The sequence below is a fragment of the Schistocerca cancellata genome, chromosome 6 (assembly GCF_023864275.1).
Source record: "Schistocerca cancellata isolate TAMUIC-IGC-003103 chromosome 6, iqSchCanc2.1, whole genome shotgun sequence".
NCBI classification, from domain to species: domain Eukaryota; kingdom Metazoa; phylum Arthropoda; class Insecta; order Orthoptera; family Acrididae; genus Schistocerca; species Schistocerca cancellata.
In genome coordinates this window covers 74,319,608-74,391,696 of record NC_064631.1, presented here as the reverse complement: position 1 = coordinate 74,391,696, position 72,089 = coordinate 74,319,608, and the positions used below count along the sequence as shown (strand labels likewise).

Genomic DNA, 72,089 nt, shown 5'->3' with positions numbered 1-72,089 from the left:
AAAGAGAAGGACAAAGGAAGGATGAAGACATACAAGCAGAGAAGACAAAGAATGCGTTACATTTACGAGCGTCTGTCTCCGGACATAGGCACAAACCATACTCCCAGAGGGGGAGAAAGGGAAGGAAAGAGCCAGAGGTGAGGGGAGGGGGGGCAAAGATGGGGGATAGGGAAGGATGCGGGAAGGGAAGGTATGCAGCCCGGAAAGGAAGGAGGGCCACATTAGATCGGGGTCCCGTGCTCGCTACGCACGTATCCACAAAAGAGTTGTGGACCCCCTGGGGGGATGGAGCTTATTGTCAGTCACTTCCAGCCACTCATCCTCCCACCGATGCATGACTCGTGAGCTCATCAGCGAGGTAAGTGTGTGCAGGGGTATAGCACACTGAGATACTTGTGGATCGAGACATGCCTCCTTGGCTGCGAGATATGCCCTTTCATTCCCAGCAATGCCGACATGTCCCGGAACCCAGCAGAAAGCCACCACCTTCCCCAATCGCTGTAGTTGGAGGAGGGCATCCTGAATGGTCTGCACTATTTTATCTGCTGGATAAAAATGCTGCAATGAGTGAAGGGCACTTAGTGAATCGGAAGAGACAAGAAATTTAGGACAGGAAGAATGTCTCATCTGCGCCAGTGCCTGCAAGATCGCAGAAAATTCTGCATAAAAGACAGTAAAAGTCTTAGGCAGTCGGACCTTGAGGACACGATCCGGAAAAACAACAGAGCAACCAATGGAATCCCCTTGTTTCGAACCATCCATAAAAACGGCTACATAGTCGCAGTGCTCAGATAAAATGGCAGAAAATGCTGCATTAAAAACGGTGGCAGGAGTGCAATCTCTCTTGTACTGCAATAAATCTAAAATCACCTTTCAGTAACCAGGGTGGCAGGCAGTTAGAACCCAGGATTTGGGGTTGTACAGACTCCACACCAAGGGACTCTAGCACACGTTGTACTCGGATCCCAAATGGCAATGTAGCCCGGAGACGGTGGGAAAAAAGGCGATCCAGAGGTGCAGGAGCAACAAGATGGTGAGCAGGTGAGGATCAGACCCGTAATGATTACAAGCCTGGTGCACTAGCAGGAGCTGCCGCCGGATGGTAAGTGGCGGTTCCCCAGCCTCAGCACAGACGCTGGGTATGGGACTGGTCTGATAAGCACCCGTGGCCAGTCGAATCCCAGCATGGTGGACAGTGTCAAGGATCTGCAAATAAGATGGCCTCGCTGACCCATACACTGTGCACCCACACACAAAAGCTCGATAAAACTGAAGGAGAAGCACCCTGTCCGCTCCCCAAGACCTGTGGCTGAGGCACTTGAGGATGTTCAGTGCCTTCAGGGTTCTGGCTTTCAAGTCGCATAGGTGTGGCAGCCATGACAACCTGGAGTCAAAAATTAGGCCCAGAAACCGCACTGTGTCTCTAAAATGTAGGACAGTATTCCCCATATGCAAAGCAGGCAAAGTAAAGAGACGACGAGAACGATTAAAATGAACACAAACACACTTATCGGCAGAAAACCGAAAACCCGTCTTTGCAGCTCACTCCTCTAACCACCGCACTGTTAGCTGCAACTGATGGCTCACGGTTGCAACACTGGAGGAGGAACAGAAAACAGCAAAGTCGTCCACAAATAAGGAGCACTGTACTGGACTCCTCACTGTAGACGTTATACTGTTGATGGCTATGGCAAAGAGGGTAACACTTAAAACAGTGCCCTGGGGGACACCGTTCTCTTTCTCAAAGCGATCAGACAGTGTGTTACCAACTCAGGTCTGAAAAAAACGCTGAGACAGGAAAGACCGAATGAAAATGGGGAGGCAGCCACGAAAGCCCCATTGATGCAGTTGTGCAAGAATACAGTGTCACCAAGTAGTATCATATGCCTTACTGATATCAAAGAAGATACCGATACAGTGATGCTGACGGAGGAAAGCCTGCTGAATAGCCACCTCTAGGAGGGTCAGGTTGTCGACTGTGGACCGAAATTTTCGGAATCCACACTGAGAGCGGCTAAGGAGCTGTCTGGTTTCTAACAGCCAGACCAGACGATGGTTAACCATCCGTTCCAGGGACTTTCTGACACAGCTCGTCAAGGCGATACTACAATAACTACTGGGACATGCGTGGACCTTTCCTGGTTTGAGGAGAGGGATGAGGATTGCCTCCCTCCACGAGGTGGGGAACACTCTTGTCTGCTATATGAGATTAAAACACATGAGGAGGATTTCCTTTGACGCTGCTGGCAGATGACGAAGCATGGAGTACCGGATGCAGTTGTGACCTGGTGCAATATCAGTAGTCTCAGTAAGTGACGTGTCAAGTTCTCACATGGAGAAAGGGGAGTTGTAGGCCTCAGAACTGTTCGACCGAAAGTCCAAGTTTGCTATCTCGACAGTTGCACGATAGCGACGAAACGCTGGATCCTGATTTGCAGTGGCAGTACTTTGTGCAAAATGCTCTGCCACCGTCTGAGCAATGGCTCTGGGTGTCGTTTGGAGACATCCCTGGTTCAGGACTGCAGCTATTGGTAAACGACTGCATTGACCGGAAATCCTCCGGATGGCTTCCCATAATTTTGTGGAACAAGTGGAACGGTTGATGAAGTCCAGGAACTCCTGACATGACCTTTTCTTGCTCTCCTTAATGACACGGCATGCCCTGGCTCTCGTGATTCGAAAGGCGGTAAGATTGACCGCTGTTGTGTGCCATTTAAATCGTCGAAGAGCTGGACGCTTGTCCAGGATGGCTGAATGGCACTCTTCTGTCCACCAAGGCACAAGGCGCTGCTTAAGAGGGCGAGAAGATTGTGGTATGAACAGATCAGCAGCATGATGGATCACAATTGTGATGTGATCCACCCATTCCTGTACACTGTTGTGGCGTTCAAACACAGCCAACCGACTGAACAGTGGCCAGTTAGCCCTGCCAATCATCCACGATGACGGCCTCTGCTCCAGCAATACACCATCCAGGAGATGAATGCGGATGAGGAAGTGATCGCTGGAATGAAGGTCATCAATGACCTTCCAGTGAACAGAGATGGTGAGGGTTGGAGAGCAGAAAGATAGGTCAATGGCTGAGAATGACCCAGTAGCAGCAGAGAAATGAGTCGGAGTACCAGTGTTGAGGATGCACAACACTTGAGATGTTAGGAGGCTCTCCAAAACTCGACCTCAAGTGCAAAGAGAAGTGGAGCCCCACAGGACATGATGGGCATTGAAGTCGCCCAGGAGGAGAAATGGGCTGGGGAGTTGTGTGGTAAGATCTGTGAGAGCCTCTAAGTTCACTGCATCCAGAGGAGGTAAATAAAGGGAGCAAATGGTAAGCCACCGATGTGAATGAATTTCAACTGCAACTGCTTGCAGGTCAGTATCCAGGGGGAGAGCAGAGGAGTGGTGGTCATTATTGACAAACACGGCAACTCCACCTATGGTCATTTCCCCAGTCAGGTCATCCTTGCGATACAATGTATAGCCCCTTAGTACAGGAGCATCAGATGGTTTTAAATGTGTTTCCTGTAAACACAAGCACAGGGGGCGTTACCGTGCTAGGAGGTTCAGTTCCTCCACATGTGCCCGGAATCTTCTATGTGGTTTGGCTTTCCACACTGCTGTCAATTGGTATTATTAACAACAGCATGGCATGGTTCATTAGTGCAACAGGAGTCAAAACAAACTGTCATGCTTCTTGGCATAGTAACACTAACTGAATTGCTTCATGCAAAGAGGTGCAGGAAACTACTTTTACTTCATTCTTGATCAGTAGATTAATTCCCTGTATGAACACATAAACTGTTTTGACTTCTGCCTTTTTGATTAGCACATCATTACGGGTCTGATCCTTCCCTAGGGCATAAGTAAGATATTGTTCTAATGTGATAGGCAAGTGCTTCAAAGTCCTCTCCATTTTTGTGCCAGTGTGTCGATAACTGATCTCAGTAATAACTGACACCACATTTGTCATACTAGCACTCCACTAACCCATATGCCAGGACATTGAAAGTGATTGCACCATGCAAAAGATTGATTGTCTCTACATACAAGTGTGAATTGCTATGAAGTTTTAATTTTTGTCACATTCAAGAGAAGGCTATCAGGCAAAGAACATGATTGTCCTACATCATGGACATTTTGGAAGAAGATGGTGCATTGACACCTGCCAAGTTTCACCATTGGGCATAAAGCTTCGTCAAGCTACCTCTGTAATGCTAATTTGTCAGATGCCATTTGTAGGAGCACGAGATGATCTGTCCCATCATTTGAAACAGGGGCAACAGCAGAGACTATTTATGGTCATTCCGGCATAGCACACAAATGCGTATTTGGCATGGTTATATCATTAGGGCCAAGATTTCTGCAAATCAATAATGTTACAGATGAGACGTCTCAACAGTAAACTATGCTAAATTAAGGAGTGATGAGTTCCCCTGGTGGATGCTCACAACATAGAAGATGGAGGCAAGTAAGGATTCATTGCAGCAACACTTACCTCAACATCTCACATTGACAGAAGCAGCGGTGAAGAGGGTGGCATCAACAGACCAGTAGTGTGGCTAGATGGGGCATTGAGATGTCAAAAGTGATGGCGGCAGCATCCACATGCAGTGGCAAGGCAGCACGGACCATCGGCAGCACAATGAGCAGACGTATCGTGCACCAAACTGTGCCTCCACCAACACGAAGACTGCGGCAGCAGTATCCTGTGATCTGGGAAGCATGCCCGTAAGCAAGGGGTCTGTCTATGGCCTAATGCATTGGGCACACTCCACATGCATTGACAGTCAGTGAGTACACAGTGTGCAAGTTCAAGCACAAACAAGATGTTGGAATCACTTTCCATAGGCCACATTACATGGTAACTACCAGGCTAACAGTCCCAGCCAGCTCATATCCATCAGATGTATGTGGCAACAATCTGCAAAATGAAACATGGCAGCTGAACCTAACAGTGACCTTATCCCACTTCAGCTGACAACTTTGTACATGCTGTACATGGTCAGGATAGGAAATGAGCAGAAAGCAGAGCATCTGGTGGTGTTTGGAGAAAACCTGTGAAAGAAAGGACTGATTCCAGTCACCAGTGGAGATTTCACTTCTCCAAAAGCCTACACCTTAGGGGTACAGCAGACTCAAATTCACCCCAGCAAATTTGCCACAGTTAAATTGAGAGGCATTGCACCCCATAAGGGAGGAACTAGTGGACATGCCTGGTCATGGAACAAGCTGGCAGGCAAGAGAGCACCCTGAATACCAACACTCTTGCCAATCCATCTGGCGCACTCCATGTGACTACTCCTGGTCCTCCTATTGGTGGGCGGAGGGTGCTTCAGTGGGTATACCTCAATCAGTGGTACTTTTGTCAGCAGTACTACCATGGCACAATGTTGATGAGAACTGAGTGTGAGTGTTATGCAGAACATCCAAGCTCAGCCATTATCTCACCAAAGAGACTGTACCATACGTTTTACAAAAGAAAATCCAAAATTAACAATTTAAAAAAATTGGAAAACCATGTTTCTTCTCAATACCATGCATAGTATGTCCAGTCAGCTTTGCAGTGCCATGACAGACTTCAATATTTCCATTTATGTACACAATGTTGTAGTAGTGCTTGTTTTGTTAAATGTATGAGAGCCCATGAGATTTCACAGTGCTCACATACTGGAGTGCTCAGGTGTTTACATTGCAGTGGAAATCATGCTGTCACCAGCAGCTATTGTGCATTTTACAAGCAGCACATGGAAGCCAGTCACACTGAATCATTTCAAGCCCTGCCCCAGTGTCCATCATTTGGGCAAGTTGCTGTTGATATTCCTCCATCTCGAGTGCTCTCCCCTAGTGACTGGCTTAAATTATGTGGGAAACCAGAGGGATTGCTAATGATAGAGAAAAGACTCTACCCTTGACCTAATTATGCTGCTATATTTATTCCAGTTCCCACATCTTACAAAAATAAAACATTCCCTCATAGGCCGTACAAGCAAGGCTATTCTGACATGCTATATGACTTTCACGGTCCACAAAGCTCAATACAAAACAATCTGTATCCTCCCGCTCTTCCGGCTATCTCTCAGGCAGACTGGAAAGCTACCATTAACAGTTTTTTTGTGTTTTAATACTGCAAATCTTTCTTTCCATAAAAAATGAAACAGAGATTGTAACAACACTGGCTCTTATACAGAATGCTGAAGAAGATTTCTGAAAATCTCACAATGGCTTTTAAAGTCCTCCTGTGAAATGCAAAATCAGGTATTTTGAACAGAGAAAGTCGTTTTAGATAATGTAGCAGCAATCACCACTCGGTGGCTTGTATTTACAAAATTTTGTGTAAACTCTCCCAGCAAATGTACTTCAAAGGCTATGCAGTGCTTAGACATGACATGGAGGACAGGAAAGGACATGTCACCATTTTAACTAGGGATAAAATTCAGTTTAAAAAACTTGATATCAATCTTAGGACAGTGGACACACAAAGAGTGGGCATTGTAAATTACTCTCCTAATAAAGCATTCACCATTGTCACCATATACAAACCTCCTCACTGCAAATTATGAAGCCTTTCTCTGGATCAGATTCTTCATCAGCTTCAAATGCCATACCTCTTTTTTTGTAGATGTAGACGGCAGAGATTTGCTCACACTTCTTGAAAATCTCAATTTAGTACTTCTCAACTATAGCTTTCCTACCATGCTATGTAATCCATACAGACAATCATCAGCTGTTGATTTGACTCCATAGGTACAAACAAAACATTTAGGCTACAGAGAAAGATTGTTAGAATAATAAACCATGCTAAGTACAGAGACTCCTGTAAACCAATATTTAAAAATCTAAGTATACTGCCTCTTCCTTGATTACATATGTATGAAATATTGAATTTCACAAAAGGAAATATTTTAAAAGATGGAAATATCTTCAAGTATAACTGTGATTACCACCCTCATGATACTAGGCAGAAGCATTACTTGCATGTCAATACAGTAAGCACAAACATTTGTAAGAGGGGAGTGTATCATACTGGCATAATGCTGTACAATCACATGCCACCCTATTTGAAACAGATGCAAAATTTACAAAAGTTTAAAGTGAAACTGAAAGAGTACCTGCTTGATCACTGCTTCTATTCTATTTCCGAGTTTTTAGAGTACCAGAAAAGTGTAGTGTAACTGCTCAAATATTCTTAATAAGTCTATCATTTTATTTCATTATATTAAATTTGTTATCAATATTCAACATGTATTGAATAATTTTTAATTACTTATCCTTTCAAAATAACTATGTGTATGACGTTGTATATATTGTACCAACCCGACTTGTCCTACATCGTTTGTGCAAAATATGTACCTAAACACGATTTACAGGACCAATAAAGAAATACAAATACATGGTCCACTGCTGACTTTTGTCATGTAATGGTGTGGACAGTTAGAAAAAAAGACTCTCTCAGCTTAATCATCTCCCTCTAGAAATTGCTTTAGATTCCCCATAAATCCAGTTAATGTTATATATACAACCAGCAACAGGCATATCAAGGAAGCAGACTGGCTACTGTACACTGCTAAAGACCAGGAGAAGTTTTACTCCTTTAACAATTTGTTAGATGCCTATCAACAGCGCATTTCAGTTATTGAAAAAGCTGCAACAGCTTTCATTCCAAGGAAAAAAGAAGTCATTGTTTCAAAGCAACTACTCCTATGTGTGGTGGACACCAGAGTATTCTAGAGCCATAGCACAGTGAAAACTTGCGCACAACACCTTTCAGAAGCAATAGACAATAGGAAACTTTATTACATACCAGAAAATAGCTACAAGAGTTCAACAGCAGTTAAAAGACATTAAAAAGAACACCTGGAAATCTTTCTGTTAATCAGAAACTATCAATGTTAGTCTTTCTGATGTATGGAAAAAATTAAAGCATTTTGTCTCCTGGAACATAAAGATCACAATCATCCTCTCATGGAGCCATTTTCATATGAAGAACTGTTAAGATGTATTAAAAAGGTGGCAAATTTCTTACCTGGCAACGATGTCACTTATTACCAAATGATAGAAAATCTCCCTGACATAATCCTCTGAAAACAGTTACAGGTATTTAACCAAATTTGGATGAATGACACTAACAGAAGATTGGACAACTCAGGTAGTAATAACTAAATGGAAACCACATGAGGAAGAGGAGCAGGCCGCATCATATAGACATGTTTCTCTTTCTTCCTGAATCAGCAAAACTTTAGAGCTCCTGATCAAAAATTACTTGGAATCGTTGTTAGAATCAAATTGAATCCTGCCATCTAGTCAGTTGTTGTTGTTGTTGTTGTGGTCTTCAGTGCTGAGACTGGTTTGATGCAGCTCTCCATGCTACTCTATCCTGTGCAAGCTTCTTCATCTCCCAGTACCGACTGCAGCCTACATCCTTCTGAATCTGCTTGGTGTATTCATCTCTTGGTCTCCCTCTATGATTTTTACCCTCCACGCTGCTCTCCAATACTAAATTGGTGATCCCTCGATGTCTCAGAACATGTCCTACCAACCGATCCCTTCTTCAAGTCAAGCTGTGCCACAAGCTCCTCTTCTCCCCAATTCTATTCAATACCTCCTCATTAGTTATGTGATCTACCCATCTAATCTTCAGCATTCTCCTGTAGCACCACATTTTGAAAGCTTCTATTCTCTTCTTGTCCAGACTATTTATTGCCCACGTTTCACTTCCATACATGGCTACACTCCATACAAATACTTTCAGAAACGACTTCCTGACATTTAAATCTAGACTTGATTTTAACAAATTTTTCTTCTTCAGAAACGCTTTCCTTGCCCTTGCCAGTCTACATTTTACAACCTCTGTACTTCGACCATCATCAGTTACTTTGCTCCCCAAATAGCAAAACTTCTTTACTACTTTAAGTGTCTCATTTCCTAATCTAATTCCCTCAGCATCACCCGACTTAATTCAACTACATTCCATTATACTCATTTTGCTTTTGTTGATGTTCACCTTATATCCTCCTTTCAAGACACTGTCCATTCCATTCAACTGCTCTTCCAAGTCCTTAGCTGTCTCTGACAGAATTACAATGTCATCAGCGAACCTCAAAGTTTTTATTTCTTCTCTATGGATTTTAATGCCTACTCCGAGCTTTTTTTTGTTTCCTTTATTACTTGCTCAATATAGAGATTGAATAACATCAGGGATAGGCTACAACCCCGTCTCACACCCTTCCCAACCACTGCTTCCCTTTCATGTCCCTCGACTCTTATAACTGCCATCTGCTTTCTGTACAAATTGTAAATAGCCTTTCGCTCCCTGTATTTCACCCCTGCCACCTTCAGAATTTGAAAGAGAGTATCCCAATCAACATTGTCAAAAACTTTCTCTAAGTCTACAAATGATAGAAACGTAGGTTTGCCTTTCCATAATCTTTCCTCTAAGATAAGTCGTAGGGTCAGTTTTGCCTCACGTGTTCCAACATTTCTATGGAATCCAAACTGATCTTCCCTGAGGTCGGCTTCTATCAGTTTTTCCATTTGTCTGTAAAGAATTCGCGTTAGTATTTTGCAGCTGTGACTATTAAACTGATAGTTCGGTAATTTTCAGATCTGTCAACACCTGCTTTCTTTGGGATTGGAATTATTATATTCTTCTTGAAGTCTGAGGGTATTTCGCCTGTCTCATAAATCTTGCTCGCCAGATGGTAGAGTTTTGTCAGGACTGGCTCTCCCAAGGCTGTCAGTAGTTCTAATGGAATGTTGTCTACTCTGGGGGCCTTGTTTCAACTTAGGTCTTTCAGTGCTCTGTCAAACTCTTCACGCAGTATCATGTCTCCCATTTCATCTTCATCTACATCCTCTTCCATTTCCATAATATTGTCCTCAAGAACATCGCCCCTGTATAGACGCTCTATATACTCATTCCACCTTTCTGTTTTCCCTTCTTTGCTTAGAACTGGGTTTCCATCAAAGCTCTTGATATTCATGCAAGTGGTTCTCCTTTATCCACAGGTCTCCTTAATTTTTCTGTAGGAGTATCTATCTCGCCCCTAGTGATATATGCCTCTACATCTTTACATTTATCCTCTAGCCATCCCTGCTTAGCCATTTTGCACTTCCTGTCGATATCATTTTTGAGACGTTTGAATTCCTTTTTGTCTGCTTCATTTACTGCATTTTCTCCTTTCATCAATTAAATTCAATATTTCTTCTGTTACCCAAGGGTTTCTACTAGCCCTCGTCTTTTTACCTATTTGATCCTCTGCTGGCTTCACTACTTCATCCCTCAAAGCTAACCATTCTTCTTCTACTATATTTCTTTCCCCTGTTCCTGTCAATTGTTCCCTTATGCTCTCCCTGAAACACTGTACAACCTCTGGTTCTTTCAGTTTATCCAGGTCCCATCTCCTTAAATTCCAACCTTTTTGCAGTTTCTTCAGTTTTAATCTACAGTTCATAACAAATAGATTGTGGTCAGAATCCACATCTGCCCCTGGAAGTGTCTTACAATTTAAAACCTGGTTCTTAAATCTCTGTAAAAATCATAGAGGGAGACCAAGAGATGAATACACTAAGAAGATTCAGAAGGATGTAGGCTGCAGTAGGTACTGGGAGATGAAGCAGCTTGCACAGGACAGAGTAGCATGGAGAGCTGCATCAAAACAGTCTCAGGACTCAAGACCACAACAACAACAACAACAACAACAACAACAACAACAACAACAACAGTTAATTACTAAAGAGCTACTTTAGTACTACATACCACAGAGCTGCTTCCAAGAATAATGTACAAAAGAATGGAAAAGAAAATTGAGAATGCACTAGGTGACGAACAGTCTGGCTTTAGGAAAAGTAAAGGGACAAGAGAGGCAATTCTGACATTACGGCTAATAATGGAAGCAAGGCTAAAGAAAAATCAAGACACTTTCATAGGATTTGTCGACCTGGAAAAAGCATTCAACAATATAAAATGGTGCAAGCTGTTCAAGATTCTGAAAAAAGTAGGGGTAAGCTATAGGGAGAGACGGGTCATATACAATATGTACAACAACCAAGAGGGAATAATAAGAGTGGACAATCAAGAACGATGTGCTCGTATTAAGAAGGATGTAAGACAAGGCTGTAGCCTTTCGCCCCTACTCTTCAGTCTGTACATCGAGGAAGCAATGATGGAAATAAAAGAAAGGTTCAGGAGTGGAATTAAAATACAAGGTGAAAGGATATCAATGATACGATTCACTGATGACATTGCTATCCTGAGTGAAAGTGAAGAAGAATTAAATGATCTGCTGAACGGAATGAACAGTCTAATGAGTACACAGTATGGTTTGAGAGTAAATCGGAGAAAGACGAAGGTAATGAGAAGTAGTAGAAATGAGAACAGCGAGAAACTTAACATCAGGATTCATGGTCACGAAGTCAGTGAAGTTAAGGAATTCTGCTACCTAGGCAGTAAAATAACCAATGACGGACGGAGCAAAGAGGACATCAAAAGCAGACTCGCTATGGCAAAAAAGGCATTTCTGGCCAAGAGAAGTCTACTAATATCAAATACCGGCCTTAATTTGGGGAAGAAATTTCTGAGGATGTACGTCTGGAGTACAGCATTGTATGGTAGTGAAACATGGACTGTGGGAAAACCGGAACAGAAGAGAATCGAAGCATTTGAGATGTGGTGCTATAGACGAATGTTGAAAATTGGGTGGACTGATAAGGTAAGGAATGAGGAGGTTCTACGCAGAATCGGAGAGGAAAGGAATATGTGGAAAACACTGATAAGGAGAAGGGACAGGATGATAGGACATCTGCTAAGAGGGAGCTGTAGAGGGCAAAAACTGGAGAGGAAGACAGAGATTGGAATACATCAAGCAAATAATTGAGGACGTAGGTTGCAAGTGCTACTCTGAGATGAAGAGGTTAGCACAGGAAAGGAATTCGTGGTGGGCCGCATCAAATCAGTCAGTAGACTGATGACCAAAAAAAACCACAGAGAAACTTCCCTTAAATATTTCAATAATCAGTCTAAGAACCGAGATACTCCAAAAATAACTAATTAATTAAATTCAAGTCCAAGGAGGTTTCTATTCTGTACTTGAATGAAAGAGGGAGCAATTTTATATCAATCATATATATCGAAAAATTCCAGTGATAGCAGATATTCAACACAAAGTCAAAGTATACATTCCATGAGTACTCCATGTACATGGCAAAGATTAGCATGACAGCACACAAGGTGTTAAGGTAGCTTGATGTACACAGCATTTCCATAATTGCACAAGATGCATTACAAATGTTGAACGATAATTCCTGACAGAACATTTGGGAAATATGTTGTAAAGAACTTAAACCTGGTAAGTAGAGTGTATTGACTGATTCTAAAACCAACTGAATCAGGGATATATTTGTTAAAACAATGAAAACAATCAAACATATAGTAATGTCTTTGGAGTAAGGCCTTGGAAGTAAACCACAGAAAAATTTCTTGTAATTAAATGTCCTAAACAGCAATTTGGTTTTGTAGTCTGCATTTGAGTGTTACTGATGCAATCTACACTACTGGCCATTAAAATTGCTACACCAAGAAGAAATGCAGATGATAAACAGGTATTCTTTGGACAAATATATTACACTAGAACTGACATGTGATTATATTTTCACGCAGTTTGGGTGCATAGATCCTGAGAAATCAGTACCCAGAACAACCACCTTTGGCCGTCATAACGGCCTTGATACACCTGGGCATTGAGTCAAACAGAGCTTGGATGGCGTGTTCAGGTACAGCTGCCCATGCAGCTTCAACACGTACCACAGTTCATCAAGAGTAGTGACTGGTGTATTGTGACGAGCCAGTTGCTCGGCCACCATTGACCAGACTTTTCAATTGGTGAGAGATCTGGAGAATGTGCTGGCCAGGGCAGCAGTCTAACATTTTCTGTATCCAGAAAGGCCCGTACAGGGCCTGCAACATGTGGTCGTGCATTATCCTGCTGAAATGTAGGGTTTTGCACGGTAGAGCCACATCTGAAATGTAACGTTGACTGTTCAAAGTGCTGTTAATGTGAACAAGAGGTGACCGAGACGTGTAACCAATGGCACCCCATACCATCACGCCGGGTGATACGCCAGTATGGCAATGACAAATACACGCTTCCAATGTGTGTTCACCACGATGTCACCAAACACGGATACAACCATCATGCTGCTGTAAACAGAACCTGGCTTCATCCAAAAAAATGACGTTTTGCCATTCGTGCACCCAGGTTCGTCATTGAGTACACCACCGCAAGCGCTCCTGTCTGTGATGCAGCATCAAGGGTAACTGCAGCCATGGTCTGCGAGCTGATAGCCCATGCTGCTGCAAACATTGTCGAACTGCTCGTGCAGATGGTTGTCGTCTTGCAAACGTCCCCATCTGTTGACTCAGGGATCAAGACGTGGCTGCACAATCCGTTACAGCCATGCGGATGAGATGCCTGTCATCTTGACTGCTAGTGATACGAGGCCGTTGGGATCCAGAATGGCATTCTGTATTACCCTCCTGAGCCCACTGATTCCATATTCTGCTAACAGTCATTGGATCTCGACCAACGCAAGCAGCAATGTCATGAAATGATAAACCACAATCACGATAGGCTACAATCCGACCTTTATCAAAGTCGGAAACGTGATGGTACACATTTCTCCTCCTTACACGAGGCATCACAACAACGTTTCACCAGGCAACATCGGTCAACTGCTGTTTGTGTATGAGAAATCGGTTGGAAACTTTCCTCATGTCAGCACGTTGTAGGTGTCACCACCGGTGCCAACCTTGTGTGAATGCTCTGGAAAGCTAATCATTTGCATATCACAACATCTTCTTCCTGTCGGTTAAATTTCGCATCTGTAGCACATCATCTTATTGCTATTTGATAAATGCTACCTGTTAGATAAAAACAAACATATTACAGTCACAAATCACAAGAATTTGAAGTATAAATACTCAGAAGGACCTAAAAACACACACATGTATTATTTATTTATTTATTATCAAATATAAAGACAACTCCTTTCATGATGCTGGTACTTAATACACACAAGATTGAATCTTAATCTATATATAAATTGCAAAAATAGGAAACATGTTCAACAGTCACTGCCATCAGTTTACATGACTTTTTATGATAGAGAGGCAAAGTAAAGCAGAAAGTGAAATTAAAATTTAAACTACAGAATACCACACGTGAAAGGCATGCTTTTCTGTAAAAAAAAAAAAAAAAAAAAAAAAAAAAAATTACAAAAATTACAAAACACGTTCTATTCTTGCACTTTGTAAGCTCTTACAATAAATGACAATGTTGCAAAAATGTTTGAGGATGCATTACAACAGGCATAATAACATTACAATAAAATAAATGGGCTCTTGTCTCAACAGTGCTGAATGCCTCAAAAGTCAATCATTGTTATCAAAACACCAATGTTTCTTAAAATATACCATATGGATTGTAAGAATCAATCTCAGCTGTGATAATAGATGACAGCGAACATCCTGATCACCAGGAAACTTAAGTCAGTCAGTTCAGTTAAGACTGTATTACTTTGAGATAATTTTCATGCAAATTCACCTCTGTAAATAACAATATTTTTTTCAGTTTCATGGATTTTTACTTCATACAGTATTTCTGGGTTAGGTAGCAGGGATTTTAAGTTATTCCATATAAATATAGCAACATTTTCCGTTGTACTGACTATGTCTTTAAAATAAGGAACATCTTTATCAAGATTCTTATGATCCATTACATCCATGATCGCTTCATTCATGTACTTCTTGAGATCACTGATGTTCATTACCATGCCCGTGTCTGCAGCAACAGGACCCCTGAGTGTTACTTCAACTGCAAACAGAATAATACAACAATGAAAGGAATACTAAATGACAAATTTTTAATACAGAATCACACACAAGAACAGAAATTAAACACTACAAAACTAATAATTCTTGCAAATCTGAATGAACAACTGATTAATGAAAGGAAATTTTTCATACAATAAAGACTGGAACTGCATAGTATCAATTTCTTGCTGAACTAAAAGAAAGAAGAGATGAACATGATTATGTCAGTAGGGATGGGATACAAAATTGAATTGATGAAGGACAGGGAAGGAAATTGACCATGCTCTTTCAAAGAAACCATCCCAGCTTTCACCTTTAATGATTTAGAGAATTCACATTGTACCTAAATCTGGATGGTGGGACAAAGCTTTTAACTGCTGTCCATTCGAGTAAGAGTCCAGTGTCTTGCAACTGAGCCACCCCACTCTGTCTTGTCAAACAAGTATTCGACAGCAACAGAATAATGGGCATAATGCCTGATACTAGTTCAAAAATCTACTCACCAAGCAGTGGCAGGAAAAGCGCGCACAAAATATGCAGAATTTCACAAGTTTTCAGAGCCATTGGCTCATTCTGCCAGAAGGGTTGAATGGAAAGGAAGAGGGATGAAGAAAAAGGACTGGCAAGATTTCAGAAATGTCACCCTGAAGCCTGGATAGGGGAGATTTATGGGATGAGAAGGAAAGACTGATCATCGGTGCTTGCACCAGATGAGACATGAAAACCTGAGAACTTAATCTCCAATTAAATTTCACATGGTCCTAGTCCAAATCTCATTCCACTGTTCTTGATGTTGACTTTATCCTCACCAAGGGCCAGCTACACACATTAAGCCTACAAACAAATAACAGTACTTACATTTTGACATCCTTTTCATGTCGGACATTCCATCCTATACAGACTTGCAAACAAGAAACATTTGTTCGAGCGCAGATTCAAAAAACTGATGTGCCCTCCTACCAACACCTGTAGCAGCCCTGCAAATGGCAAAATATTTACTCCCCAAAACATTTACTCCCCCCACCAATCTACCATGTATAATGCACTTAGTTTTCTGCTGTTATTGAATTTTGCATAATGCTTTTTTCAGTAATTTGTGTTGTTTATTACCCTGTCTTCAATCTTTAAGTTATAGGTTTTCAAATCTTGTCTGATGCAGGTGCCAGCAGTCAGTCTTTCCTTCTCATCCCATTGCAGTATATCTCCCTTAACACCCCCCCCCCCTCCCATTTCTTAAATCTCACCAATCCTTTTCTGTCCTTCCTCTTCCTTTCCCTCCACCCTTTCTGTCAGCAGAAGGATCAGCGGCAGCAGAAGTTTGTGCATTTCCATATTTTTTGTGTGTTTCTTTCCACTGCTACTTTTATTTAGCTATATAATATTACATTTTCAAATATTGATTTTTTTTTTGTTGATACTAGTTCAGGTAAGACTAAATAATTATTCGCATTAAACAGCTATTCACCTTCACAATATCAAGAATGAAGGTTATTCAACACATGACACGTACCATTGTTTTAAAGGTAAAAAACATACAATTGAACTCAAAAAAACATGAAGTGAGGAAGCACTATTGACAATATTATGGAAAGGATGGAGTGCTACACACCACATAGAGGAGATGCCGAGCTGCAGATAGGCACAACAAAACGACTGTGGAACATTTGAGCTTCTGGGCAAAAGGCCTCCTCCTAAAGTAGACCGGACACACATTCATGCAAGCACAATTTACATCCACTTGACCTCTGTCTCTTTCTATCCACTGGGACCATACTGTGAGCAACTGCACATGGTGGGAGAAGCAGTCTCAGCAGCAGAGTTAAGGGGGAGGCTAAGACGGCTATGGGGAAGGTAACAGGGTAGCATTGGTGGACAGTAACAGAGTGCTTGTGGGAAGATGCATTTGTACATACATACATTAATACTTGTTCCATAGATCATCAATATGACATTTTGTAATCATGTGGAACATGTCGCTTTACAAAAGTTTTCCTTACACAAAATAATTAATTAATTTTTTTTTTTTTTTACATTTACTACTTTATATTTAAAAATCCATCTATGAGTAGAACGAGCTGTCATTTAGAAATTCTTTTAATTTGCTTTTAAATGTTGGTTGGCTGTCTATCAGACTTTTAACGCTATTTGGCAAATGACCAAAGATTTTTGTGGTGGCATAATTTCACCTCTTTCTGTGCCAAAGTGAGATTTAATCCAGAATAATGAAGATCATCCTTTCTTGTAGTGTTGTGGCTATTTTTGAATTGAGATGGATAATAACAACAAATTTCCCAAGTGAATATATGTATTGCGAAGGTACTGTGACTATCCTGACTTCCTTAAATAAATGTCTGCTAGGTGATCTTGGGTGGGCTCCAACTATTATTCTGATTACATGCTTTTGTGCAATGAATATTTTTTTCTCTTAGTGATGAACTGCCCCAAAATATGATGCCACATGAAAGCAGTGAACGAAAATAGGCATGCAGGCTAATTATCGTCCAGCCCTGTGACGAAGATCAGGATGAAGTGAGAGCTCCCTCATAGTAAAGGCAGCATTGTAGCGTTCAGGATTCTGAGAGGAGAAGGGTATCACTCGAGCCTTCTTGTTTCCAAGGGAGGGTGATAGTGGGTGGATCTCGAAATTTCTCCAAAATAGTGGCCAAAGATGTTGGAGATCGTAATAGGGTGCACAATGACGTAATTTGCTACAGTCAGGCCAGAACTTGGTGAATGGACCTTGGTCCCAGAGAGCCAATAGAGGTTGTCCCACATGACAGAAGAGTTGTGAAACGGTTAAAAGAACTAGTAAATGAAATACAGCTAGATGTTACTTTGTAGGCCTTCTCTGTGTAATAAGTCTTGAAAGTCTCTTCGGGTTTGCTGCCGGATCCACAAATCCACCGGTCCAAAAATCAATCTGATTCTATAATTCGGCGATCCAACTGTTCACCATCTTCAGTAGAAGCAGCGTTCTCCTGAAGATGGTGAACAGTTGGATCGCTGAAATATTGAATCAAGTAGATTTTAGGATCTGGCAGCAAACCCAAAGAGACTTACAATAAACCTAGCTAGCTTATTTTGCTATCCTGAAGAATGCGATGACACTGCACGTGACAGTTAATAATGAATACGATCTGCCATCATAGGATGATGGTTAAAAATGGAGACAGCACATCTCGGTGTGCGAATCATGTTGCAGCATGCCTCAGTACACCAGGGGACTGAGACACAGAGGGGTAGTAAATGATAATTAATTGAAGCCCTCAGCTGCCGACAGGTGGTGTTGATATACCTCGATGGGGATAGCTGAAAATGTGTGCCCTGACCGGGACTCGAGATCTCCTGCTTACATGACAGATGCTCTATCCAGCTGTGCCACCAAGGACATAGATGAATAACACGACTGCAGGGACTTATCCCTTGCACGCTTCCCGTGAGACCCACATTCCACATTCCCAACTGTCCACACTCTACATACGTAATATATCTAATAGATATTTGCCCATCCACTCATTACTTGTGCACACTAAGGTGATGATTCCCGTAAGAGTTTGGGCAACCTGTGTGCATTTGCACAGACGAAGGTCATTGGCCGGGTAGCCTTTAACTATATATGAAGATAGTGACTGCTCTCGAAAGTTCTGATTTTGCACCCAGAGGTGAAGATCTGGTGACTTGTTGCGCAGCAGTACAAGAAGGAGATGGGGGTGCTACCCTGATACTGGGCAATTTCACAACTGCAGTATTCAAATCTGCTTGGCCATGTCCTTTGAGGAGTGAGACATAGCAAGAACGGTGGTATAAGTGTCGGATGGTAAAATGCAGGGTTTTTGACTTGCCAATAACTTGTGGGCAACAGGGTAGGGTACTTTTTCCTTCACTTGGACCTCCTGGATGGTCCACTCATCAAGATCATTCAAGAGATGAGGCGGCATGGTCGCCATTACAATTAATGCAGCAGGGAGGAAGAGGCAGCCAATCACCCTCATGAGCATTTCTACCAAAAGTAACACATGTGGCTTTGTTTTTACAGGACACATAACTGTGCTTATAACATTGATACACGTAGCAATGCATCAGGTTTGGAATGTACAGCTAGACTGTAATGACTTCATAGCCTGCCTTAATCACTGATTGCAGCACTACTCGGTCAAATTTGAGAAAAAGAGTGCATGTAGTCAACTAAATATGCATCAACCTTTTTCATTACACAATGGACCACAGTGACACTCTGATTATAGAGATAAATTTGGATTTCTCCCTCGATCACACAATCAAACAGCTGAGTACAAATTTGAAGAATTCAGCGTACAATGGGCCTTTACACAAACAGGATAGTGGTGGAGGAGTGAAACTGCATGCAGTTGTTTGGCTTGAAAATCACAATTGGTTGCCATAATCAAAGTCCCATTATGTAAGCAAGAGCAGGATTTCACAGGCCTGCAGTTGCACCAACACCTTTCTGAATAACAAACGGATTAACTGCAGCAAAGAACTGGCCTTCTTCAGTACAGGATACCTCGAGGAAATGAGAGGCAGATGGGCGTCTTTGAATCTTTAGCCTCATTCTATTTGTGATTAGTAGACATAGATTGAGATGGTGACTGGCTCACTGTGAAAAAATCCCCCACAGTTGCCAGCATCTTCAATTGTGTGCTCCGTCACAGGGGGAGGGGGCGAGCTCATCCACCTTAGACAGTTGTTACACCTCAGGTCACACCTCCCAAACTCTTAACAGTGAGACCTTTTGGCAGTTGGGAAAGTAACAACTCAGGCAATCACCTCTCCCTGGGCCTGGCGCTGACTCCATGGGGCCTGAGCCCCCTCAAAAATTCGTTTGGGGGGAGGGGGGGGGGGGCACGGAGCACCCCCCCCCCCCCAATAATTTAAGAAATTTATTAGTTATATTATGCTTTGTAAAATCACAAATTATGTTGGAATTTTTTTATTTTCCTGGTTTGACGATAGTTACTTTTTAAAAAACATTCAGTAATGAGTTAAAACAAATAACTCTTATGATAGTAAGCAGGTTAACTGAAAATGAAAGGTGTGAATCATGATAGTGTTACAGTGCTGTGGACACACTTAGAATTTGTCCTGGTGTGCGCACCTTCGTGTAAAGTCTGGCGCCGGTGGGCCAGCACTGTGGCCTCCACCTCGCATCGCCTTGACGCTTCGAGACATTATGATGCCGCAGCTATATAAATCCCACCCTGCTGTTGCAGTCATTCAGTGTGGATAGTTTCATTCAGTGCATGCTGCAGACGTGTTTAGTGTTCCAACTTTTGTGTCTAATGGACTATTTATTTTATATTTAAAAAGAAAGATGATGAGACTTACCAAACAAAAGCGCTGGCAGGTCGATAGACACACAAACAAACACAAACATACACACAAAATTCTCCTCATCAGGAAAGAGGGAAGGAGAAGGAAAGACAAAAGGATATGGGTTTTAAGGGAGAGGGTAAGGAGTCATTCCAATCCCGGGAGCGGAAAGACTTACCTTAGGGGGAAAAAAGGACAGGTATACACTCGCGCGCACACACACACACACACACACACACACACACACACACACACACACACATATCCATCCGCATATACACAGACACAAGCAGACATATGTGTGTGTGTGTGTGTGTGTGTGTGTGTGTGTGTGTGTGTGTGTGTGTGTGTGTGCGCGCGAGTGTATACCTGTCCTTTTTTCCCCCTAAGGTAAGTCTTTCCGCTCCCGGGATTGGAATGACTCCTTACCCTCTCCCTTAAAACCCATATCCTTTTGTCTTTCCTTCTCCTTCCCTCTTTCCTGATTTGGCAACCATTGGTTGCGAAAGCTAGAATTTTGTGTGTATGTTTGTGTGTCTATCGACCTGCCAGCGCTTTTGTTTGGTAAGTCTCATCATCTTTCTTTTTAAATATATTTTTCCCACGTGGAATGTTTCGGACTATTTATTTTGTATGACTATATTTTATTCGTTTACTTTAGTCACATAGTGTATTGTGAATTAAGTTTGCAATGGATAAATTCGTTAACAAAAAGGCATGCTGCAAGTTGATGATAGCTGCGAATCAACCTCCAACAATTACTGTGTCGTCAATTGCTTCGTTGGCTTCAGGTGAGAACCATTCACAGCCCAAACCTGGACAGTCCAGTAAGGGAAGATCATTTCAGATGTCTTGGTTGGATCAAATGGCTAGAGTATGAAGCATCTACTGAAAAAGTGTTTGCAAAACCCGCAAAGAGGTGGATGCTAAAAATCTATTACAATTTCCAAAAAAAAAAAGGTAAATAAATACATAAAAGAAAAATGCATTTACTTCTGTACGGTTCCCTAACTGAAAAAAGGCTTTGGAAAAATTCTGTCTTCATGAAAATACATTTACGCATAAAGAAGGTTTTCTGAAACAGTTCTATCCCCAACTGAAGTGTGGCCTCCCAATTGAATGAACAGTTAGATAGTGATATGAAGAAAGGCCTTTAGCTCTTGAGAAAATTTTTCCTACTGTGCAATTTCTATGCCGACAATGACTAGCAATTAGAGGACACGAAGATGTAAGCTCAATTTTTTTTCAATAGTTGGATCTCTGAAAGAATGACATATCTGAGTTTAAATATTGGTTAGGGCATTCCGGGTATAAGTGGACGTCCCACGATATTCAAAATTAGATCATTGATCTACTAGGGAAGTCTGTATTGAGAAAGGTATTGGCTTCAATCAACATTTTTCTATTATGGTTGAAGAAACAAGTGATTCTTCAATACACGAAGAAGTGTCATTTTGTATTCATATTGTCGATGATTCCTTAAGCATCAGCGAAGACTTTGTTGGCTTATATGAAACCCCCAACTCTGAATCACAAACTCTGTTTAGTATTTTAAGATGTTTTTGCTCATCTTCATTTGTTAATGGATAACTTAACAGCACACAGCTATAATTTGAAATGAAGGATGCGTTGTAGGGAACATTGGGCCACCAATTGCTGTGTGTGCCACTGCCAGTCACTCACATAGCAGTGTAGTCTAGTGAAGCCACAGGCTGATATAACCACATACACCAAACATCACTATGCCATTGCTTCTTCGAGCCTTCGCACTGATTAAGTCATCCATGCATCCGCGTAGTGAGAGCACTGGTGATAACACCATGTATGGCCTAATGTGCATAAACACTGAAATTCGTGCATCCCAGAATGTACTCCTGCCAGAAGTGAAAAGTGACATGCCACATCCAGACACCACTCGAAAACTTTGTTACTTCCGATGCTCGTTTTGCACATCTGCATGGGGATCTCATTGGCCCCCTGCTATCTGCTCTCACAACTTCTGTTACTGCGTGACAGATCGACAGGTCTGGGAGGTAGCCATAGGTTTTACCTTTACAAGATGAGACAACAAAGAGTAGCCTGCACTTTTACTCTCTGTTGGATATTGTGTATCGGTTGCCCAGAATATGAGATGTGATCCAGGTTGCCATTGGGTGGCAGAGGTGTTCAGTACTACAGCACAACTTTATGCTTCTCACCACAGAAGAACAACAATATATCATGGAGCTTTTACTGTGGTGGTAGAATGCCTTCACTGTTCACTTAAGGCTGCCATAAAGTGCCACATGAAGGGGTCTTGGGTGAACCTACTCCCACTAGCACTACTTGGACTGCACAGTGATATGAGTGATGACTGTCAGCTGTTTGCAGCAGACCACCTCAATCATGATCAGCTGCAAATGCTGTGCAAGTTCTTTGTCCCAATCTGCCACACATGCTAGCACGGCACCTACATTTGTAACAAACCTCTGGAAAAAGATGGGAGAGTTTTGACCAGAGCATGCCTTGCACCACACAAGTCGGTTGTGTTTGTTTTCACAGACCTGGGCATTATGCAACACAGTTTGTTTTGCACAGCAGCCCATTACACAAAATGGATCCATCTTCCCAAGGCCCCCACTCAGTCATAGAACACGGTGACAGCGCACTGATTCTTCAGGTAAAAATCGACATACCTAAGTGCCAAAGATATAATTGAATTTCCAGCCACTTCCGGGCACTGTGTGGCTTCTCCATTCCCAACAACTCACTGCACACACAGATACAGATGCCTCACTGTGCCTAATGTCATGAGAAGAGGTTACAACTGTCACCACCCGAAAGTGACTACTAATACTATGCCACTGGCATGGCAGCTTCATAAACTGACAGTTACTATGTGTTTCCCCCTGCAGAAGGTGTGCTGTAGTGGCCTCAGCACCACACATTATACACTTGGGAACCAGCAACATTGTTGAAGTGATTTACCAGTACTATAGGAGGTCACCTGGGGGTAAGATAGCCAGTCTGCGCCTATGCAGTTACTCAGATGGACACTGGACATATGTATGCACTACAATGTATAAAATTATGTACCCCACAGTTAACATCATGGGTGTACCTGCCAAGAGGAGGAGGAGGAGGAGGAGGAGGAGGAGGGTTGGTTGGTTTAGAGGTGGGAGATGGGACCAAACTGGACCAAGCTATGAGGTCATCAGTCCCTCGTTCCCAATACAAAAATGCCACAAGTGTGAGAATAAAATGGATGAAACATATAACACAAAAGTGGAAAGAAATGAAAAGCCACAAGAATGAAGGGAAGGCAACAAACACTAAAAGGAACAAAAAAGGACAAGAAAACAACAGAGAGACTCCAGAAACAGAAGAAAGTAAAACATGAAAGCAGATTACAGTGGCTGGCCAACCATGAAAATAAAAAGGGAAAGCCATCCACTCTGCAACACACTAAAACCTCCACCCTAAAAGCACTAGGATGGAGGACACAATAGGGACAAAGGACATGCACTAAAACCTACATAGAAGTATAAAACCCACCCTCACGAATAAAACAAAACTAAAGCTGCTGTGGAGGCATTATCACCCAACACCGAAGGCAGGGTGCTGGGAAAGTTGAAAGTCTGCCGCAGAGCGGCTAAAAGGGGGCAGTCCAGCAAGAGGCGGACAACTGTCATTTGGGAGCCACAGCAACACTGAAGTGGGTCTGCGTGTCGGAGTAGGTAACCGCGCATTAGCCATGTATGGCCAATGCAGAGCTGGCAGAGGACAACTGATTCCCTGTGAGAGGCCTGCATGGAAGACTTCCACACATTCATAGTCTCCTTAATGACACACAGTTTGTTGTGCATGCTGTTATGCCATTCTGTCTCCCAAAGCCAGAAAACCCTGCGGTGTAAGACAGAATACAGGTCAGCTTCGGAGATGCCTACCTCCAGGAGTGGTTTCCGTGTCACCTGTTTGGCCAGCCTGTCGACAAGTTCGTTGCTGGGGATTCCGACATGTCCTGGTGTCCACATAAACACCACGGAATGGCAGGACTGTTCCAGGGCATAGATGGACTCCTGAATGGATGCTACCAGAGGGTGGCATGGGTAGCACTGGCTGATAGCTTGTAGGCTGCTCAGTGAGTCAGTACACAAGACAAATGACTCACCAGAGCATGAGCGGATATACTCAAGAGCATGAGATATGGCCACCAGCTCTGCAGTGAAAATATTGCAGCCAACTGGCAAGAAGTGCTGCTCAGTATGTCCTCCATGAACATATGCGAAGCCTATGTGACCATCAGCCACTGAGCCGTTTGTGTAAACCACTTCAGAGCCCCAGAACACGTCAAGAACCGAGAGGAAGTGACAGTGGAGAGCGGCGGGGTTAATGGAGTCCTTAGTGCCATGTAAAAGCTCCAGATGAAGCTGCGGCCGAGGTGTACACCACGGAGGCATACATGAACGGACCGCAAGTAGGGATGGTAAAGGGAAGGACTCCAAATCGGAGAGAAGGGACCGCACGCAAACCACAATCGTCAACCCTGATCTGGGCCGCCGATGCGGGAGATGGACTGCCGTGGGTGGGAAAAAGAGACGGTAATTCGGATGCTCAGGGGAACTATGAATGTGTGCTGTGTAACTGGCAAGAAGTTGCGCATGTCTGATCTGCAATGGAGGGACACCAGCCTCCACCAGTACGCTGGTCATCGGACTCATCCTAAAAGCTCCTGTCGCTAATCGAACCTCACATTGGTGCACAGGGTCGAGCAAATGCAATGCTGAAGACACTGCTGCACCATAAACCACACTCCCACAGTCAATTCGGGATTGGACAAGGGCTCTGTAGAGCTGCAGCAGTGCAGAGCAATCTGCACCCCAATTGGTGTTGCTCAGGCAATGGAGGGAATTGAGGTGCTGCCAGTACTTCTGCATAAGCTGATGAAGATGAGGGAGCCAAGTCAATCAAGCATAAAAAACTAGTCCTAGGAATTGATATGTCTCCACTATAGTGAGTGGATCGTCATTAAGGTAAAGTGCAGGTTCCGGATGAATGGTATGATGCCGACAAGTGCATGACACACGACTTTGCAGCTGAAATCTGGAAGCCGTGGGCTAGAGCCCATGACTGTGCCTTGTGGATGGCTCCCTGGAGGCAACAGTTTGACGAAAAGTAGAACATATAATGTAGTATACCCAGATCAATTTGTGATGTAATCTCAAAAACTATCTTATCACCCTGAAACTTCCTAAAACAAAGGGAATCCTCTCACTGTGCTACTTGCTGACAAGACCAATGTGCAAATCCCATCCTTGTAACATTCTGGATAATACCAAGTCCTTATTGGATCTTGGGATGATATTGGATGGAAATTTTACCTGTGGTGAAAGGCATACTTTAAGCAATGTATTGTCACTGCCTCTTATCCTGCAGAAACACAAGAATCCAAGTTAAAAGACAAGAAATAGAAAAAGTTCATGGTTTACAACAGCTGTGACACTCGAAAATAAGTTATAAACTGTAGTATTCCTACCACCTTCACAATTACTTTCATTTTGGTGGGATTCACTCCCTACTTACCTTTCTACAATCACATTACTCCTCCTTACATAGATATCTCTTGATTATATATAAGTGGAAGATAGTATTACCACAAAGTATGCTTGCTCCATTGTTTACTCACATGCCTATTCTCATATAGTGCAGACATCTACAATATGCATGATATACTTTACCTTTATATTCCAAATAACTTACTTGGAGGCCCCACTCTTCCTCTCCCGGGATTATGTAAAGTTCTTACAAGCACCGAACTACCAGACGACGTGTGCCATAATAGCAAAAATTGGACATGGCTCTGCTTTCAATAACATACTCAACCTTTGCAATAGCAGGTGCACAGACTTTGCTTCTCACCAAACCTCCAAACACCAACTGAGCAACTGCTCAAATTATTACCTACTGTATTATGGATGGTTTTGGCATCTTTTCCTCTTTTTCTCTTCGTTGTCTCATTTTATTTCATTTCTAAGCTTCTGGTCCAATTATAGATTTTTGCAACTATTATTATAATAGATAACAATGACATACCCCCTTAAACCAAGAGTGCCTCAAGGCCTTTATTTAGCTATGGTAAATAAGACGATGATTTGAGGTGAGGGGCACTCAACATCATGATCATCAGCACCCTGATGAAAAGTCAGCATCCGATCTCGTGGGTATGGATGAAGGCTGTCCCCACATGTGGAGCAGTTTATAACTTATTAAACTCTGCCTCCCTTTCTCAACAATTTAGGGGTGAGCCCTGACAGTTCAAAACTTTCACCACCCTTGTAACACTGGAATCAGTATTTGCGAGGATGGTGGTCAGGTCTCCATCGAGACTGAGGGTTGCCCTCATATCAGTGTGTAGCACACACGTTGCCACAATGCACTGAACTGAAAGTGGCATGCCACAAACTTTACAGAGTGGTGGATCCTCTCGCTGGAGGAGAAAGCCATGTGTTAAAGGGCTTGTCTGATGCGCAGTCTGGTAAGCAGAACTTCCTCCCAGTGATGAGGCTGACATGAAGTCTGCCATACCTTTGTGGCCAATTTGAGCAACTGCACTTTGTTTTCTGTCACCTGCAACCATTCTGTCTCCCACTGATGCATGAAGCGTCTGTCAGAAAATGAGATGATGGCGTGCAGCGGGATGGGTCATTGATGGACGGTATCATCCTGACATGCCTCCTTGGCAGCTTTGTCAGCCATGCTGTTGCCCTGTGACCAGGTACCCAGCAAAAGATCACCTCCTTGCCACGGTGTTGGAGCCACTGTAAGGAGTCATGGATGAGCTGAATCAGATGCTCTACTGGATACATTTGGTGAAGTGCTTGCAGTCCACTAAGTGAGTCTGAACAGACAAGAAATCTTGTACAGTGATGTCTGTGAATCCTCTCCAGTGCCATCCGAATGCCATACAATTCTGCATCATAATTTGTAAATCATTCCAGAAGATGCACTTTAAAAGCACTATCAGGGAAAACAGCAGAACAATTGAGAACATTCTCTTGCTGAGATCCATCTATATAAACAACAATAAAACTGTGGTACATACTTAAAATGGATGAAACCAAGTTGTAAAAACATAATCCGGAGGACAAGTTGTCTTGTACTGTGTCGAGCTTAAAATCACTTTGGGCCTCTGAAGACACCAAGATGGCAATGTGGTCCATCCCTGGCTGTGTATTTTGATGCCTGATAGATTCAGATCCTTGAGACAGTCTGTAGCACATATCCCAAATGACTTGGTCGCATGGGGCCGATTCCTGAACAACCACTCAAAGGTGTCAGTGACTGAAGCGAAGCTGAGATTTTCAGCACCTGTCAAGCCAAAAGGATGTGCTGACGAATCCAGAGTGTGGTTCACCAGCCTCTGCACACAGATTCTGAACTAGGCTGATCCGAAAGGCTCCAGTCGATATCCGAATGCCTTCATGGTTGACAGCATCCAACACCTTGAGGTAGGAAGGACGGGCTGATCTGTAGACCATGCTGCCATAATCTAAACGCGATCGAACAAATGTCCTATAAAACTACAGGAGGCAGCACCTGGCAGCTCCCCATGTATTTCCGCTAAGGCATTTCAAAATATTTAATGACTGGAAGCTCTTTGTTCAAAGATTGGTTGGCTGGTTTAAAAGGTAGTGGGGGGGAGGAAAGGGACCAAACTGTGAGATCATTGGTCCCTTCTTCCCAGTAGAACAATTACCCAAGGGAAAGAAGAAAATAAAGAAAACGTACGGCACAATAACAGGAGAAAGGAAGGACCAGAAGAACGACAGAAGGGCAACAAACACTACAATGGACAAAACAGGACAAGAAAACCACAGAGAGACACTAGAAACAGGGAAAGGAGATAAAAAACAAGAAAGCAGATTACCATGGGTGGCTGACCATAAGAAGAAAAAAGGAGAAGCCAGCCACTCTGCAACACATTAAAACCTCCATCCTAAAAGCCCTAGGGTGGAGGACACAGAGGGACAAAGGACACATGCTAAAACTCAGAACAAATGATAAAAGCCTACCTCACAAATAGAACGTAAAACTAAGGCTGCTGATGAGGCATTGTCACCCAACACCGAAGGTAGGGTGCTGTGAAAGTTAAAAGTCCGCTGCAGAGCAGCTAAACATGGGCAGTCCAGCAAGAGGTAGACTACTGCCATTTGGGAGCCACAGCGACACTGAGGTGTGTCCTCGCGATGGAGGAGGTAGCCATGTGTGAGCCACTTATGGTCAATGCAGACTCGACAAAGGACAACTGATTCCATGCGAGAAGCCAGCATGGAAGACTTCCACACATTCTCAGTCTCCTTAATGACACACAGTTTGTTGTGCATACTGTTATGCCACTCCGCCTTCCAAAGCCAAAAAACCTTGCAGCTTAAGACAGAACGCAGGTCAGTTTCAGAGATGCACATCTCCAGGAGCGGTTTACTCGTAGCCTGTTTGGCCAGCCTGTCAGCAAGTTCATTGCCTGGGATTCTGACGTGTCATGGGGTCCACACAAACACCACTGAACAACTGGGCCTTTCCAGGCAGAGATGGACTCCTGGATGTTCACTACAAAAGGATGGTGAGGGTAGCACTGGTTGTAGCTTGTAAGCTGCTCAGGGAGTCAGAACAGAGAAGAAACGGATGTACTGAAGTGCACGAGATACGGCCACAAGCTCTACAGTGAATAAACTGCAGCCAGGAGAACTACAAATGTGTGCAACATAACTGGGGAGCAGATGTGCATGTCTGATCTGCAATGGAGGGTCTCCAGCCTCCACCAGGACACTGGTCACCAGACACTCTCTAAAAGCTCCTGTTGCTAAGCGAACGCCACAGTGGTGCACTGGGTCGACGAAATGCAACGCTGAGGTCACCGCTGAAATGTAAACCAGACTCCCATAGCCAATACGGGATTGTACAAAGGCTCTGTACAGCTGCAGCAGTGTAGAACTATCTGCATCCCAGTTGGTGTTGCTCAAGCAGTGGAGAGCACTGAGGCACTGCCAGCACTCCCGCTTAAGCTGACGAAGGTGAGGTAGCCAAGTCAATCGGGCATCAAAAACGAGTCCTAAGAAACGGTACGTCTCCACTACAGTGTGTGGATCATTGTTAAGATAAAATTCAGGTTCTGGATGAAAGGTACAATGCCAAGAGTTGTGCATGACACATGACTTTGCGGCTGAAAACTGGAAGCCGTGGCTAGAGCCCATGACTGCGCCTTGTGGATGGTTCCCTGTAGGTGCCGCTCAGCAACATCAGTACTGGAGGAGCAATATGAAATGCACAAGTCAATTGCATACAGAGAAGGAGAGACTGACGGCCCTACAGCTGCTGCTAGGCTGTTGATGGCCACTAAAAATAGAGAGACACTCAATACAGAACCCTGCGGAACGCCATTCTCCTGAACGGCATTCTCCTGAATACGGGGGGAACTATGGGAGGCACCAACTTGGACATGGAAAGTATGGAGCGACAGGAAGTTTGGGATAAATATCGGGAGTGGTCCCCGGAGACCTCACTCATACAATGTGGCAAGGATATGATGTTGTATGCTTTACGTATGTCAAAAAGGCGGCAACCAGATGTTGGCGACTCGAGGGACTGAAAATTATCAGTGGTAGAGCGACCCAGGCGGAAACTGCCCTGGCATGGAGCCAGTAGGCCACGTGACTCCAGGACCCAACCCAACCGCCGACACACCATATGTTCCAGCAGCTTACGGAGAACGTTGATGAGGCTGATGGGCCAATAGCTATCCACATCGAGCAGATTTTTACTGGGTTTTAGCACCAGAATGATGGTGCTCTCCCGCCACTGCAATGGAAAGACACCATCACACCAGATCTAGTTGAAGATGACAAGGAAATATCACTTGTAGTCAGACAAGAGATGTTTAATTGTCTGACTGTGGATCCGATCCGGCCCAGGAGCTGTGTCAGGGCTATGTGCAAGGGTTCTGAGGAGCTCCCACTCTGTAAATAGGGTGTTATAGGGTTCACTGTGGTGCATAGTGAATGAGAGGACTTTCCTTTCCATCCGCTGTTTGAGGGTGCAAATGGCTGAGGGGGTAGTTCTCCAACGCTGAGGCTCAAGCATAGTGCTCAGCAAAGTGCTCGGCAATCGTGTTTAGAGTCGGTAGAGAGCACACCATTGATGTTAATGCCAGGGACACCTGTTGGGGTCTGGTACCCAAAAAGATGTCTCGTCCAGACTTGGGAAGGTGATGTATGGCACACAGTGGTTGACATGTACCTCTCCCAACACTCCTGTTTCCATCGTTTTATAAGCAGATGAACGCAGGCACGGAGTCGCTTAAAGGCTTTTAGGTGCTCTTGGGAAGGGTGCCACTCATGTTGCTGTAGAGCTTGCCGAAGCTCTTTAATTGCCTCAGTGACTTCCGGCAACCAACAAGGGACTGTCTTTCACTGGGGGCATCCTAGAGAACAGGGGACTGCATTTTCCGACGCAGAAATTATCATTGTAGTGACCTGCTCAATCACAACATCGATGGCACCACATGGGAGAGATTCAGTGGTGACAGCTGAGGTGAAGGTAACAAATCTGCCTTGTTTAAAGCTCATCTGGGTAGGTGCCCATGGGTATGATGCTGGGGGAGTGACAGGAAGGTGAGGAAGTGTTCACTACCACACAGGTCAGCATGTGCTCTCCAGTGAATAGCTGGGAGGAGTCCTGGGCTGCAAATTGATAAATCAATGGCCGAGTAACTACCATGAGCCACACTGAAATGTGTGGCGGCGCCTGTAGTTAAGAGGCAGAGGTCGAGTTGGGACAGTAAATTTTCAACATTTCTGCCATGGGCAGTAAGCATGGTGCTACCCCACAAGGGGTTATGGGTGTCAAAAACTTTTGAACGTAGGAAAAGTTAGGGAGTTGATCAATCAGTGCAGCCAATACATTCAGGGGTACCGCACCGTCTGGAGGGAGATATATGTTGCAGACAGTTATTTCCTGTGTCGTCCGTATCCTGACAGCTACAGCTTCAAGAGGAGTTTGAAGGAGCACAGGTACATTACATACCAATTTCAGGACATAAACACAAACTCCACCTGACACTCTATTGTATTCACTACGGTTCTTGTAATATCCCCTGTAGCCACGAAGGGCAGGGGTCCACATTGCCGGGAACCAGGTTTCCTGGAGGGCAGTGCAGAAAGCAGGTGTAAAGCTTAACAGTTCTGTAGCTCAGCCAGGTGGTGGAAAAAAAACACCGCAATTCCACTGGAGGATGACATGATCGTGAGACTGGGAAGACATGAAACACTCATTGAGGTAGTCTGCACCTCAGAGTCACATGCTGCCACTGACTTATTTCCTGAACAGGCTATATCCATTGCGTCCGAGGGTCTGGTGAGATGTAGGTCCTCAGCAGATGCCAGAATCTTCGCCTCATCCTCAGATGTAGAGCTTGTAGGCAGTGGTGGTGTGGGTGCCACTGCAATTCCCTTGGTCTTGGGGGTCTTCTTTCTGGATATCTCTAGCTGATCCTTGGGTTACTCTGGCTGGGAGGGCTTCGCTGATTCAGTTTTTGGGACTGAGCAGGATCGTGAAGCCCTACAACCAGCTGCTTTTGGGCACTTGAGTCACTGGCAGGTGTTATCTTTCCCACTAGCAGAAACCTGGGAAGGGAGTGACCCAAGGAACCCCGTCCTAGCAAGAGGAGCCAAAGAAGACCTTACACTTCTCTGGCTGAGAAGTGGGGACTGGTGAGGTTGGGGGAGGGGGGGGGGGGGAGGGACAGTGCTCACGAGGTAGGTGATGCAGGAGCAATGGGGAGGGAAATGTCCCCCTCTATCAAGGGGGCAGGTGTAGTCTTCCAGCTCTGAGAGCTGACTAGAACTTGCGGAACAGATGGGGCTACAACTGTGTAGTGGAGGCTTAAGAGGAGGTCATAGCCACAGGCTGTAGGCGCTCAAATTTCCTCTTGTCCTCAGTGTAGGCCAGTTAGTCCAGAATCTTGTATTCCATGGTTTTCCTTTCTCACTGTAAAATACTGCAATCTGGTGAGCAAGGGGAATGATGCTCTCCGCAGTTGACACAGATGAGAGGCAGGGCACATGGAGTATTGGGATGGAAAGGACATCTACAGTATCGACATGTGATGCTGGAAGTATAGTGGCAAGACATATGTCTGAACTTCCGGCACTTAAAGCACTGCATTGGGTGAGGGATATATGGCTTGACATCACAGCAGTAGACCATCCCCTTGACCTTCTCAGCTAATGTGTCAGCCTTGAAGGCCAAGATGAAGGCACCAGTGGCAACCTGATTATCCCTCGGACCCCAATGTACATGCCGGACAAAATGAACTCCTCGTTGCTCTAAGTCAGCACGCAGCTCGTCATCAGACTGCAAAAGAAGGTCCCTGTGGAATATAATATCCTGGACCATATTTAAGCTCATATGAGACGTGATGGTAATGGAAACATCCCCCAGCTTGTCACACTGGAGTAATGCCCATGACTGGGTGGAGGATGCCATTTTTATCAAGACTGACCCCCACTGCATTTTGGAAAAGCCCTCTACCTCCCCAAACTTGTCCTCTAAATGCTCTACAAAAAACTGAGGCTTCATCGAGACAAAGGAGTCCCCATCAGCTCTTGTACGTATGAGGTACTGGGGCAAATGAGGTTCGCTGCCATACTTAGCCTGGCATTCCTTCCATGGTGTGGTCAGAGAGAGCAACGATTTAGGATCATACTTCCTTGCATTGTACTGAGACCTGGAACTCTTAAAGACTGCTGGCGTTTGATCACCAGCAAGTGATAACGTGGTACATTTCCTCACGTGTCATCTGCCCTGATGCCACCCACTCCGACCAGGGGCCCTCCCCAAGGGCACTACCCAGTCACAGCAAAGGCCACCTGGCAGGATGGCCATTGCTGGAGGTCCTGATGCCCTAGGGTGACAGGCATCTACTCCTTGGCACACATGGGAAGTTAATGGTGCACACATCAGCAGAGCAATCCCTGTGTAGTCAGAGGGATACATGGCAGACGTACCACAATGGACTGGCTATTGTGCTGGATATGAGGTGCAAAGAATTCCATGGTCCTCATCAGCGCAGAAATTGACACTGCATAGTGGATGGAGGAAAACACACCCAGGAAGATGCCCTCGCTATAGAGATGGAGGATGAGAGGGACTGCAATGCTATGACGAGAAAGTGGGATAAAGATCTCAATGCACAATGGACACGATGCACCATGTAAGGCGCCCTTCCCCAATTGGCTTGCTCTTCAGGAAAATTTTGAAAAATGGAGGTCAAACCCTACAGGGGACCATCACAAAGGCCGAAAGGTATGAGACTCCATTTAGTTGCCTCTTACGACAGGCAGGAATACCTCAGGCCTATTCTAACCCCAGGGTCTGCAGGGGGGGTATGTTCGAATGTCTTTCAGGTGTGGGAGCCAAGTTAATTTTGAGTCAAATAATAAACCAAAAAAGTGCACAGTTTCTTGAAAATGTAAAACATTGTCCCCCATTTTGAGCAGTGGTTGGTTAAAACTTTGACGAGCACAGTTAAAATTGACACATGCAGTCTTCTTGGGTGAGAACCGAAAACCAGTTGTCCTGGCCCAGGTTTCCTGCCTCCTGCCTCCTAGCTGCCTCGTCATCATCATACGATCAGAGGAAGAGCAGAAGATTGTATAGTCATCCACAAACAGAGAGCATTTGACAGGGCTCCAGACTGAGGAGGAAATGCTATTGATAGCGATGGCAAACAATGTGACACTGAGGACACTGCCCTGGCAGACTCCATTCTCTTGAACATAGCAGTCAGACAAGGCATCGCCAATGCGATATCAAAAATGCTGGTCCTCGATAAAGGATTGGATGAGATGTGGCAGGCATCCATATAGCCCCATTCATAAAGTTGGCTAAGGATGTTGTACCTCCAAGTAGTATCATATGCTTTTTCGAGGTCAAAAAACACACAAACGAAATGGTTCCAGTGTAAGAAGCACTCCTATAGAATTAAGTTGTCAAGGGTGGAACGGTAGGCCTGAAACCACACTGGGAATGGCTCAGGTGACCTCGGGACTCGAGTAGCCAGACAAGGTGGTGGTTGACCATGCGTTCAAAAGTCTTACACACACAACTGGTAAGGACTACACTCCAGTAACTGTTAGTGGCGCTGTGTTTCTTGCCTGGTTTCCAATATGGAATTAATATTGCCTCCTTCCAAGTTGTGGGGTAATGTCCATAAAACCAGATCTGATTGAAACAAGAGAGCAGCTGTCCTTTCAATTCAGGGCACAGATGATGAAGCATGGCATAACGGATCTCATCAGGACCTGGAGCAGTGTCTTTGGCTGTAGACAAAGCTGTTTCCAGTTCCCACTTGGAGAACGGAAGGTTGTAAATATCCTCATTATGCGAGAAGAAATTGTGTTTCCTCATCTCTGCAGTCCTACAGAACACCTAAAAAGTAGGAGCTCATGTGGATGATGTAGTAACAGTAAATAAGTGTTCAGCTAAAACCTGAGCCACGTCTTCTGACGTGTCCATCAAGACCCCATTACTTAACAAGGCCATAAGGGAATGTGTACTGGCCTTGCCTGAAATCTGTCTTATTGATTCCTAAACTTGCGCAGTGGAAGTGGACCGATTAATGGAAGTTGTGAATTCCCTCCAGGAAGCCCTCTTCCATTCTTTTATCATTCGCCTTGCAAGTGCGGCCACTGATCTGAAGGTATGAAGATTTTTCTGTAGTTGAACAGTGTTTGAAGGTCTGCAGAGCTGTTCGTTTGTCCCTGATTGCCAACCAACAGTAGTCATTCTACCAAGGTACAGGCTGTCATCTGAGGTGGTTACTAAACTGAGGGATGGACTCTGCAGCAGCCCATTGGATCTCACAGGTGATAATGGCAAACATCTCCTGTGCAAAGCCTTTTGTTCAAAAATAGCCTGTCAACTGTACAGCTCTTTGTATCGTTCATCTGTGTGGTCTCCTGTCAGCCACTGTCCTTGCTGGTAGTGGTCACCAGAATGTAAATCTGGAGCCACTCTCCACTGAACTGAGTCTGCAATAGCTGGGGAACAAAAACAAAGGTCAATGGCTGAAAAACACCCTGTAGCTGTTGAAAAGTGTGTCATCTGACCTGCATTCAGAAGGCAGATATTCTGAGAATGGACGAGTTGCTCAATCATCTGATCCCTGGAGCAAATGGCAGCCAAGCCCCAAAGCACATTGTGCACACTGAAGTCCCCCACAAGAAAGAATGGGTGTGGGAGTGCCCGGAAGATAGAATGGGTGTGGGAGTGCCCGGAAGAGTTCAGCCAGTGCAACCGCATCCAAAGCATCATTAGGCAGAAGGCACAAAGAACATACAGTGATGTTAAAGAGTGTGAGAACTTCCACAGCTCTTGCTTGCATGGCCACGGTAAGAGGGACATGAGAGGAGTGGCATCTCTCATCAATGAAAACAGCCACTCCACCTTTAGTCCTGCCTCCAGTGGTATCAGCTTTCCTGTATGGGTAGCAACCCCATAATGCACGTGTGCTGCTGACTTTAAGATGCATTTCCTGTAAGCAGATGCAGAAGCTGCAGGAGCACATGCAGCATCAGAAGCTGTAATTCTCCCAAATGTGAGCGATATCCATTTAAATTCCACTGCAATACAGAAGTCCCTATGGAAACCATTGTTTAGCCATGGTTGTCCTTCTCTTTCTCCCTAGAAGGCGGTGATTTACTGTAGAGGTCAGGAGGATCGTTAGCTGTTTCCCGGCTCTTCGGTTACTCCAATTGGAAGTCCATCTCCTGCAAAGCATATCCCCATAAGACAGGGAGAGAGCTTGCTGATCTGAAGGTTTAATTACTGCTTTCTTGGACTTTGAACTTCTTTTCAAAGCACGTTTTTCTTTACTGATTGGAGATGGGTAGTGGTATGTGGCTTAAGTGGTAAGCCCATTGCTAACAGCTTCTGAATGATTTCAGTTTTAAGTGGAGCATTTCCCCCACAGTACACCGACAGGTGCATGTGCTCGTACTTGAGTCTGTAGTCTGAGTTTGTGTGGAGGCATCACACTTGGCGATTGGCGTTTTAAAGGTTGATGCAAAAGAAATAGCGAAAATTGCAGGTTGCATAGCTTTGAAAGATTTTTTAGCTTCACCATAGGGTATATGTCTCTTGACTTTCAACTCCTGAATTTTCCTTTCCTCATTGTAAACCTCACACTTTCTACTCCACACTAGACGATCCCCAGAGCAGTTTACTCATTTCGGAAGAAGTGTACAGGAATTGCCTTATTTGTGAGCTAAGTCTCCACAAATGCCACCCATAGCCCTCCCATTACATCCCATAGTGGTATGGCCAAATCTTTGACATCTGTAGCATCGCATTGGTTTTGGAACAAACAGGCCTTAAGGCAGATATAGCCTGCAAGGATATGTTCCGGTAATTCTGGTGTGCTAAACATAACAATAAATGTTGCCGATTTTTCCAATTTGCCATTGACTCTCCTCATATAGTTCTGCACTTCTGTGACACCCATTTCAATTCTTCACGTTACTCCATGGGGCCCACCTCCATTATATCAGAGCAGGTAACCACACCCTCACTAAAGTTAAGGATGTTATGCAACTCCGACTCGACTGGGTAGTCACCTTCCAATGCATTGTAAATGTAGAAAAGGGGGAGACATTTTGAAGGTTCCCCCTGTTCGCTTGATTACAATGAAAGTGTTATGGCACACTTACGCCCTGTTACTGTGATTCTGAGACTTCTTTTCAGGAGGACTGACCAACTGAGCTCTCTTTGATGAGTGGGTGTAGGTACTATGTGAGGGTACACCCGTCATGTCAGGAGTAGTAGATTGATGAGACCATTCCATAGGTATCTCATGAGATGCTAGGGAAACAACCATTTACCCAGGCAGAGCCCTGCAAGCCTGAGCAAGACTTATACAACTGGGGGGGGGGGGGGGGGGGGGGGGGGGGGAAGGGGGTTGGAGGGAGGGGACGGGGGGCCGCAGGTGCCCCAGAGGTTGACCGCTAGAGACTGTTTTACCTCAGCAGCCATTCACCCCATCAGCACCTAGCACACCTTGAGGTTAAGGGTTTTTTTATAAATGTGTGTACCGTCCTCGCAGTCCTGGCAGTGAAGGTAAGACCCCTATTCTCCAAAACACACAACATTCCACTGCTACGCCACACGGTGGTCGCTGAGGCGTGTCCAGAGCTTATGGTGACAGAGGGCTGATGGCGCTTACTGGTTCCCAGCTCAGGAACCCCGGGGTTGCCAAGCTCGTACTCAACAAATGAAAGCTGAGCCCCTGAGGGAGGGGGGTTAAATGATAAATGTAAGATTGACTACATAAACTTCAGACATGGCATTTAGGACAATCCTATACAGCACAGCTGTAATCTTGACTTCGTTTGGTTTTGGTAATGGCAACCCACTCATATAACTCTGGTAGATTAAAATGTTTCTACCTCTTACACATGTCTCAGTGGAAAATTGGAAACCAATGGCTCCTCAACTCCCTAACACCTGAAAATTTTTTAAACATCCTGTCAAGTTATGGATTCCATTTTGGAACAATAATTTGACTGCTGTCCCCTTTACTTTCATCAGGCTTCAGAAGCAATGACTATAGATGTGCTCATTATCTAGCATTCAACTGGACTATGATATGTCTACAGCTACACAGTGACTTACATTGAACTCTGAATAACTCATACTAACATAACCATTCAACATGATTTATGTCCCTGCAACGTTTGATGAGCTCGGCAGAGAGACAGATGTTTGTGTTGTCGTCATCATCATCATCATCATCATCATCATTCGTGACAGTAGCTAGAGTGGACTGCGTAAACAAATAGGGCTGTGTAAAAATTGGTATTTTGTACAGGCGCTGATGACCGCACAGTTGAGTGCCCCACAAACCAAACATCATCATCCATAAACAGACTGGAGGGCTGAAATGAAGCACCAACCACATTGAAGCTTTTGGCTGTGTGCCAGGTTTCCCAACATTCAGAATATGGTAAAAGTTATGTAGTGGACCCCTTTGGATTTTTTGTAGTTTATGTGCAATATACATTTGTAATATGTATCAAAATACTTGTCAGAGGCTTTTCTGTTACCTAACATTTGTACTCCAAATTTATCTTGCAGTTTTGATATTTATAATGAAAAGTGCACTAAATATGGAAAACTGCATTAATTATGGTTTGAATGCAGACATCTGGCTATGCTATGACTCAGTCAGTCACCACAATCTTTCATCACACTTGCATCCATTGGCTTCACCATTTCACAACCAAATAATCAGCATCCAGCCTAACCTGGACTTCGGGTTATGCTACATATCAGTCTGTCACCACACCAAAGAATTCAGAGTAGTGTGTGTGTGTGTGTGTGTGTGTGTGTGTGTGTGTGTGCAAAAGGAACGAATGTGGACAGACCTAATAAAACTGAAGCGCACACACACAAAGAAAGCAGGAAAAGAAGGTAAATGCTACATAAGAAAGTAAAATGTAAGGAAAGGGAAAACATAGCAACAAGAATGCCACAGGAAATTGTCATTGGCTGGCCACTTACATAAAATATGGGTGAGCTTGTCACACAGTGAGCAAATTAAGATCCTCTCCATAAAATCTTTGTAAAAACATTTGACATGGCACAGACCTTAAAACTTTAACCACATTCGTCTGAGTGTTGCCTAAAAGAGATGGCAGGTCAGCTGGCAAGTCAGCCGCGGTACGCTGGTCAGAAAATAAAACACAATCCAATAAAATGTGGCACACAGCGACTTGAACGCCACAAGCACCACACATTGGAGGGTACTCCCTCCAGAGCAGGAGCCATGCATCATAGGGCTGTGGCCTATCCGAAGCCAAGTGAGGAGAACCTTGTCCCGTCAATGGGGCTGAAAGGAAGTACACCACACACGCGTTGTGGGCTTGACTATACGGAGCTTTTTTTTGTTTGTTTTGGTTTTAGGGCGCAAAACTGCTATGGTCATTAGCGCCCGGTCTGTGACTTAGGAAACAGTAAAAAACCGAAAATGGAAACCAGCAGCAATGGGAACGAAACTCAAAAAATTGGAGAAACTAAAAGCAGAAGGAAGGCTTAAAAATCCACTACAGAAAGGGCTTGGTTGTCCCCAAAAAAAGCTTCAAATGACTGACGTCATTTCACTGGCACTAATAAACTCGAGAACGCGATCAGCCGAGCGCGTGTCATCTGCTACAATTGACAATATATCAGGCGACAGCTGTAGACGGGCGCGTAACAGAGTAAAATAGGGGCACTCAATTAAAAGGTGTCTTACCGTCCACAGCTGAGAGCAGTGGGGACAGAGTGGGGGAGGATTGCCACTTAAAAGATGTTGATGGCTAAAAAGACAGCAGTTTCGTGATCTGAGAGCCTGTCGGTAAGTAACAGTAACTCTGCTCTACTGTTTCATAGATGTTATTGTGCAATACATAGACCTCTCTGGCGGTCAGAGCTTGAAATTGTTTTTCGCACGCTGCTGTGAAAACAGAAGATTGTATGTGCTAGTTTCCATGGTGTTGCCTGAATTTGTGCGCAATTTATTGAAACTTCCGTTGAGTTTTCCATTGTACGTACTTACCTTCTTTGTTTTTTTATAATAGTTTGAAGCATTATGTTACAAGTGAATGAGATAAAGTGGAAAATATAAGGCGGACTTATTAGTACCGTCAGGTTGTGCGAACACTTTATTGTAGCAACAATGCGTTACCTCTCACTAGTTGTTCTGTCCACTTTTTCTCACACAGAAATCCGTAAATACCTGTGGAACAATTAGAACAAACAGGAAAGGTTTGCCAGGGACTTTACCTAAAGAAAAATGTCTAAATCAAATCACAGAGAGTCATCCTTAGATCTAACAGTATTTCAATGGAAGGAAAATAAAGTGTATTTTGCGTCAAACTTCCATGGCACTGAACAGAGCGTAGTGACAAGAAAACAGAAAGATGGAACTAGTATGACTATACCATGTCCAGTTATTGTATGTGATTAGAATAAAAACATGGGTGGTGTGGATCATGCAGACAGATTACGTTCAACTTATGGTCTTGACAAGCGATCAAAGAAATGGTGGCACCGTCTCTTCTGGGGAGCAATAGAAATTGCTTTTGTCAATGCTTACGTCATTTTCAGTGATCTACATGGGGCACTGCCACTGTTGGAATTCAGGAGTGCTGTGGCACTAAGGCTAATGAATGAACAGCAAGTGCCAAATCTCAAAAAGAGAAACTCTGGTAAAGATGAAATAACTCTCCCAAAGAGAAGGAAGGATAGCTTTTCTGTTCCGAAGGATGTACGTCTTGGCAATCGAGGGGACCATTTTGTAGTGTTCAGTTGTAAAAGAGGACGATGCGAAATGTGTGCAAGAAATAAAATTCAGTCGAGATCACATTCTCAATGTAGTACATGTAAAGTGTATTTGTGCTGCAATGAGAAAAAGAACTGTTTCCTACAATTTCATGAGGTATCACTAAATATGTGATATGTATATACTGTCAAAAATATATAGCTAAGTTACTATGTATTGTGAAGTTGCTCTAGAATAAATTTATGCGAAATTTAAAATAAAATTCAGAAATATCATACTTCTGTTAATTAATTTTCTAATATAAAAATATTTAATATTTATGTGGCATAAAGTACAAGTTATAAAAATTGGAGTATTTTTCTGCACATGTTGTGATTCTGTCCATGGAGTCTGACGGTACTTCTGAGTACCAGGAGAGAAAAAAGTTGTGAAAAATAAAATAAAATTTTACAAAAAATCCTACCATCATTTGAGGCCACAACAGCATAAATTCTGCAAAGAAAATGTTAAAAAGTAAATTTTATCTTATGTCAGGAAACAAAGGGTTAAAATTACCTTCTCCTGACGACGCGTTTGGGAGGAAGAGGTCCAAGCACAAGGAAGAGCTTTCATGTCACGCAATTTATTATGGGGAAGTGTCGACCAATGTGTGTGCCATAAAAGAACAACATGACGACATAAAATGCTCCGCGCGCGCGCGCGCGCGCACACACACACACACACACACACACACACACACACAGAGTCGCTGTAAAGAAACTTCTAAAGAAACAGAGATTACTGCATAATAGGTTTGAAGCAAAGTGTTGGGCTATAAATAGAAAGATGCTGAATGAACATGTCTGGCTGTCAAGTGAACAGTGTGTGATGCCTTCAATAACTACTGCAGCAGAAAATTGTCAAGTGAGCTTTCCACAGATACCAACGTGTCCCGGGAGCAAGAGGAACGCCACCGAGACGCCCCCCAGGTGGAGCAAGCGCAGACAGTCCTGAATCCGGTGGACCAGAGGGTGGACAGGGTAAAGAGCTTGGAGACTGAGGAGAGAGCTGAGAGAATCTGAACAGATAACATACTGTATCCGCTGATGGTGGCGGATGTAGTGGACAGCCTGGAGAACAGCGTATAGCTCCGGAGTATAAAACGAACACTGGTCGGGAAGCCGAAATTGATTTGGGGTGTTGCCAACAATATAGGCACTCCCTACACCAAACGATGTTTTTGAGCCATCAGTGTAAATAAATGTGGCTTCCTTCATTTGTGCACATAGAGCAGAAAATGCCCGACGATAAACAAGTGAAGGGGTAGCATCCTTAGGAAACTGACAAAGGTCACGGAGCAGGCAGATCCGGGGACGGAGCCAAGGCGGTGCTGTACCCCAAGTTATCAAGAAGGTTTTAGGAAAGCGGAAGGAAAGAGAATGGAGGAGGTGACCGAAGCGTACTCCCGGTGATAGTAGGGAGGAGGGGCGGTCTGCATACCCTACATCAAAGGAGGCGTCAAAAAAAATGTCATGGGCTGGATTAGCAGGCATGGAAGACAGATGGCTAGCATAACGACTCAGAAGGACTGCTCGCCGATTGGACAGCGTAGGTTCAGCAGTCTCAGCATAAAGGCTTTCCACAGGGCTGGTGTAAAAAGCTCCAGACACTAAACGTAATCCACGGTGGTGGATAGAGTCTAGATGCCGAAGAATAGACGGCCGAGCAGAGGAGTAGACTATGCTTCCATAGTCCAATTTCGAGCGCACTAAGGCGCAATAGAGGCGGAGAAGGACCACTCGGTCCGCTCCCCAGGAGGTACCATTTAGGACACGGAGGGTGTTGAGAGATCGCAGACAGTGAGCCGAAAGATAGGAAACGTGGGAGGACCAGCACAGTTTTCTGTCAAACATAGGAACCAAGAATTCAGCGACGTCCGAAAAGGGAAGGTTGACAGGTCCTAGATGTAAGGAGGGTGGAAGAAACTCCTTACATCACCAAAAATTAACACAAACGGTCTTACTGGGAGAAAAACGGAAGCCGGTTTCGATGCTCCAAGAGTGGAGGCGATCGAGACATCCTGGGAGGAGGAGAAGAAAAGTTTGAGGGTTCCATCTTGGTCCCACGAGCAGCTAGGTAACCTGAAGTCCACCTAGACAGAGCCCCGTTTGCCTAGGTAAGCCTTATACAACTGAGGTGCGGCAGGTTCCCCAGAGGTTTTCGCTAACGACTGTTCGACCTCAACAGCCATGCATCTCATCAGCATGCAGCACACCTTGAGATTGAGGGGTTGTTTATAGAGATTTATTCCTTCCTTGTGATTCAGGTGGTCAAGCCAAGATCCCCATTCCCTGAGACACAAAACATTCCACCGTCGCTCCACATGGTGGTCGCTGAAGTATGCCTAGAGCTTACGGTGGCAGGGGACTAGCGGCACTTACCAGTCCCCAGCTCATGAACCCCGGGGTCGCCAAGCCCGTACCCAGCAAATTAATGCTGAGCCCCTGAGGGCACTTCAGAGGAGATCCACTATCATACTCTAGCCCAGAACTCAATGAACTCTTTAATATTCACTATCTTCAAAGCTCTTGTACAAACTATGCTTGACAGAGTGAAATTCCTGACACAGCTTGGAAAGGCTCATAATTATAAAACAGGTGATATGACAAGAGGCCACTGCTCATGCAGCTGACAGCGTGGGGCATACACACAAGGGTTTTTATTATTATTATTTTTTTTAGATTAGGTGATTCTCCATCAAATCCAGATGATGACAGCTGTAGGAAATCCAGAAGTAACAGTTTGAGATTGAAAGAAATGCCTTCCACAGGTGAGAGTGGTAAAATTCTAATGGTAAACTGGTGAAGCATTCGCAACAAAATGCCAGAGTTTGAAGCATTCATGAAAAGCAGTGAAGCGCACATAGTACTCGGTACAGAAAGCTGCTTGAAACCTGAATTGATAGCAGTGAGATTTTTGGCGAAAATTTAAGTGTATATCAAATGGATAGGCAAATGGGAAATGGAGGTGGTGTATATGTTGCAGTAGACAAGAAACTGAAATCCACTGAGGTAGAAATTGAAGCTGCTTGTGACATTGTTTTGGCAAGATTCAGTATCAGGGATGGGAAAAAATGATAACTGGATCCATCGGCCACCAGATTCATCTCCTGACATAACTGAAAACTTAAAGAGAAAATCTCAGTTCACTCGTACACGAGTTCCCCAATCATACTGTAATCGTTGGTGGAGACTTCAATCATCTAGCAGTTAACTGGGAAGATCACAGTTTTGTTAGTGGTGGGCACAATAAGACATCCTGTAAAACTTTACTAAATGCCTTCTCTGAAAACTCCCTAGAACATGGTAACCACACTCATGGTGGAAATATATTGGATCTAATGACAACATCCCGGGAGTAAACTAGTAAACTAGATTTAAAAAATCAGTAGTGTCATATCTCAATTAGGAACTTGAAACTCTCAGCATGGGGCAGGAGCATGTAGATGAACTCCATCTCAAGTTTAAAAGAATAGTTGACCCTGCACTGAATAGATATGTACCTAATAGAGCAGTTCATAATGGGAGATAACCTCCGTGGTATACAGTCGCTGTAAAGAAACTTCTAAAGAAACAGGGATTACTGCATAATAGGTTTGAAGCAAAGTGTTGGGCTATAAATAGAAAGATGCTGAATGAACATGTCTGGCTGTCAAGTGAACAGTGTGTGATGCCTTCAATAACTACTGCAGCAGAATATTGTCAAGTGAGCTTTCACAGAATCCAAAGAAATTCTGGTTGTATGTAAAGATTGTTAGTGGGACCAAGTGTCAGTACCTAGTGAAGGAGAAAGAAACCAAAATTAAGGATAGTAAAGCTAAAGCTGAAATGCTTAACTCTGTTTTCAAATGTTCCTTTACAAAGGAAAACCCAGGAGAATTGCCCCAGTTTAATACTTGTACCACTGAAAAGATTAATGAAATAACTATTAGTGTGAGTGGTGTTGAGAAATAGCTGAAATTGTTAAAATTGAACAAAACTCCAGGGCCCAAAGGAATCCCTGTCAGATTCTATACTGAATTTGCAGCTGTGTTAGCTCATCTTCTAACTATTAGGTAAGTCCCTCAAACAAAACTGATGCTCAGTTCTCGGAAAAAGGCACAGGCCACACCCATCTACAAGAAGATTAGTAGAAGCGATGCACAAAACTACCGTCCAGTATCCCTGACATTAATTTTTTGTAGACTCAGAATATATTCTGTGCTCAAACATAATGAGGTATCTTGAACAGATTGACCTCCTCAATTCCAGCCAGCATGGTTTTCCAAAACATTGATCATATGAAACCCAACTTGCACTTTTCTCACTTGTCTTACTGAAAGTTTTGGATCAAGGCAATCAGGTAGCTGCTGTATTTCTTGATTTCCATAAAGCATTTGACTCTGTACTACACAGCTTATTGACAGAAGTACAATCATATGGGGTACCAAGTGAAATATGTGACTGGAATAAGGAATTTTTGCAGGGAGGACAAAACATGTTAGCTTGGCTGGAGAGTCATTGTCAGACGTAGATGTAACTTTGGACATGCCCCAAGGATATGTGTTGGGACCCTTGCTGTTCATGTTGTAGATTAATGACCTTGCAGACAATATTAATAGCAAAATCCAGCATTCTGCAGATGATGGCATTAATGGAAATGGAAATGCTGTGTGGCTAGGACCTCTTGTCGGGTAGACCGTTCGCCTGGTGCAAGTCTTTTGAGTTGACATGACTTCGGGGACTTGCGTGTCGATGGGGGTGAAATGATGATGATAAGGACAACACAACACCCAGTCCTTGAGCAGAGAAAATCTCTGACTCAGCCAGGAATCGAGCCCGGGCCATTAGGTATGACATTCCGTTGCGCTGACCACTCAGCTGCCAGGGGCAGACATGGCATTAATTATAATGAAGTACTGTCTGAGAGAAGCTGCATAAATAATCAGTCACATCTTGATAAGATTTCAATATGGTTCAGAAATTGGGAACTTGCTCTACATGTTCAGAAATGTAAAATACTGCACTTCACAAAATGAAAAAACATAGTAACCTAAGACTACAATATCAATGAGTTACTGCTGAAATTGACAAACTAATACAAATACCTAAGTATAACACTTTGTAGGGATATGAAATGGAATTATCACAGAGGTTAAGTCATGGGTAAAGCAGGTGGTAGACATTGTGTTATTGGTAGAATACTGGGGAAGTGTAATCAGTCTACAAAAGAAAATGCTTACAAATCACTCGTGCAATCTGTTCTAGAATACTGCTTAAGTGTGTGGGACCTGTACCAAATAAACCTGACAGGAAATACTGAATGCATACAGAGAAGAGCAGCACAAATGGTCACAGGTTTGTTTAATCCCTGGGAGAGTGTCACAGAGATACTGAAGGAACTGAACTGGAAGACTCTTGAAGACAGACGTAAACTATCCCAAGAAAGTCTATTAACAAAGCTTCAAGAACTGGCTATGAATGATTACCCTAGGGACATACTACAACCCCCAATGTGTCACTCACATAGAGACTGTGAACATAGCTCTCTGCGTAGGAGGGTGCTGTCTTCCATTCCACAGCCACTTGTCACATGTAAAAAGATGTAATTCCTCCCATAGTTTTGATTAAGTTATGTCCCTTACATGTAGCAATAAGAGCATAGGGCCAGTGACAATAATTACTCAAGTTTCTGAAGGGATTAAATGGCAATTAAATTGTTTTGTTTGTTTGTGTACGTTGGTAAAGGCACTCGTCTTCAATCACATCCACTGTGCAAGTCACCTCTACCTTCCTGGTGACCTTACTAGTTCACACACTGATGGATGGAGTGCTTAGAAAACCCAGATACTTTGTTCAGTCGCTAGAGCAACAACATTCAACAATCTGGGAGACTAGGAGATTCTGTGCAGGTGGTCAATTACATACACTGCAGTATGTGTTTTCTTGTGCTTTACCGTATACTTACCGACATAATTGTGGCCATGCCCGTGAAAGTTGTTGCATTTCCCGTATGTTACACGGTTCTCTTCATCTGTAAGTTGTGGACTGTAAAAAAATCAAATTTTAGTAAGAATGATAAGCAGAGAATTTAAAGCGAACACTTTAAACAGCGCGCTCGCTGCGGTTAATCTTACCTGTGTAATCTGTGACAAGCGCTGAATATTTCCCTACGAGTGAGGTACGCTACTGGATTGCCCGCCATTGATCTATGTGACGAGAGCAAAATTGGGCACAGATACAGAAGGATCCGTGGTCAACTGGTTACCTAACGAAAAGCCACTGACATACTCTTTTATTTTTTTACCAATGCAGGTCGTCTGACAACTCGCTCAACTATCTCACATAACAGGTGTCTCCGGCGTTACCAACCGTTATTTACGTAACCGAAAAGCTTCAAGTTTTCTAGGAATAACGTTATAAACAACCAAAGTGAAAATTACTCAGTTTGTTTGTCACTTGAACATCGATAGATATTTTCATTTCGGAAAGAACGTAATAAATATTTGACGATTTGATTTCGTTAAGTTGCCTCGTGTTTTGCTACTAGTGGAGCAATTGCCCTTTGATTCCATCTATGGACCAGGCGAAAATCTGGGGTCGAAGTCTGTGTGTGTGATGTGGAGTCTAAGTTCGGAGTAAAATGTTCGCATCTAACAGCAGGGGACTAGCATTGCAGGTAGCTTCCGTTTTAGTATACTTTCATACATTTAATACGATGTCCGACCATCTATTGAAAAGGCTTGTCTGCCGTTTAACAGCTGTGTTTACTAGGTGATATAGTTACTTCAGCCCTTCTACATTGTTCCACACCCCTCTTCGTTCCTGCTCTCAACAATTTTGCGCCTCCCGCATCTTTGTGGCTATCGGAGTGTACCGTTTATAAAACGGTCACTCCCACTTTGTCAAGTAAAAGTGCAGCCAAATATCACGAGGTACTTCTGTTGAAACGATTCCATACGCCACGCTGATATGGCATTATATAATCCTAAATTTATTTACATCGCCACAGACATTAATCCTAAAATTGCAGTTCCAGTAGTAGAAAAATTTGCCCAATCGATATTTCCGTAAGGAATGCGAAATGCTGTTACTTGTTGTATGTTCCCAAACAACTGTAGTACGGCACAGTTTAAATTATTTACTTAAACAAATTTATCACCCACCTGAATGAAGAGATGTAGGTCTCCATTATGAATATGACTTTTCAACTAAGTGTCTGGTATTGACTCAGACAGCTGCATGTATTTCTATTAACAGAGCATAGCAACAGTTATCAAACTCCATATTCATTAAATTGTATTGACATTCCAAAGAGGTAAGATAAATTCCCACATTTTCTGTTTAATACATTATTTTTTATTAATATCATATGTTACCTACAGTGCCCCACTTCCACTTCACTGTTGGGTGCCCAACATCACAAGTGATTAGTATCTCAGAAGTCTGAAAGTGATACACATCCAATTTCCTGAAAGGAACAGTTCCTTGCTTGGGGAGGAGAGGGGGATAGTTTGGGGATGGTTTAGAGGATGAGTAGGTCACTAAGACGATAGTGTGTGATGAAGGGAGAACCATTTGCAGTGAGGATAAGGACAGATTTTACTATATAAAGTCTGAAAAATCAATAATACACAACTTAAAACAGAAACATGATGGATACTGTAATCTCCTTCTTGTCACTTCCATAGGGATTCTGTGCACAAAATCAGATTAATTACAGCATGCACAGAGGCATTTAAACAGTTGTTCTTACTGTGCTATGTATGTAAATGAAATGTGAAGAAGCCCTAATAACTGGTACATTAAAAAGTACCCACTGCCTTGTATTTCAGTGGTTTGCAATGTATTGCTGGAGAAGTAGAAGTAAAAGGGTCTAACACACTTTTCTGGGGCACATTCAAATTAGTTCTATGTGTGTTGATGGCTAACAATCGAAGATCGTATGCTGTATCCATCTTAACTTGAAATGATAAATTGTTACAAATTTCATTTGACACCTGATATGATCTTACTGTCACTAATAAGCATTGGTGTGTTAATCAAATGCCTCGTGAAAGTCTACTTGCTCTGATTCGTGGCTTGCAGGATGTCATCTGAGAAAAGTGTGAGTTCAGTTTTGCATGACTATTGCCTTTGGAATCCATGATGGTGTAATTTGTTCTGTTACAGAGACCTTTTTATACATGAGCTCTTAAAATGTTCTAATGCTTTGCAACAGATGAATGTTTTGGGTAATGAGCCTTAGTTTTGTGAATATCTACTTTAGATTAGATTAGATTTACTTTCATTCCAATTGATCCGTAGTGAGGAGGTCCTCCAGGATGTGGAACATGTCAGAAAAACAACAATACATGACAAATATTTACAACTAAAACAAATAAGCTAATGTACCATTCCACAGGTCCCAAGTGGAATGATCGTCATTTTTTAATGAACACTTAAGTCATTTTACAAATACTAATGCACTGAATTTAAAATAAAAAAGTTTTTTATTTATTTATAAGGTAATAAACATATAATACAACTACTGAAATACTTATTTACAATGAACATATTACTGCACTGAAATGGTGCAGAAGTTAGATTATACTTACACACACACACACACACACACACACACACACAAATTTTCAGTGAACACATTACTGCACTGAAATTGTGCAGAAGTTATGTTGTACTTATATTCAAATCAGTTGGTTTTACTAAGAAATTCATCAATGGAGTAGAAGGAGTTGGCCACCAATAAATCCTTTAGGCTTCTCATAAACTGAATTTCATTGGTTGTTAAGCTTTTTATGGCTGCTGGCAAGTTATTGAAAATGTGTGTTCCTGAATAATGCACACCTTTTTGTACAAGACACACACACTACTGCTGCCCTTATTGTCGAGGATGCGATGTTTGCTTTTTAAACAAATCTTCACAATGGGCCTGATTACTGTTACTATTGTCTTTTTCTGTTAGTTGAAAATAGTGTTCATATTTTGTGTATTTGTTACATTTGTTACCCAGGGAACATCAGTCAGTAAGAACTGAGTGTGCGTACCAATAATATGTAACTAAAACGCTATGACTGCTGCGCGCGTGCACACACACACACACACACACACACACACACACACACACACACACACCTTTAAAAAAATTATTTACAAAGCTTAGGAAATGATGACTGAGCAATGAGGTTGGCTGCTCATATCCAGCTCGTAATTTGCCACATTCATTTTCCAACCATTCTTAATGCGAACTGTTACCAGCACACAGTGGAAAATCCATGAACACTGATAAACACTCTTTTACCCCAATTTGTACAGGAAAACTGTAAAATGACACAATATATTGCGTCCTGACAGAATTGAAAGTTAACAATTTGTAACATAATATAATATTTAAAACTTCCATTAAAGGGCATGCCCTATATTATATAGTATTTCATGTTAAAATTTACTTGATAATATTACTTTAATTAAATCTACAGGGGGATTCAAAAAGAATACCACAACTTTAGGAATTTAAAACTCTGCAACGACAAAAGGCAGAGCTAAGCACTATCTGTCGGCGAATTAAGGGAGCTATAAAGTTTCATTTAGTTGTACATTTGTTCGCTTGAGGCGCTGTTGACTAGGCCATTTCAGCCAATAAAGTTTTTGGTCCCTTTTTCTTCGAAGGTGCTACTGTAACTGGAGATGTTAGAGAATTGGCTGTTCCCTCAGCTCGAACAAGAAGCACAACAATTCATATTTCAGCAGGATGGAGCGCCACCACATTGGCACTTATCTGTCCGTAACTACCTGAACGTCAACTACCCGAGGCGATGGATCGGCTGCCAGGCAGCCCGTGACAAAGCACTTCATCACTGGCCTCCAAGAAGCCCTGATCTTATCCCCTACGATTTTTTCTTATGGGGGTATGTTAAGGATATGGTGTTTCGGCCACCTCTCCCAGCCACCATTGATGATTTGAAACGAGAAATAACAGCAGCTATCCAAACTGTTACGCCTGATATGCTACAGAGAGTGTGGAACGAGTTGGAGTATCGGGTTGATATTGCTCGAGTGTCTGGAGGGGGCCATATTGAACATCTCTGAACTTGTTTTTGAGTGAAAAAAACCTTTTTAAATACTCTTTGTAATGATGTATAACAGAAGGTTATATTATATTTCTTTCATTAAATACACATTTTTAAAGTTGTGGTATTCTTTTTGAATCACCCTGTATATTATACTAAATGAATTGCCTTTTTAAAGGAAAGCAATGTGGGTAGACTAATGCTGAAATTTAATGCTTCTTTTTTGTGCCTTTATTATAATGTTTAATACTGTAAGTTGTCTGCTTCAGAAGTGTGGACAGCAAGCACATGAATATTTCCATAGTAAGTGTGTTATACTGCAATTTGTTATTCCTTTCCTTGCTTGCAGCTTTCAAATCATCTGAAGAGGCTACAGAGCACTTTGGTGCTAGCTGAACACAACAATGAAAAGTTGATACCAATAACACAGAATGCCATAAGTGCAGCAAAAAAGATTGGTGGAGATATTTCAGTTCTTGTAGCTGGAACAAAATGTGCCCCGGTTAGTATATGAAATAGATTTTTATGCAAATGAATAACATAACTTGGTTACAAAGGTGTATACTTTGTTTGTGTTACACATGTAGTGTAAGTTTTGCAGAGTCAATAATTTGTCAACAGACTGTGACATGTACTTTTATTTAGAAGCTGTGTCTACCTGTTTAGTTGGGTGGTAACATGCTCGCCTGCCACGCAAGCGTGCCCGGATTAGATTCTTGGCTGGGTTGGAGATTTTCTCCGCTCGCAAACTGCGTGATGTGTTGTCCTCATCATCCTTTCACCCTCATCACTGGCACGCAAGTTGCCCAATGTGGCATCAACTGAAATAAGACTGGCAATTGGCGGTCGAACTCCCCGGATGGGGCCTCCCAGCCAACAATGCCATACACTCGTTTCATTTCATTTAGAAGCAGTTTAAAGTTGTAACTTTGATAAATTTAATTTTGAATAAAAGTACATAAGTAATCACTGCCACTATCATAAGTTGCATCAGAATAAATGTAGGTAATTTAGCTACTTACTTTTTATCACGTTAACTTAAAGGAACTTGAAAAATGTTTAGTGTTAAGACTGAGCAACGTGAACATCTTGGCACCATGATCCTGTAAATGTCATTTTTGGCTCATGTGTTCTAACGTTCCCCAAATTAAAGAATACGTATCACCCTCATGTCAGAAATGTTTGTGAAAAATTGTTATATGAAAATACTGGAACATATGAAGAAAGTTTAAAATATCTTTCCCCAAATTTTGGATCAAAGTTGTCGTTGATGCATAATTTTGAAATTCTGCACATTTTCACAGATTAGTGTTGCTGGAAAGGTGTGTTAAAAGTTTGTAACCTTGTAACTTTTTTACATATGAATAAATTTGAGTCAACTTTGTGTCAGTGGAAAGATAAAAGAATCAGTTATGATATAAAATTATTAAAATGCTGGAATTGTGCATACAGATCTGTAATGAAAGTCATTTCTAAAGATTTTTTGTAAATTTCAGGATTTTTTTTCTCACCAAAATCACAGGTTTCACCATCTTAATTTTGTTTCACGTAATACTAGCCATCATACTTATCAATATTAAAAAAAATCACAATTGTGTTTGTGCCGGTTAGTGTTTTTAAACAGAAAGAACATAAATGAAACTATATTTGTTCTATTTTTACTCTTAGCTAATGTCAACAAATGATCTTCAATTCATATTAAATAGATCTATAACATTTTTAAAAAGTGTTCATCCTCTTAAACAAGATATCAGTGGAAAATACTGTCTGATCCTAAAGTATATATGTGACTGTGACTTGAGCTTGCACTAAGAGAGTGCAAAGCTATTAAAATATGATCATAGGGGAGCCACCAAACTTTGGCATGAAGTGGCCATGAATAAACTGTGCTCATTAATTTTACCTTTGCCTTTCTTCTTTACTGATGTCCAAAATTTTTGCGCGCCACCATTGATGTCATAGGTGGCTGTGACAAACATTTCTTCCTTGATAGTGACATGTAAGAGGCCTTGCTTGATGGACATGTATGAACTTAGATGATGATGATGATGATGATACACACATTATCTGCAACCTGCTGTCATTCAGTGGTTTGAAGAAATGATTACATCTGATCCCAGTAATGGTAGAACCAGTTTCATATTGTTTTTGTTACATATTTGTGAATTTTATATCCTCTGTTACAATGTAAAATTTTGTATTTCCTGTGACGAATATAAACAGATCTTTGGACATGAAATGAAATTGTCATGTGGATTCTGTAAACTTGTTCTTGTGACTAAATGTTTGAGTCCCACCATCTCTTATGTGCATTTTTGCTATGACTAGAGGCAAAATTCCATTATGCTGTTGTCCCATGTTGCTTGTGATGGCACAAATTTGCAAGGTTGTTGAAGTTTTTATATTGTGCCTAACTGCCAGCACATAAGTAAATGACATGTTTGATGTGTGTTACTTGTTCCAGTATTCAGGTGAGCGCAGTTTCATGGGAATCTATGCAAGACAATGATGTTGACTTAACGTAGCCCTGTGTTTATAGTACTTGACAGAAGGATAAAGTACTGCATTGCAGTGTCTGAGACACTGCTTTAACAATCAACAGCCACATTAAATTGAGAATGAACTCAAAAACTTGTATTATGGTTCTGCGTCAGCTGTAGAATATTTCAGAGCAAATGAAAATTTGTGCCGGTACAAATTTTTGAGTGTTCTACAGCTGATGTAGACCTGTATGGTTTTCTGTAAAATTCACTATAACAATGCATGGAGTATCAGGGAGTGTTTCCATGCTTGATTTTGATTCACAATTTGGAGGTTTCAGTATTTAACGACATTGTGTAAAGTTTCTCATATTTAATTTTCTTATGTTAAGACAAGGTACTAAAGTTAGATTATTTAAAAAAAAAAAAAAAACACACACACACACACACACACACACACACACACACTCTTACTTCATATTCTTCAGGACGTTGAGAACAGTGATGGAGCATGCACTCATCGTTTTCCAGACTGCAAACAGTTTCTGTAAAAGTTCAGTATATGGTTTGTTGATGTGTACGCATACACATACTTTAGGTATGGCATGGTTGTTTACAGTAGTCCATTCTTTTGGGTGGAATTCACCGTTTTATTGGAATGTTCCCACCTTTCAGATTAAGCGAAATGAGCCTTTTTGTCTTATATACTGTTTTGCCAGTCCCTGAAGACACACGTAAACAATTTTTTTACTTGCAGAAGTTCTATGTATGTCATCATAATAGTAAAAAGTTTGAACAAGTGTTTCCACACCATTACTTATTCTGTTTCCCACTTTCTAGTTTCCTTTTTGACCAAATACCACATTATTTTTGTTATGCTTTAGACTTCTTTATCGTGTACTCTGTAGTGTTACAAAAACCTTTAGACCTTTCTTTTCTCCATCGTGTTAACCATTTAGCATTGCCATGTTGTTCACACATTTTCCACTGGAACAGGTAGCACTTCGGATGCTGTTTGCTGGAATTTTAATGCTAAGATAAAAGACATGGATAGTGCATTTTGGGTGCCTGTCTTGTGTGCTTTAGTTAATTTTTAATGGTGAAGAAATTTCAATTAATTCACAAGTTTCTCAAAGACTGTAGATCAGTCTGCTGTATATTGTGGATCATCAACTTCACATTCATCCATCCTTGGCAAGCTGTATATGTAGGAGATAGAATGGGATTATGACATGTTGCTAAAAGCTTTGTACCCGAGATAAGTCGTCATTTGTATTTGCTTGCCATGGGTAAAGAAATTAATTTTAAACATTTCTTAACATCTTTTTTACGTTGCTTATTAAAAGGATCACAGAAAATCATTTGTACGTCATCACAAATATTCCAAATTAGAGTCTTTGATGAGAAGAACACACACATTGTCAGTATTCTAACATTGTCAATATTCTAACAGGAACTTCTCAACTTTAATTCTCAACTTCAGTGAATCAGTATAAGCTTCTTTCAGACTTGACATGTCTGTTAAATCAAATCTTTTTGCTGCTGCTGCTACTTTTCTTCTGGTGTGGGGAGGGGGGTGAGGGGCGGCTATAGAACATTTGTTTTCCATAATTATTTCTAATTTGTGTGTGTATTGTGCAGCAAAGGGATGAGTGATAAAACTTTCTGTGACACTAATCAGTGCAAAGATGTATTGTGAAGAAACAGTAAAGGGAAGAGTTAATGACAATTTTATGTTATCTGTATTGCTTACGTTAAGGAACAAATAGGATTTATATTTGACATTGCAGAAATCGCCCTGTAATATGCTCAGAGTAAGAACAATAGTAAAACTGTTGCCAGTTCACAGCAGTCACACTTCTGTTACCAACTAATACTGTTTACTTCCGACTAACTTACCAGACAGAAGAGGCACTGAAAGACCCTGGGAGCCTGGCAAGAATGCCAAAAGCACAAATTCAAAAGACAGTCCTCCAGTGACTCTCTCTCTCTCTCTCTCTCTCTCTCTCTCTCTCTCTCTCTTTCTTTCTTTCTTTCTTTCTCTCAGGTGTGTGCATGGCATGTGGTGTTTGGGAGTGCTGCTAGCAAGAAAGGAAAAAAACTGGGTTCTGATTTGTGTTGAAAAGTCTTGTAATAGGCATTATGTGAATTAATCCCTTAATCCCCAACATAAAAAAATTTAAAATTTTTCACAAAATTGACCTTCATTTTCACAGCAAGCAATGAATACAAGAATAAATTGGCAAAAAGTAAATAATCAATTGTTTAAAGTTGTTTCACTTTGTAACCACTTGGGGATAAAATTTTATACCAACCATCAATTCATAAGATATATCTGAAAGCAGTTTTGCATTTTTCGTAGACACAACCTGTCATCCTGAAACTTCTACGAACTCTTATGCCTAAAACAAATTATAGCCATGAATAACAAAAATGGGCCAAAAAGTAACAAATTTATATCAAAAGTACAAACTGCTCCAGCAGTTTAATTTCAAAATCACTCATAACAATAACAGCACCAACTCAAATTTAAACTACAATAATGTTAGATATGCTTTCACTGTCAACAATCTCGTCAGTATGATCACTAAACATCACACACATCAAAATCTCTTACCAACACACAACACAAGCTCCTTGCTGATTGTTGCTGTGAATGTTGAGACTGACTGCTACAATGCACTACATTCATAGAGTACCTCAGTTGTTGTCTCTCTTGCCACCAGATCAGTGGTTTCATATAAAAAGCACTGGTACCTGAAAAGGGTGGTTTTAGACAGAAACCACTGGTACTCAGAGGGTTGAAAACTAAGATGATGCAGCCTGTGGTTTTGGTGGAAAAGTTGTAAAAAAAAAAAAATCCTTCATAGCAGATTTGTAACTATTTACATGCATATTTCCTTCATTTTAATAATTTTATATTATAGTTGATTATTTTGTTTTTCTTTCCAATGACACCAAGATGAACAAAACTGATTAACAAATAGGAAAGTTGTAGTGACTATTGTGGCTCTAGAAGCCAGTTTGTGGATGTGACCCACATTTAAAAATGGCCCCTAAATGTAGTTTTGATCAAAATAACATGGATTATTTTAACCTTTTTCCCTACACATACTTATATCAAATTCATATGAACATCTGCACTGTGAGGTTAATGGTCACTAGGTGATTCCATGTGAAAAACTGTACTAAGGACGTGCATCTTTTTCTTTTTTTGCAGTTTTTACCGCCTTTGTAATCTTCATTCCTTTACTACAAGCATTCCACTTAACACTTCAGTTATCAGATAACCTCTTTGGTATTGACAGTGAATTAAATATAATTGAAGGGATGTGATTCTAATATAAACTGCCTGGCAGATTAAAACTGCATTGGTCCAAGATTCACTCAGAACTTTTGGCTTTTGTTGATGAATGTGTCTGAGCTAACCACCGATGATTCACGACTCACACTCACAGCCTTAACTTCTGTGAAGTTTGGAAAGTGAGAGGTTCTGGTCGAAATAAAGCTGTGAAGGAGTCATGCCTGGATATCCCAGATGGTAGGGCATTAGCCCACAAAATGCAAAGATTTCAGGTTGGGGTCCCAGTCTTAGTCCAGTACACAGTTTTAATCTATCAGGAAGATTGAAATCGGTGTACACTCCGTGGCAAAGTGAAAGTTCATTCTGGATTCCATTGTAGTCAGTCAGGCACTCCACATATTATTCTTTTCTATAAATAAGTAAAGTGGCCATCAACCTGAATGTCAGTTTGAACACCACAGTGCTTTTCTAGGCATTGTGCTATTGGGAGACAATATACCACTGCCTTCCTATGATGTTTGAACCATCGTATCCAGCCTTTTATAAGTAGATCTACAGTTTAATGTGGATTCCAAAACCCAGCACAACTAGGCATTTTTCTCATAAAAATGGTCCCCAGTGGGGGAAAGAGTTAATAAATGACAGATAAAAGTACGACGACTGGAACCTGTGACCTCTGGATCTGTATTCAGACATTTTACCACTGAGCCACTGTTTTTTCTAGAGTGAAATGAAAAGTTGTGAATGTGTATTATTTCATGGGTAGCTGTCACAAGACATGTACTAATCATGATACCTCAAGAAAGATGTGATACTGATTTAACTGTTGGCAAATATTGAAAACGGAGGGTGAATTACAAATTTGTTTTGATAGTATGAAACTATTTTAGTTCTTGTCACTTAACTTTCAGTGCTCTTTTTGACACTAAGCTTAGGGTGCAATACGAAATTGATATGAAGGCTAACATAAGGCTTAAAAAGTAAATAAAGTTTGATGTGACATTTTCTTAGATTAATGTTAAAGAAATGTGTTGTTGTTGTTGTTGTTGTTGTTTTTTCAGTCTGGGTTGCAGCTCTCCACACTAGTTTATACTGTAAAACTCTTTTCACCTCTGCATAATTCCTGCAGCTTACATCCATTTGAATGTGCTCACTGTATTCAAGCCTTGCTTTCCCTCTACAATTTTTACATTCTTCCCTTCCATCCCCACACTTCCCTCCATAGCAAAAAGACTCTTTCCTGATGTCTCCATGTATGTCCTATCACCCGATCCCTTCTTTTAGCTAGATTGTGCCATAATATTCTCTTTTTTCCTCGTGCTGATTCATTGCCTTTTCATTACTTATTCAATCTGCCTTCTAATTTTAAGCATTCTTCTGTAGCAATATGTCCCAAAAATCTTATATTCTCTTCTTGTCTGAACCTGAACTGTGTATCATAAATCTTCCTTTCTGTACAACGATACACTTCAAACAAATATATTCAGAAAAAATTTCCTAGCACTGAAATTTATATTCAGTATTAACAGGTTTCTCTTTTCCAAAAACACTTCTCTTTGCTATTGCCAGTTGGCATTTTATTTCACTCTATGTTGGCCATCATCAATTTACTTTTGTTGATGCTCATTTTATCACCTCTTTTTCAGGACATTATCCATTCCATTCAACTGATCTTTCAAATACTTTGCCATCTAGACAGAATTAAAATGTTATCAGCCAGCCTTAAACTGACATTTCTTCTCCTTGAACTTCGTCAAAATTTCTTATTGGTTTTCTTTACTATTTGCTCAGTGTACAGATTGAATAACACTGGAGATAGGCTAAAGTGCTGTCTCTCATTCTCTTATCAACCACTGCTTCCTGTTTATGTCCTTAGACACATCTGTTTACTGGTTTCTGTAAAAGTTTTAGTTTACCCTTTGGTCCCTGTATTTTATCTATGCTGCCTTCAGGATTTCAAAGAGTGTAGCAGTGTACAGTACATTAATTCTTTACAGGTTGCTGCACAGCTTTCAAAAGCATCGGGGGTGTCGAAGATTCTCCTTGCAGAAAATGATGCTTTTCTGGGATTCACCCCAGAAACTCTGACTCCACTTGTGTTGGCAACACAGAAGCAGTTCAACTTTTCACATATTGTAGCTGGTGCTAGTGCTTTTGGCAAGTCTGTCCTTCCTCGCATTGCAGCAAAGCTTAATGTGTCACCTATTACAGATATAATTGACGTGAAGGCACCAGACACTTTCGTAAGGACAATTTATGCAGGTAAGATCACATATGATTTTGTATCTGTTTGTTAAGTTGTGGTTTTGTAACTTTACTTCTGTTCAATTTAAGCTATGGTACAGTGAAAAAGCTTACTTGTTATATTGCTGAAGTAACTGCACAATACACTGGTAGACAAACTTAGATTTGTGATCAAGGATGTTTGATTGTGCTACCTTCTACCTGGGATGACTGTCGGCTGTGTCTCAGAATTCCTTGATGTGACTGGAGAAAATTTGGTTTTTTGGTATCCAGCAAGCAGATCATTCAAAATTAATGTTTTGTCATTGTGTGGCAGAACTCGAACAGCTGAAACAATTAAGTCAAAAAGCTGGCTTGGAGTACAGTTGAGCATCTCAGTTATATTTCTCATTGTGTGTAAGACTCAATCCTGAAAACATAATATAAAAAGATTGAGTGAATAGGTGGTGAGCTCATGAGACTATTTACATTATGTTAACAAGCATTGGAAAATGTCTGTTTACTGATTTTAAACAAGCTCACACAGGAAATAACTGCAAATTGTCGTGTGTATTGAAGGGGTGGTGGCGCAAGCAGAGAGAGAGAGAGAGAGAGAGAGAGACACACACACACACACACACACACACACACACACACACACACACACACACACGCGCGCGCGCGCTCACGGGAACAGGCTTGCACTCTCTCCATATGTGCGCACGTATGTTGGGTATTGCAGTAAGGATTCTACTTTGCAAATGTAATGTAATACTTTAGAAAACAACATAAGCTATTTTATATCACTATCTGACAGGCTATAAACTAAGCCGGCCGGTGTGGCCGAGCGGTTCTAGGCGCTTCAGTCTGGAACCGCGTGACAGCTACGGTCGCAGGTTCGAATCTTGCCTCAGGCATGGATGTGTGATGTCCTTAGGTTAGCGCGCTCACGGGAACAGGCTTGCACTCTCTCCATATGTGCACACGTATGTTGGGTATTGCAGTAAGGATTCTACTTTGCAAATGTAATGTAATACTTTAGAAAACAACATAAGCTATTTTATATCACTATCTGACAGGCTATAAACTAAGCCGGCCGGTGTGGCAGAGCGGTTCTAGGCGCTTCAGTCTGGAACCGCGTGACAGCTACGTCGAATCCTGCCTCAGGCATGGATGTGTGATGTCCTTAGGTTAGTTAGGTTTAAGTAGTTCTAAGTTCTAGGGGACTGATGACCTTCGATGTGAAGTCCCATAGTGCTCAGAGCCATTTGAACCATTTGATTTTAGCTCTAAACTAAAAGTATTTCAAAGCAGATTCTATCACAATTTGAATGAAGTTGAATCCAGCACAATTAAAAGAAATACCCCCACAAAATTTTCAAGCCAGGAGTGTACTTTGGAAATGTCGTGTGTATTTATTTGAGAATGAATCAAGTGTTATTCTGATGATTTGAATGAACCTTGACATACTTGACCATTTTTTAAAACATGTCTATTTTTTTGTTTTAAGGAAATGCTATCCTCACATTGAAGTCAAAGGATCCTGTTAAAGTCGTCACAATTAGGGGGACGAATTTTGAACCAGCACCTCTGGAGGGTGGCAGTGCTTCTACTGAACAAGCTGCTGCAGGAGACTACAAAACTGACCTAGTACAGTTCGTTGGACAAGAATTAAGCAAGAGTGACAGGCCAGAACTCACTAGTGCCAAGGTGGTTGTAAGTGGCGGTAAGTGCATATGTATATTTTTGCATCTAATGCTATAACTTATTCTGTTAGGTTTCACTCTAGTTTTTAATTATGTATGATGATCCCATTACCATGTTATCTACATGGGCTATGTAAGACATAAACAATACATTTCTTAGGCCGAGGTATGAAGTCTGGAGACAACTTCAAGCTTCTGTATGATCTTGCTGACAAGCTCAATGCAGCAGTAGGCGCATCTCGAGCTGCTGTTGATGCAGGATTTGTTCCAAATGATCTACAAGTTGGTCAAACAGGAAAAATTGTAGCACCAGTGAGTATATTAATTGATTTATTGAATTTGTAAATCAGTCTTGATCCCTTTTTCCTAACAGAATACATTAACTAAAATGTGTCAGAATTAAATGTTTGTTTATACTGGCAAACCATTAAAACATTGATCCCTCTCTGCAATTTGGAGCAGCTGCACCTCATAATGGCATGTATTATTTATGCCAGACCTTGACAAGACTGTTTCAATTTACAGAACAAGGGATTTGTGATTTCTATCACTCTTCTTCAAGTTTGAGTATATATTCCTGACTCATAGGGTCTACCATTAGGTTACAGCTGATAAAATAAAATAAAAATAAAAAAAACTTAATTTGACTGCAATTAAAGTTAATTCAGTTGTCACAGAGTATCACCAATAGCCACCCATGCTTAGCAGTTTACACAGGGAGTTACAAAGAATGACAGCATTCTACCACTGCTCATTGCTTTGTGTAAAGCACAATATGATCTTTTTTTATAACTAAATTATTATTAAGTTGTACAAATAAGCAATCCATCCTGTTAAGTCTCCCCATGTACTCTTGTAATCAATCAGTTATATTTTTCATTTGTTTAATTCTTGATAAATTTGTTTGTGTTTAAACTAAATGTAATTTTTAATTCCAGGAGCTGTACATAGCAGTGGGTATATCGGGTGCCATCCAGCATTTAGCAGGTATGAAGGATTCAAAAACAATCGTCGCTATAAATAAGGATCCGGAAGCTCCAATATTCCAAGTGGCTGATTACGGATTAGTTGCTGACCTCTTTAAAGTTGTACCTGAACTTACTTCTAAACTTTGAGCTTGTATTTTTTATATTTAAGTAAGTTTATTTTTATAATCTGAAGCCAAATCACAATATTTCACATTTTTATACGTCGTCATTATGTTATTTCATAAACAATGCCTCTTAAGACATTGTGGTCGTAAGTATTTTTTTGTTATGAGGAAATGAATGTACACAAAATTTAATAAATATCTGCCATGCATTGCTGGTCCTGTTATCAGTGTTTCATTTTATCTAAGTTATATGTCTATAATTACCAAAATATGGTCATAAGCTGATATATTTAGCAATATTTACAAATAAGCTTCTGCATTTTGTGATGTATTTTATGTTATGTAGTACAGCTTGTTCCCTTTGCTTTCAAGTTCAGTGTATGCTAATTTGTGATGGGTGTGGGATAAAGTTTTGAATAATAATTCTATAATGCTTTTACTTGCTGAACTTAAATTTAGTCTGCTGAATGAACTGATTTATCATGGAGGTGACCTCACACACACACACTCACAGTTCATTAGCATGCAGGAACCCATGTCATCTGTAATCATATTTCTGAAAAGGCTGTAGTTGGCAGTAATGATTTTCAGTTAAGTTTTCAAGTGAATTTCTTTGACTATGCATCTAATAACCATGTTCAAAAAGTAATTGCCAAAAATATTTACTTTACATAACTTTATATTTTATCAAAGCATACTTCATATGGGTTTTACAGAACTTGGAAATACTTACCCATTTAAGACAAAATAGGAAAATTCTTATACGATCAGCCAGATTTTCTTGGTGGAGTAATGATGTGCTTCTGGACATTCAGCCAAGCTGTTGTATCCATTTTATGCACAATATTTTGTTGTCTGGTACCGAAGTATCTTCTTGGGTGCCTAGAACATGACTGAATCAGTTGTCAAAATATTGTGCATAAAATGGAAATAACTGAGCAGCACACCATAAAGGAAACTTCTAGTACAGATTCTCTGCGGAGAAAGCAAGACAAGGTCTAACAAACAGCATGCTAGTATAACTAAAAGAAATTATCCTATTGGTATATTCTGTGACCTGCCAAAGCATTTGTAAAACACAAAATTCTACATAGCAAAATAGTGTTATAGCATTAATGATGTCCATCTTGCGTGGATGTAATCTTGCCTCCATAATAGAAAGCAGAGGGTCCCATTAATAGTCTCTCAGATGGGGGAACACAACAGGCTAATTACCAAAAGGCCGACTTGGGTTTCTAAACTACATCAATGACCTTCCAATGACTTTGAAAGGTGCTTGAAAAACTGTAATGCTTGCTGATGACACAAGCATTATAATCAAAGGTCAGTCCTTATCCTTCGCAGACGCTGCTCAGATTATAGCTAAGATTGTTTAAATGAAGTCATTTTCTCTTTTTGCTGTGGTATTGCAGTTGTGACTTATGTGCGATTGTCAAGCATTACAAGAAGTTAATGGACACTTGTAAGTGGCTGACCGCTAACAGTTTTAAGTTTTTAATCATACAGACACTCACATTATGTAATTTTCAGATAAGTAATAGTGACCAGTTAGCACCATATGACGTTGGTGACATGAACAGTAAAATTTCTAAAATCTCACGTATTATTCCTTCGTCAGTTGCAACAGTTTTCGATGCAACTGAACAAGGGTTATGTCGACTTATATGTTAAGTCAACGGGCAAGCTGGCAACTATTTTTAGATTTAAAACATGCTGTTATTGAATTTATGAAAGAAAAAGGAATGAATATATGAAAATTAGAACATCTGGAATGGATTGCAGTCCTTGCGTTTTAACTGGACCTGACTGCACACAGCCCACATTTAGAAAGGTGAGAAACAAACTGTTTGATTTGATGTGGATGCATTTAAAGTGAAACTTGAATTGTAGAAGGGACACATTCTGACAAACACAGTCCATTAACCTAAGTCCACTGGCACTAAAGAAAATGCAAGGTTTCAATAATTCACTGCAGGTTTGAAAGAATTAAAAGGATAGTTCCGTAAAGGTTTTGAGAACACTGTTAGTCTTAAATCTGTTTTCAACACAACGGAGCGAGGTGGCGCAGTGGTTAGCACACTGGACTCGCATTCGGGAGGACGGCGGTTCAATCCCGTCTCCGGCCATCCTGATTTAGGTTTTCCGTGATTTCCCTAAATCACTTCAGGCAAATGCCGGGATGGTTCCTTTGAAAGGGCACGGCCGATTTCCTTCCCCATCCTTCCCTCACCCGAGCTTGCGCTCCGTCTCTAATGACCTCGTTGTCGACGGGATGTTAAACACTAATATCCTCCTCCTCCTCCTCCTCCTGTTTTCAACATCATTTGCCATTTCAGTTGAAAGTGTCTCTGTGCATTTGTAGATGTAACTGATTGATCTGCTAGGGAATTCTCATTTTAATGACAAATCCTTTCACGTTAAAATTTTCCAGCATGTCTACATTACTTTCCTGAGGTAGACCTTCCCCGTCGCCATAATGAAGTTGCAAAAGTGCTACAATATTTCGATTGACATATTTGTGTGAAAGATATTTTCTGGATTATGAAACTAAACAAGTCATGATTACGTGGCAACCTGAGTGTAAAAATCTGTGCATTTGTTTGCGTCTGTCAGATGCCAACAGTGTGTACCAGATAAAAATTATGCTTTCAGTACACCAAAAATAATTAAATACTGAAAATTTGTTTTATTTGTGATATATGTTGTTGAAAAATATCAAATACAAATACAATATGCAGTGCATTCGCAGTTTTCTCCTCTTCCCCTTCCACACAAGTCAGTTGGCATGGCAGCGAAGGGGACATGTGCAGCAAAGCTGACCACTCTGGCATTTGTGCTGGGGGACAGCTTGTGAGCTGAAATCTTGGCTGCCCTTGACCTATTGTCAGGGACTGAAAAGTTCTGTTACCTTAATGGCAAGTAGCAGTATTATAAAGCTGAATGACTAGCATTAATATGCTGTTAGTACAATACAGTTCTACACATATAGGTAAATATTTTCTTTGAAAAATACCTCAGTAATAAATAAAAAATTAAGCTGTTAATAGCAAATAAACAGCAGCCAAGTAGTAAAGCTGAAGAGGCATTAGCTCTTTCAAAGTACCAGTAGCAGCTGTCCTCCCAATTTACTCCATTATATTTAGCTATTGTGAATATGAATAGCATTAATCAGTACAGTGATTGTTGGCTGTTACAGTATACATATTAAGTTTCTATACTTACCTAGTCTTTTGTTAGTTTATAACCTGACTCATTCTACATCCCTGAATATTCTTGGTGGGGTCTAGTGAACACAATGTGTAAATGAATGAATGATTGGAAGATATGAGGATATTGATTTTAACAACCAAGAAACAATGTTATTTAGATTTTTAGACAGTAGAAATATATTGCAGAATCTCCTCACAACCTTTTTATTTGGTAAAGACAGACTTATATATTGAGAAAAACAGACTGCTTTAGTCAGAAAATGTTGTTACTTTTTTTTGTGGATGAGACTCATAGTATGAGTCTGATTTTGAAATGAGTGTTACCTTTAGGCATGGAAACAAGGATACCTTGGACATACCAGATGTCACAAAGAAGAACAAACCATTGGAAAGAGTAACAGGGGACATTTCACAGACTCAACAGTCCTCCATCAAAACATGCAATCAGTAAAAAATAAAATACTGCTATTAGAAGTTGAGCTCCAATCTTTGAACTGCACAGTAGTTTGTGTTGCTGAGCACTGGCGTAGACACAGAAATCCAACATGTAGTATTATCATTGTATGAAAGGGCAAACTCTTACTGGAGAACTGCTTCAAGAGGGTGGAGGATCATGCAGTTATATCATAAAAGGAACACAGTTCAAATCAAGACATGACCTCAGTATAGTAAGTGAAGACACACTTTGAAATATCAGCTATTTAATTAACAGGGCTTGATATCAACAAGAAATAATCATTTTGTGTGTATATATAGATCTCCCAGTGGCAGTGTGGACACTTTTTCAATAAATTAAGGGAAGTTCTAGATAAAGTCTCAAGTACAAAGGTCAACATAATTTTGTGTGGGGACATTAACATCAACACTAATATCATAAATGAATCCAACAGCACCTTCATAAATATCCTTCAGAATTTTGGCACATCCCTATTGGTCAATAGTACAATAAAGGTTACTACAATGACTGCATTAGTAATTGACCATGTGGCCACAGTTATGGACAGGGAAAAATGTGATGTAGCCGTAAAAGATCTCGGACTATCAGACCATCTCTGCCAAATAACAACAGTAAAATCAGGCATCAAATCATTCCCTAAACTACAAGCCTACAAACAACATCTATCAGAAATCAAAATAAAAGATTTTTCAAAAGAACTAGAAAGACAAAACTGGGATGAAGTGTATAAGGAAACCAATGTGAATATGAAATTCTCTTAGCTCTTCACATTGTTTAAATTGAACTTTGAAAAGACATTTCCAAAAGTATCCATGTCTGTATCATCATCTCATAAAAACAGATGGATAACAGCACCTGAAGATGGCGGGCAGTTGTTTCGCTGAAATATTGTGCAGTTTTTACAATATTATCCGGCGTAATTTCCGGGAACCTGTCAAGCAGATGCAGTGCTGGGAAAGCCTCAAACAGCACATCAGGTATTAAGAAGTCCTCTCAAACACTTAAACACCTCAGTTCCATGAAAAAGATTCACAATTATCCAGAAGTCTTAAATTTCTGTCATAGATACAAAAAGATCTATAGGAAGGTGCTGATTTCTGCAGAAGTCATTTAATGACAAAATAATATACAATGCAGAGAATAAAAGCAAAGCAGCCTGGGATGTTATAAAAAAGGAAACAGGTAGAGCAAGCAAATGCAGAATAACATACTGCTAAGGAAGGGGATAAGGTAATAAATGATCCACAACACTTAACAAACTATTTAAACGAGCATTTTTCAATTATTTCAGAGAAGTTACAGCAAATATTCTCCAAAACAAATATACCACCTGTAACTAATGTTGCACTAAATACAATGATGTTACTTCCAACCACAGAGAATGAAGTCAATAAAACTGTTCAAAAACTAAAAAATAAAAAGTCAGTAGTCTTAATGAAATACCAATGTGTGTACTCAAACAATGCATAGGGATTATACAAGGCCCCTTAACAAGTATAATAAATGAATCCTTCACATCAGGGACATTTCCAGAGCAGTTAAAACAGGCAAGAGTTCTACCTTTGCTTAAGAAAGGTAATGCAGAAGACATAGAAAATTACCAGCCCATTGCCCTGCTGTCACCATTCTCAAAAATAATAGAAGCAATTATGAAAGACAGGTTAATGAATTACGTGAATAAATACATTCTTTCTAGCAAATCACAGTTTGGTTTCCGAAGTGGCAAAAATACGGAGTCAGCCATAGTAGAATTCACAAAAGTTGTACTTGATGCTCCTGATAAAGAGGAGTGTGTCACAGGCATATTTCTGGATCTTTCTAAGGCCTTTGATACAGTTGACCACAAGATTCTATTAAATAAATTAGAAGCATTAGGAATAAGAAGGTTGACTGGTTTCGATCATACCTAGCAGATAGGGTATAAAGAGTAGAGATAACACATACTTCAAATAGATCTAAAAATTTCGTAAAACACTTATCAGAACCAAAATACATTAATATAGGGGTTCTGCGAGGTAGCACATTGGGACCAATACTATTCCTGATATACATCAATGAGTTTCTCAGTAGAGTTACTCATGGTGAAAAAATTCTCTTTGCTGATGACAGCAATATTATAGTCACTGAGAAAACGAGAACTTGCAGAGAAAGCAAAAGAAACTCTCAAAGAGGATTGGTCAGTAAGCAATAAAGTGACATTGAACATAAAGAAAACTAATGCCATATATTTCAGTTTGAAGAAGAAAAATGACAATGTTAAATTAAATGTAGGTGGCACCTATATAGGCTGTGTAACAAATGCTAAATTTCTAGGAATGAATATTGATTCTTAGGTGAAGTGGTGTGAACACCCAAAGGCATTTGCAAACAGAATGTTATCAGCATGTTATGCCCTTAGAATCCTATCATTAGTGTATAACATGCAGTGTCTTTTAGTTACATATTACTCATATGTACACTCAGTTCTTAGCTATGGCATTCTTTTTTGGGGAACAAACACACAAAATATGAACACAATTTTCAAGCTCCAGGAAAGAGCCATAAGAATAATATCCAAAAATACTAGTTGAGCTCATTGTAAAGATCTGTTCAAAACACTGGGATTTTAAATGCTCCATGTGAATACATTTACCAGTCAGTTGTACACATCAAAAACAACATTGGTAATTACTGCACAAAAAGCTCTGTCCATGACCATGCAACAAGAGCTAGACTCAACTTACATTTACCACAAAAAAATAAACATAAAACTCAAAACAGCATTTTCTACCAAGGAATACTCTGTACAATAAATTACCAAAAAAGATTAAAGAAAGTGTAAAAATACATTTCTTTAAAAAGGCAGCTGGAAAGGACCCATTATGCAATACATTTTATACATTATTTTTTAATCATATGGCTTCCCAGTGGCCATTCATGTGGATAGACAGCTTGTTAGCAGTCACATCCACATAGAATGCCACACAGAAGTTGCAGCTAGTTTGGTAGATCACTTGGCTGCTTTCACAGGTGGATATGTGATCATAGGATGATGTCCTGTGGAAGTCCACTGCAGTACCATGGATATGTCTGTAGATGATGGCTCCAAAGTAGAAGTAATTGTGGATGTGGGTATAGTTGGTCATGATGACCAGGAAGGATGTTGTAGATATGGCATCAGCTGGACGTTGGGAAGGGTAGTGTTCAGCAGCAGCAAAGCTGCAGACATTGAATGTGTTCCAGTAGAGGAAGGTGGTATCGAAAGTTTTGGGCAGGGCATCAAGTGGCAAAGAAACGGGAACTGTGGAGATTCAATAGAGGAAATGGTTAGACCTTTTTTCCTCAGTGTTCTGACTGTTTCGATAGAGCCTGCCACGAATTCCTCTCCTGTGCTAACCTCTTCATCTCAGAGTAGTACTTGCAACCTATATCCTCAATTATTTGCTGGATGTATTCCAATCCCTGTCTTCCTCTACAGCTCCCTATAGTACTGTTGTAACCGTGACAGGAATGGTCATGGGGTTGCCACTAATGAAAATGCGGCGGAACCGAACGGGAGCAGCCCGCGAACAAACAAGACAGACGAACGGGAATGGAAGGACAAGCATGACGACAGACAACCGAGCAAGACACCAAGATCAACAACAAAGTATTAAGCAACGAGGTCATAAGAGATAACCTCACGAAATCAAAACAACGTCCACTCGTAAACAGGAAGTAAGCACACGCAACGTAAACACGATGTCTGTAAGCGAGATAGTAACCGACACAACACGAATACCAGACTGCCTCACTGAGTTTTTTTTTTCTTTATTGTTATTTTTAAACCTGGTTGCAGGCAGGCCAGCAGCAGCATACTACGCCGCTCTTTGGCCTCAGAGAAACACAAAAGATACAAATGAAGACAATGTGAGATAAAAATATGATGGACATATAAACGGAGACAAACAATTTTTAAAATACATGGAGCCGTTCACGGGTGTAGAGTCCAAGATAAAATTTGCGCAGCACTTGGACACATACATAGACAAAAATTGTCACACGTGAACGTAGGTGCACAAAACGGATAACACTGAACCACTTAAGCACAAACGACAGCACACACAGAAACACGAGGCATTGATCTCCGGTGCGCGATTGTTCACTAACCGTGTACGAGTCCGGGGACCTGCCAAGAGAGGAGAAGGGGGAGTGGGAGAGGGAGAGGGGAGAGCAGATGCCATGGGCAGGGGAGAGAGGGGGAAGGGAGGAAGGGGGAGGGGAAGCCTGGGGGAAGAGGTGTGGAGGAAGGGGACAGGGGAAAAGGAAACAGAAGGGAGTTAGGGTGCCTAAGGAAAGGACACAGGAAGTGGGGAGGGGGATGATCAAAGTTGATAGGAGGGGTAGATGGAGGGGAGGAGGACATCATCAGGGAGGGGGAGCTGGCGGAAGCCACCTTGGGAGAGGGTAAGGAGGGTGGAGAGATGGAGACCGGGTGGGACGTGGGAATAACAGGCGCGGCAGCAGGCGGGGGTGGGAGAGGATGGGCGAGACAAGCGGGTGAGGAGGATTGAGTTTGCGGGAGGTGTACAGGATCCGTATCCTTTCAAGGAAAAGGAGGAGGTGGGGGAACGGAATGAGATCGTACAGGATCCACGTGGGGGAGGGGAGACGGATGCGATAGGCGAGGCAGAGAGCATGGCGTTCAAGGATTTGAAGGGATTTATAAAAGGTATGGGGGGGGGGGGGTGGATATCCAGGCCGGATGGGCGTAACAAAGGATAGGGCGGATGAGGGATTTATTGATGTGGAGGATGGTGGAGGGGTCCAGACCCTACGTACGGCCGGAAAGGAGCTTGAGGAGACGGAGTTGGGAGCGTGCCTTGGCTTGGATTGTCCGGAGATGGGGGGTTCAGGAGAGGCGACGGTCGAGGGTGTCGCCAAGGTACTTGAGGGTGAGGGTGAGTGTGATAGGACGGCCATAGACGGTGAGATAGAAATCAAGGAGGCGGAAGGAAGGGGTGGTTTTGCTTACAATGATCGCCTGGGTTTTGGAGGGATTGACCTTGAGCAACCACTGGTTGCACCAAGCGGTGAACCGGTCAAGATGGGATTGGAGAAGGTGTTGGGAGCGCTGCAGGGTGGGGGCAAGGGCAAGGAAGGCGGTGTCATCGGCAAACTGGAGAAGGTGGATGGGGGGTGACGGCGGCGGCATGTCCGCCGTATACAAAAGGTACAGAAGTGGGGAGGGGACGGGGCCTTGGGGCACACCGGCAGAGGAAAAAAAGGTGTAGGAATCCGTGTTATGGATGGTGACGTAGGAAGGACGGTGGGAGAGAAAGGAGTCGATCAGACAGACGTAGTTAATGGGAAGGGCGAAGGTTTGGAGCTTGAAGAGGAGACCGGAATGCCATACGCGGTCAAAAGCACGTTCGAGGTCCAGGGAGAGGAAGATTGCGGAGCGACGGGAATTAAGCTGTTTGGAAAGGAGATGAGTGAGGTGAAGGAGAAGGTCGTCGGAAGAGAAGGACGGCCGAAAGACACACTGGGTAACAGGAAGGAGGCGGTGCTGGCGGAGATGCTGGTGGATGCGTCGGGTGAGGATAGATTCCAGGACCTTGCTGAAGACCGAGGTAAGGCTGATGGGACGGTAGGAGGAGACGGTGGATGGCGGTTTGTCAGGTTTAAGGAACATCAGGATACGGGTACCTGTGGTCTAGGGGTAGCGTCTTTGATTCCTAATCAAAACGTCTTTGGTCCCGGGTTCGATCCCCGCCACTGCCTAAATTTTGATAAATAATCAGCATTGGCGGCCGAAGACTTCTGGCATAAGAAGTCAGCCTCATTCTGCCAACGGCCTTGTCAAAGAGGGCGGAGGAGCGGATAGAGGTTCAGGGCACTCTCTTGTCCTAGGAGTGGGAAATTGCCCTTAAAGGCGGAAGATTCAGCAATGATCAACGACATGAGGATGCAGAAGGCAATGGAAACCACTGCATTAAAGACACGTAACGTGTATCCACAGGACATGTGGCCTGTAATTGAAGAAGTGTCATGATGATCTCTCCATTGGCAAAAGATTACGGAATAGTCCCCCATTTGGATCTCCGGGAGGGGACTGCCAAGGGGGAGGTTACCATGAGAAAAAGATTGAATAATCTACGAAAGGATAATGTTCTACGAGTCGGGGCGTAGAATGTCAGAAGCTTGAACGTGGTAGGGAAACTAGAAAATCTGAAAAGGGAAATGCAAAGGCTCAATCTAGATATAATAGGGGTCATTGAAGTGAAGTGGAAGGAAGATAAGGATTTCTGGTCAGATGAGTATCGGGTAATATCAACAGCAGCAGAAAATGGTATAACAGGTGTAGGATTCGTTATGAACAGAAAGGTTGGGAAAAGAGTGTGTTATTGTGAATAGTTCAGTGCTAGAGTTGTTCTCATCAGAATCGACTGCAGACCAACACCGAAAATGATAGTTCAGGTACACATGCCGACGTCGCAAGCTGAAGATGATCAGATAGAGAAAGTGTATGAGGATATTGAAAGGGTAATGCAGTATGTAAAGGGGGACGAAAATCTAATAGTCATGGGCGACTGGAATGCAGTTGTAGGGGAAGGAGTAGAAGAAAAGGTTACAGGAGAATATGGGCTTGGGACAAGGAATGAAAGAGGAGAAAGACTAATTGAGTTCTGTAACAAGTTTCAGCTAGTAATAGCGAATACCCTGTTCAAGAATCACAAGAGGAGGAAGTATACTTGGAAAAGGCCGGGAGATGCGGGAAGATTTCAATTAGATTACATCATGGTCAGACAGAGATTCCGAAATCAGATACTGGATTGTAAGGCGTACCCAGGAACAGATATAGACTCAGATCACAATACAGTAGTGATGAAGAGTAGGCTGAAGTTCAAGACATTAGTCAGGAAGAATCAATACGCAGAAGAAGCGGGATACGGAAGTACTAAGGAATGACGAGATACGTTTGAAGTTCTCTAACGCTATAGATACAGCAATAAGGAATAGCGCAG

At 41.9% G+C, this 72,089-nt stretch overlaps 2 protein-coding genes across 2 annotated transcripts; one reads left to right on the top strand and one right to left on the bottom strand.

Moving 5' to 3' along the window:
* Positions 1–14,001: 14,001 nt before the first annotated feature.
* Positions 14,002–46,939, bottom strand: LOC126191031 (6-pyruvoyl tetrahydrobiopterin synthase). The gene is made up of 3 exons (XM_049931736.1): positions 46,699–46,939; positions 46,530–46,609; positions 14,002–14,864 (listed from the first exon to the last, which is right to left on the bottom strand). The coding sequence occupies exons 1-3, from the start codon at positions 46,764–46,766 to the stop codon at positions 14,581–14,583; spliced, it is 432 nt and encodes a 143-aa protein (XP_049787693.1). The 5' UTR covers positions 46,767–46,939; the 3' UTR covers positions 14,002–14,580.
* A 144-nt stretch (positions 46,940–47,083) lies between these two features.
* Positions 47,084–61,661, top strand: LOC126191030 (electron transfer flavoprotein subunit alpha, mitochondrial). The gene is made up of 6 exons (XM_049931735.1): positions 47,084–47,240; positions 50,981–51,133; positions 58,413–58,677; positions 60,149–60,364; positions 60,505–60,656; positions 61,283–61,661. The coding sequence occupies exons 1-6, from the start codon at positions 47,205–47,207 to the stop codon at positions 61,457–61,459; spliced, it is 999 nt and encodes a 332-aa protein (XP_049787692.1). The 5' UTR covers positions 47,084–47,204; the 3' UTR covers positions 61,460–61,661.
* The last annotated feature ends 10,428 nt before the right edge of the window (positions 61,662–72,089 follow it).

Excerpts from the sequence above, each read along its gene's own strand:
- LOC126191031 (XM_049931736.1), bottom strand. The coding sequence starts at position 46,766 with ATGGCGGGCAATCCAGTAGCGTACCTCACTCGTAGGGAAATATTCAGC. Across the intron at positions 46,610-46,698 it reads GCTTGTCACAGATTACACAG|TCCACAACTTACAGATGAAG; the intron begins GTAAGATTAACC and ends ATTTTTTTACAG. Across the intron at positions 14,865-46,529 it reads GCATGGCCACAATTATGTCG|TTGAAGTAACACTCAGGGGT; the intron begins GTAAGTATACGG and ends TTCTGTTTGCAG.
- LOC126191030 (XM_049931735.1), top strand. The coding sequence starts at position 47,205 with ATGTTCGCATCTAACAGCAGGGGACTAGCATTGCAG. Across the intron at positions 58,678-60,148 it reads CGTAAGGACAATTTATGCAG|GAAATGCTATCCTCACATTG; the intron begins GTAAGATCACAT and ends TTTTGTTTTAAG. Across the intron at positions 60,657-61,282 it reads CAGGAAAAATTGTAGCACCA|GAGCTGTACATAGCAGTGGG; the intron begins GTGAGTATATTA and ends TTTTAATTCCAG.